General features: G+C 59.3%; 5 protein-coding genes across 8 annotated transcripts in view; 1 reads left to right on the top strand and 4 right to left on the bottom strand.

Annotated features, from left to right (window-relative positions):
- AGAP3 (ArfGAP with GTPase domain, ankyrin repeat and PH domain 3) overlaps nucleotides 1-11,420 on the top strand; it is a 55,793-nt gene extending 44,373 nt beyond the window's left edge. For both annotated transcript variants that reach the window (XM_039365735.1, XM_039365734.1), the window contains exons 12-18: nucleotides 869-1,048; nucleotides 3,610-3,771; nucleotides 7,018-7,172; nucleotides 7,416-7,506; nucleotides 7,809-8,031; nucleotides 9,987-10,242; nucleotides 10,619-11,420. In XM_039365735.1, the coding sequence (XP_039221669.1) occupies nucleotides 869-1,048; nucleotides 3,610-3,771; nucleotides 7,018-7,172; nucleotides 7,416-7,506; nucleotides 7,809-8,031; nucleotides 9,987-10,242; nucleotides 10,619-10,831 (1,280 nt within the window). In that variant the 3' untranslated portion in view covers nucleotides 10,832-11,420. The remainder of the gene's footprint in view (nucleotides 1-868; nucleotides 1,049-3,609; nucleotides 3,772-7,017; nucleotides 7,173-7,415; nucleotides 7,507-7,808; nucleotides 8,032-9,986; nucleotides 10,243-10,618) is intronic.
- A 1,502-nt stretch (nucleotides 11,421-12,922) lies between these two features.
- On the bottom strand, nucleotides 12,923-17,903 carry GBX1 (gastrulation brain homeobox 1). Its single transcript, XM_039365742.1, has 2 exons — nucleotides 17,421-17,903; nucleotides 12,923-13,539 (listed from the first exon to the last, which is right to left on the bottom strand). The coding sequence occupies exons 1-2, from the start codon at nucleotides 17,890-17,892 to the stop codon at nucleotides 12,923-12,925; spliced, it is 1,089 nt and encodes a 362-aa protein (XP_039221676.1). The 5' UTR covers nucleotides 17,893-17,903.
- On the bottom strand, nucleotides 13,345-28,189 carry ASB10 (ankyrin repeat and SOCS box containing 10). Of its 3 annotated transcripts, none has more exons than XM_039365737.1 (6): nucleotides 25,141-25,899; nucleotides 24,560-24,827; nucleotides 22,824-23,328; nucleotides 21,723-21,836; nucleotides 20,623-21,621; nucleotides 13,345-13,539 (listed from the first exon to the last, which is right to left on the bottom strand). In XM_039365737.1, exons 1-5 carry the CDS (start codon nucleotides 25,562-25,564, stop codon nucleotides 21,439-21,441), a joined length of 1,494 nt encoding a protein of 497 aa, XP_039221671.1. In that variant the 5' UTR covers nucleotides 25,565-25,899; the 3' UTR covers nucleotides 13,345-13,539; nucleotides 20,623-21,438. The 3 variants fall into 3 exon arrangements, with proteins under 3 accessions (XP_039221671.1, XP_039221670.1, XP_039221672.1); XM_039365736.1 differs by having other exon boundaries at nucleotides 13,356-13,539; nucleotides 20,623-21,624; nucleotides 25,141-25,898; XM_039365738.1 differs by lacking the exon at nucleotides 25,141-25,899 and adding an exon at nucleotides 27,866-28,189 and having other exon boundaries at nucleotides 13,362-13,539; nucleotides 20,623-21,624.
- Nucleotides 28,190-33,375: 5,186 nt separating this feature from the next.
- Nucleotides 33,376-52,778, bottom strand: IQCA1L (IQ motif containing with AAA domain 1 like). The gene is made up of 19 exons (XM_039365733.1): nucleotides 52,701-52,778; nucleotides 51,377-51,730; nucleotides 49,327-49,446; nucleotides 49,042-49,230; nucleotides 46,796-46,867; nucleotides 46,077-46,282; nucleotides 43,815-43,899; nucleotides 43,564-43,677; nucleotides 43,392-43,467; nucleotides 42,394-42,500; nucleotides 41,498-41,590; nucleotides 41,346-41,386; nucleotides 39,284-39,366; nucleotides 38,050-38,157; nucleotides 37,763-37,962; nucleotides 36,740-36,826; nucleotides 36,380-36,557; nucleotides 34,181-34,419; nucleotides 33,376-33,474 (listed from the first exon to the last, which is right to left on the bottom strand). The coding sequence occupies exons 1-19, from the start codon at nucleotides 52,776-52,778 to the stop codon at nucleotides 33,376-33,378; spliced, it is 2,529 nt and encodes an 842-aa protein (XP_039221667.1).
- A 5,910-nt stretch (nucleotides 52,779-58,688) lies between these two features.
- LOC120318315 (ATP-binding cassette sub-family F member 2) lies at nucleotides 58,689-66,523 on the bottom strand. Its single transcript, XM_039365752.1, has 13 exons — nucleotides 66,475-66,523; nucleotides 65,112-65,294; nucleotides 64,848-65,019; nucleotides 64,638-64,733; nucleotides 64,434-64,536; nucleotides 64,174-64,269; nucleotides 63,933-64,052; nucleotides 61,334-61,423; nucleotides 61,145-61,255; nucleotides 60,976-61,038; nucleotides 60,671-60,799; nucleotides 59,942-60,147; nucleotides 58,689-59,123 (listed from the first exon to the last, which is right to left on the bottom strand). Exons 2-13 carry the CDS (start codon nucleotides 65,284-65,286, stop codon nucleotides 58,988-58,990), a joined length of 1,497 nt encoding a protein of 498 aa, XP_039221686.1. The 5' UTR covers nucleotides 65,287-65,294; nucleotides 66,475-66,523; the 3' UTR covers nucleotides 58,689-58,987.
- Between the last annotated feature and the right edge of the window lie 6 nt (nucleotides 66,524-66,529).

The raw sequence follows: 66,529 nt of genomic DNA, 5'->3' as shown, positions 1-66,529 counted from the left end.
GCTTTTGAGGCGCTGAACCTGGACGGGGGGGGGGGGAGGAGATGCCTCAGCGGAGCACGTCTGTGCAGCCCTGGCAACCGGGCGAACTGAGAGTACGGCCGTGGCCGAGCGGGGGGCTGGCGTTTCCGCTACCCACCCCTCTCCCCCCTGCCTTGCTGGCAAGGCAGACCCGGTCCTGGTGGGTCTCTCTGGCAGGTCTGGGTAGGTGTGGCTGGGGGAGGCAGCCCCCTGCCCTCCCCGGAGCCCCGTGGGCCGACCCCGTGCCGAGAGAGAAGGCTGGGGTCCCAGGGCAGACCCCATCGGGAGGCCTTGCCCCAATAGGCAAGGATGGGGAGGGGGAGACAGTTGCAGTTCGGGGCCCTGTGTGGGTGGGAGGGAGCATACAAAGCAGGGCCCATGTGGGGCAGCCGTCTGCTGGCGCTTCAGGGCTTCGTTTGGGTGCCAAGAAACCAGGGGCTGCCACCCCAGGATGCCCGGATACTTTTTCTGTGGTGGCAACCTCTGTCTGTGTGGGGAACGCCTGTCGCTGATGCCCAGGCCTTCTGCACCCCCTCCAGCCCTTTCCAGTGTGAGCTCTTGGTTGGGGGGGCTCCTGGCACAGCTGCCCTGTGGCACCAGTTCGGCCCAAGTTCGTTCCTCTCACCCCGTGGCCTCCCTGGTCGGGCGGTGGATGTCCTGGCACAAGGCGGGAAGCACGGACGGGATAGCCCTGGTTGAACCCCCGCCTGGCCTGATCAGGACCCCAGTCTGGTGGGGTTTTTCGCCTCTTTCGAGGCCGCCCGCGGTCTCCCAGGGGCGGCTGCAAGGGTAGCAGCCCTGCCACTAGCCCATCTCTCTCTCTCTCTGTCTCTCAACTGCTTCCTCGCAGGTGCCCCCCACTCGGCCAGCAGTACCTCTCTGCACTCGGAGCGGTCGGGCAGCGGCACCAACCTAGGGGGGTTCAGCCTGAAGCCGGAAGGCAGCGGCATTCACCAGCGGTCCTACTCGGTCTCCAGCGCGGACCAGTGGAGCGAGGCGGTCGTCATGCCCAGCGGCGCCCCCAGCGCAGGTGAGTGGCGCACGCCGAGGCCTGGAGGGTGGACGTTGTTGCCCATCCTCGGCTAAAACCGTCGGGGAAAACCCTCAGCTTGGGGTGCCCCCCCTTTGTGCGGCTCTGGGCCCTCCAAGGTGGGAGGGGGGGCAAGGATGCCCCCCTGCTGGCTGTCACGGGTAGGAAGAAGGACCTGGCTGCCTGCTTCCCCTGGTGCTGCCCAGGCAGGGGTGGCTGCATGGCGCCTGCAAGGGGAGGATCTTCTCTACGTCCCTGGAGGGAGAAACCGGGCTGGCACTGGACCGCCAGGCAGCGGACCGGCTGTGTCCTCTCCCGACCCTAGGGCAGTGGGGCCAGCCTTTCCTCCGGTTGCATGGCACTGGGCCGGGCCTGGAGCCGGCTGAGCTGAGCAGGCAGAAGCCCCGACGCTGCCTCTCGCCTCGCCCGCCTCCCTTCCCGCCCGCCCTCCCTCCCCGCAGCCCGGGTGTTTCAGGACAGTTGAGTGAATTAAAATAATTCATACATTTCCCAACGTAGCCACTTTGCCGAATTGGAAAATAAATGCTTCTGTGCGGCATCCATCACTCGGTGCTTCCCGGCTCGGCCGCCGCAGTTAAAAAAGCCGTTAAACGCACATCAAGAGGGAGGCCGCCTCCGCGCGACGCCTGCTCGCCCCCCTTGTCGTTCTCATTAGCGCGGCAGCCGCCCCCCTCCTCCCCCCCCCCTCCCAGGGGCTTTCGCAGTTTAAAGAGAGCCTCTTTATGATCATTACCGGAGTCCGACTGCGCCGCCGCCATTTGGAGCTGGGGTGGCTCCTCATTTGTAACTGTGAAAAACTATCAATTTCAGCGCGCCTGGCACAGCGCCTCCATCATTGGCCCATCAGCTCCCTGCTGGAAGCGAATTAATCAGACTGTTACTGCTGATGGGGCAGAGCGAGCGGGCGAGGGAGCGGGCGGCGAGGGTAGTCGTGGCGGCGGCAGCCAGCCAGCCGGGGCAGAAGGCCCGGCCCGGCCGTGTGGGGAGGAGCCGGCCCTGCCCTGCAGCAGCCCAACCCTCGGTCCACGGACAGGTCCCGGGCCGCCTAAAAAACTGAAGCAGGCAGCACACGAAACCACGTCCCGTCTGGTCGTGGGAGAAGCGCTCTCCGCGGAACCGGTCATCCCCGGGGCCCCAAAAGGTTGGGGTCCTCTGGTCTAGGGTAGGGGTCCCCAACCCCTGGTCCGTGGACCGGTACCGATCCCGGCATGCCAGTAACCGGTCCGTGGACAACGAGCGAAGCCGCGTCCGTAGGGTGCAGGCACAACGTACCGTCCGATCTGTGGGAAAAGCCCTCTCCACGGAACCGGTCCCTGGTGCCCAAAAAGGTTGGGGGCCTCTGGTCTAGGGCAGGGGTCCCCAACTCCTGGTCCCTGGACCGGTACCAGTCCCGGCACGCCGGCAACTGGTCGGCAGAGACGAGCGAAGCCGTGTCCGTGGGGTGCCGGCAGCACACCGAACCACGTACCGTCCGGTCCGCAGGAAACACTCTGCACGGAACCGGTCACGGGCAGAGGGAGGGAGGGAGGGAGGGAGGGGCTGGGCAGTGGCCGGAGAGTGCTGCGGGCCCGTTGACAAGCAACCGTCGTCCAGCGAGGGCGGCCAGCCTGTCTGCCTGCCTTCGCTGGGGGGGCTGCTGAACTTGGGGCCTCCTTCCAAAGCAGAGACAGAGACCCCCACCCCTCTGCCCGGGGTCTCAATCTCCCCTTCAGGGGCCCGATCCACTTACCCCCAGCCCTGTCCTCCCAAAGAGTTGGTGGAGCATTTGGGGAGGGGGGGGCTGCTCTCCCTGTCACCCCCAATGGGAGGAGGGTGCTGGGTGCCCCGGGCCTGCCACGCCAGGGTTTACCTTGCCAGGTCTTTGGGGGCAGGGATTGGTCTCCCACGATGCTCTCCCTGGGCTCTGCACCCCTCCTCCTTGTGGGTACTTTGAGGGGGGGCTGTCTGAGGCCTCTGCGGGGGCTGACCCTCACCCAACATTGCCAAGGGGGAAGAGCTGACGCCCCCACCTTTCGGCATATGGACTTTGTCTGGGCAGAGGCAGCGCTGCTGGTGGAAGGACGGTGCTGCCCCCCCTCTCCCTCCTCGCCCCTTCAGCCCTGGGGGGGGGGTGGCAGAGGGACATGAGGGGGGGGCAGAGGCCCTGGCAGCATGGCTTCCGCCCGGCGCTTGATTGGAGCCACTTGGATCTCCGCACTTGGCAGCGAACGCCAGCCCTCGTGATTTTGTTGCTGGTCTCTAATGAAATTTGACATTTAATGGCGAGAGCCGTGAGCGGAGCGTGTGTGTGTGTGTGTGCGCGCACGCGGTGTGTGTGTGTGACCGAGCTTGATTAGTGCACTCTAATTGACAGTAATTAGCCATCTCCCTGATTGTTTCTAATTCTGCTATTAATTGTAAGGAACAGTATGATTGAGGATAAATTTGGCGCGCAGCAGCTCCGCGACGTGTCTCTCCCGCGCCCTGGCAGGGGTCTGCCTGGGAGAGGGGGGGTCCTGACTCTTTACCCCCCCCCTCTGCTTGTTCTCTCCCCCCCCCAGCCAATGGTGCCAGCGACTCGCTCAGCTCCAGCCCCAACGTCTCCAGCACGGCCAGCCCCAAGCTGGAGCCGCCCCCGTCCCCTCATGCCAACCGGAAGAAGCACCGTCGGAAAAAGAGCACGGGCACGGGACGGCCCGACGGGGCGGGCAGCGTGGCGGAAGGTGAGAGCTCGGGGGCTTCTTCTCTTGGTGGGGGAGGAGCCGGGCACGGGGCGGGGCCACCGAAGAGCTCCTGGGCCTTCCGAGTCTCCTGTGCTGGTGCAGAGAGCCAACACAAACGCCCTTCCCTTTCGGAAAGGGAGGCAGGGGCGCGTGGCAGGCGGGCTCTGCTCGGGGCTTTGGGGGCAGCTGGGGGGGGGTGTTCACACCGAGAGAACGTCTCTCCTGGCACCGCACCCACCGCTGTCCGGCTGTCGGGAAGGACCCAATTTGGCCAGACGGAGCGCATCGTTTTCCTGGGTTCCCACCGCTCGATCGGACGCCCGTTGACCCGGCGAGACACGTCCACGCCGCGGGCGTTGCAGGAAAGCTGGCCCAGCGGTGACGCCGCCTCCCTCTCCCCGCCCGAGGCTGTGCCATCTGGGGCCACGAGTCCCAGCACAGAAGACCCTCGTGCCGCTGCCTTAGCCTTGCCCGGGTCCTTGGCGCCGGCAGCGGGACGACGGTGGGAAAGGGTGGGTGCCCTGTTGCTGGCATGCCAGCCACAGGTTGGCACCCCGGGAGGAGGGCGGGCGAGGGGACGGGCTACCAATTTGCTTCCTTGGGCAGCTGTTCAGACAAGGAGGGGAAGCGCCAGGAGAGCCTTGGATGCTTTGAAGGGTCATAAATCACACACACACACAGGCTGCTGCTCTTTACACGCAGCTCGCAGCCCTGGCCCGCCTATGTGTGGACAGGGGCGCTGGCATCTCCCTCTGCCAGACCCTCGGAGAGTCTGAGAGAAGGGGAAGAGGGCAGAGAGCGTTGCCCCCCTGCCTGGGCCAGGACGACCGGCTGGCAGCCCTCGTCCACCCCGGGAGCACTGCTGCCCCACTCCGACCTCTGCCAGCCAGCCAGGACGGGTAGCCCCACTTGACACCCTCTCTTTCAGGGCTGGCCACTCACCGGGTGCCACCGTGAGCGCCCAGTCCTCCTTCCCCTCCGGAGCAGGGTGGGGGTTTCTTGCTGTTCTCCCCAGCCTCGCCCGCCCCTCCCCAGGCTGTTGTGTCTCTCCCCCCCCAGTGCTGCGCCTCGCCTGGTGGGGGAAAGGGAGGAGGGGAGGGGTCCCGCCGTACTAATACAGGTTGCGAATATTGGGTTTAATGAGCTGCAAAATGAGGCGGCAGCCGAGTGACATTTACGAATGGCCCCCCGCCACAGGCAGACCCCCCAGTACCCGTTGGCATGCAGAATGCCCCAGCAAGCCTTTGTGCAAGGCTGCAGGAGGGGGAGGACAGCCCTCCCACCCCCATCCCGTGGCTGCAGAAGCAGGACAGGCAGGGAAGGGGGGGGCACACGCACATCCCGCACCTGGGGTGGGCAGGCAACCCGGGGCTCCACGAGCCTCCGGAAAAGCATCCTGACCTGGGCAGCCTCGGGTGGCAGCAGCCGGTTGGCAGGTCTCTCGTGCCCCCACTAATTTCCCCCTCGTTTGGAGGGCTGCTTGCCGTGTCAGCTGCCAGAAGACGAGGTCTCGGGGGTTAAGAACCATTAACGGGCGGCCGGGCGTTCGCTCTCTCTGCCACTCCAGCATCTGTGAAGCACCATCCAAAAAGCCATCAGGCTGCGACAGTGGCTCGGCCCCAGCCCTCAGGCCCTCGCTCTTCCTGCTGCTGCTGCTGCCCACCACCGGGCTGCGCGAGGTGCCAAGTCCTCAGCCTCACAGCCCCCCCTCCCTCCCTCCCACCCTCCCCGGCTCCCATCCCATTACGCAAATGTTCCTCTAATTTCTCAGTTGGTCAGTCACTGAGCTAATGAGTTGCGGGGAGGGGCTCGCCCCAGGGCCCCCCCGAATGCAGCGGGAGGGGGAAGGGGAGGGCTGCGCAGGGAGGCTCCCGTCCCTCTTTCCACCCTCCCTCCCTCCAAACCGAGTCACAATGGGGCAGGGCAGGGGCCCGGACGAAGGCAGGCGGGGTGCTCCCCCCAGGAAGCAAGTGGGGCTGAACTGGGCAGAGGGTGGGAATGTCTTCCAGCCCGTTTTGCGCCAGGGAGGGGGGGGGAGGTGGCACAAGCAACAGAGGGGAAAAGGGGGGGCAACTCCAGCCCTCTGCGCCCCCCCCAGCCTGCCCAGTGGGGAGACACCAGTGCCCCTCCCGTTCTGCCCAACATGCCTGGCGGTGTCCCAGGGGGCTCTGGGAGAGTCGGTCCCCAGGGGCATCGCTTCATGAGAGGAAGGGGCAGCCGGCCTGCGGGAGGGGGGGCTTCTGGGGGGTCCCCCCCTTTATAGAAGAGCCGGCCCCTTCCTCAGCCTCCCCCGCCCAGGCAGGCCCGGCCAGAATCGCTGCCCGTCACAAGCAGCCCCTTGCTGGGCTAGGGTCTGGGGGCGGCCACAGTGGACCAAGAGGAGTGGGCTGCTGAGCTGCAAGCGGGAGGGAGAGGGTCCCTGTGCCCCCCCCCACTTTTCCACACAGCAGGGCTGAGGGGGTGGGCTCTGAGCCCAGCCGGGAGAGACCCCAGGGAGGGGGGGATCAGCATTGTCATCCCTGTTGTAGCCCCCTCGGACAGGAGGGGAGGGGGAGGGAGAAATCTGGGGAGGGGTCCAGCCCCTTGCCCCGAAAGGAGACCCTCTCCCAAATCCCCGGCTCTTTTCTGCCTGCCGAGCCCACCCGATGGCCCTCGGTCCATTGGCTGCCCCTCACCCCGGATAGGACAGCCCGGCCACCAGTCGGCTGGACTGCCGCAGTGGTCCCCGTTTGGGCCCTGCCCTTGCAGGCTGGCTCAGCGGCTGCTCTCTCTCGGGGGGGGGTCTCCGGGAGGATCCTGGGCCCGTCTGCGACCCGGCCTTCTCCGACGGGCCCCTTTCTGAAGGCCTAGTGCCCTCCTTGGCCCCTTCGGCTGGGCCTGATGGTCTCTGGTCCTCCTTTCCTTGCCGTTAGGAAATCCGGGTGTCTGGCCGACGTGGGAACCCAGGAAAAGATGGCGCCCGTTCTGAAAATGGCCGCCTTCGGCATGCGCTTGAGGGCGGGCCCTGGGCGATTCGGGCCCCTGGGTGTCCCCTCCTTTCCCGAGGAGCCATTTTGGGGGAGGGGCCTTTGCTGCCCCTCCCCCAAAGGACAGGTGGGGGCCACCGGAGGAGATGGACCGGGCTCCCCCTCCCCAATTCCTCTCTTGCCCTGGAGGCACCGGGGGGTGCGGGGAGGCAGAGCGGGGAGGGAGGGACGCTGTGTGGACACTGAGTCTCCCCTCCCTCCCTCAACCCCGGCCTTGCAGACCAAGAGGAGAGCTTTGAGTTCGTGGTGGTCTCCCTGACGGGCCAGTCGTGGCTCTTCGAGGCCTCCACGGCCGACGAGAGGGAGCTCTGGGTTCAGGCTATCGAGAGCCAGATCCTGGCCAGCCTGCAGGGCTGCGAGAGCAGCAAGCACAAGGTGAGTGAGGGGGAGGGGGCAAAGGGGGGGCTTTGGTCTTGAGGGGGGGCAGGCCGATGCGGCTCTGCTCCATTTGGGCTCGTCCACCGGGTCGAAAGCATCTCGGGAAAGGCAGAGACCCTGGGAAGCACACACACACACACACAGACATCGGCTGCCTCCTCCCCCCTCCCCCCCCGTCGGCAGCTGTGGGCTGCTCTCCGGCTGCCTGCCCCAGCGTGGCTGAAATCCGTCCTCTTCTAGTCGCGGCTGGGCAGCCAGAGTGACGCGGTCGCCCTCCAGTCCATCCGCACTGTCCGGGGCAACAGCTTCTGCGTGGACTGCGACGCAGCCAGTGAGTAGCTGGGCGGTGAGGGGGGGGCCTTTCCCGTGTCCTCTGGAGCCCCCAGGAGCCCCCCCAGACCTTCTCAGGGGGGTTCCCCTGGGTGGGGGGGTGGCCGTCTTTCCCGTGTCCTCTTGAGCCCCCAGGCCTTCCGGGACCAAGTGGATGGGGGGGGGGGCTAAGAGGCCGCTGCGCTCGGCCATGGAATGGTTGTCTGGGATGAGCCGACGGGGGGCTGGTGGGGGGAGAGACCTGATTTGGGGAGGGGGGAATTCAGCAGCCGGGCTGACCCCTTGCCTCCCTCCCGCCCCCAGACCCGGACTGGGCCAGCCTGAACCTGGGCGCCCTGATCTGCATCGAGTGCTCGGGCATCCACCGGCACCTGGGCACGCACCTCTCCCGCGTCCGCTCCCTGGACCTGGACGACTGGGCCCTGGAGCTGGTGATGGTGATGACGGCCATCGGGAACAGCCTGGCCAACTCCGTCTGGGAAGGCGCCCCCAAGAACTACCCCAAGCCGGGGCCGGAGAGCTGCAGGTAGGCCCGGACTCCGCCCCCTTCCCTGCCCCTCTCGGATGGGGGGGGTTTCTTCCCCAGCACACACACACACACATATGCCTGAGGGCCTGCCCTGCCCCACCCACCCAGACACGCTAGAGGCCTTGCGTGCCACAGGGAAGCCCGTACCACATACACACACACAAAACTGTTGCACTGAATAAGCCCCACATGGTAATAAGACCCCTGCAGAAAACGCGGTTAGTCCTGCAGTCCGGATCCTCAAAGCAGGCAGCACCCGGGCACGAGTTAACGCTGGGCCATCTGGGTAACCCAGACGTTCGTCCGAATGGGTCAGCTCCGTGGTGTTGTGTCGGGAGCCTGGCCCAAGGAAAGCAAGTCCTGTCTGCTCTCCCCTCCCCCCACCAGTGGCTTAGCGAAGGTGGCAAAAGTCTGGCGGGCATTCAGACCAAAGGAGGGGGCTGTCAGGACCGGGATGGGCAGCCCCAAAGCCTGAGAGGGATGCCCAGCTGGCCTCTGGAGGCCCCGGGCGAGGCAGAAGAAGAGCGGGCGGGTGGGCTGAGGGTTTCCGGGCGGGCTCCCTTTGGAAGGCCAGATTGAGGAGGGGTCAGGAAGCCCCTGGTGGACTTCAGGACCAGGCAGGCAGCCCCTCGGGAGGAGAGTCCCACTGGCTGAAATCCAGCCCGTCTCGTCTCGATTGTGGGATGTCTCTAATGCGGAAGAGCTCTGGCCACGGACGACGGTGATTTGCAAGGTGGTTTAATGTGGGGCGACTGCAGGAGAGTCAGGCGGGCGGGCCCACAGCTGGCTTTGTGTCTGTGTGTGTGTCTGTGTGTGTGTGTGTGCCCAGAATTTCTGTTAACTGAGGGAGAGCTTTCGTTAAGGAAGCTTTGCCCCGTCTTCTGGCTTCTCCCGCCACTCTCATTAAGCGAATCAGTTCTCAATTTAGGAACGGCCGGTTCATAAGTGAACCTACCTTCCCCCCCCCCCCTTTGACTCGGCTCGTGACAAGGTCGCACAAGCGGAGCCCCTGACCCAGGAGTCACTGCGACCGACCGTTGCAAATAGGAGTGTCTGAATTTTCTTACCCGCCTGCTGCCCGCCCTGGACTTGTGGAGGGGGGGGTCTTCTTCCAGGAGGGGGGGCAGGGGATTATTCTGAAGGTAGTTGGGGGGCTGTGCTGGGCCAGGAGGAGTCAGGCATGACTCCCCCACCCCCCGTTCTGCCCTCCATCCGTGTGTCCCCCTCGGACCCCTTTCAGCTGAGACCCCGGAGGAGGCTCCCAAAAAGAGGGGGAGGGGGCTGTCCTTGCCACCGCCTTTTGGAGTACACTCCTGGGCCCTCTCTGGTGAAACCTGCATGGCTCCCACCCACCCACCCCCTAGAAATGGGTTAGAAGGGGTCCCCGCCCAGCTTGTTCCCTTCTTGTATCCACCTATGGGGTGGAGGGGGCTAAATCTTCTCCCGACCACCGGTCCCTGGGAGGAACGGGGGGGGGACATTCCTTTGCTCCGAGTCCGTGCCCCCCCCAGCTCTGAGGAGGAGGAGGCAGCAGCTGGGGGCTGCCCGGGCTAGGGAAGAAAGGGTTAAGCTGCGCCCCCCAAGGGATGTCCCGCCGCCTTGTCTTTGCCGGGCCTGTCACTCACTCATCCGGACACCCAGACAAGAGCCCCATTCTGCCACGGCCGTATCAGCGGCGGTCTCGGGGTCAGGCAGCTGAGCATGCTCAGTCGGGACGCAGATGGATAGAATAGGAGGCTAGATAGCGGGTGCCGGCCGCATCCATTGCCCCCCCCCTTTTGTGTGTGTGCGGGAGATGGCAGCGGCGATAGCGCTGCGGTGGCCGTCTCCTCCAGCCCGGCCTTTCCAGCTGGGGAGTCCAGATAGCGGGGTGTCTCCGGGCGAGGGCGCCTCCCCAAGGCCCCCCCCGACAGCCCGTCCCTCCCTCCCGCCCTCTCTTTTTTCCTCCGCAGGCAGGAGAAGGAACGCTGGATCCGGGCCAAGTACGAGCAGAAGCTGTTCCTGGCCCCCCTGCCCCACTCCGACGTGCCCCTGGGCCAGCAGCTGCTGCGGGCGGTGGTGGAGGACGACCTGCGGACGGTGGTGCTGCTGCTGGCCCACGGCTCCAAGGAGGAGGTGAACGAGACCTACGGCGACGGGGACGGGCGGACGGCGCTGCACCTCTCCTGCGCCATGGCCAACGTGGTCTTCACCCAGCTGCTCATCTGGGTAAGCGGACACACACACACCCCCACACGCCGGGAGAGCCTCTCCCGCCTGCAAAAGTCTTCCCTCCCCACACACACACACACACACACAGGACCACCACCACCCCTGAGCTGTAAGCAGACACATCCACACACACACACACACACACACACACACGCCGGGCCCTCTCCCGCCTGCAAAAGTCTTCCCTACACACACACACACACACACACACACAGAGGACCACCACCACCCCTGAGCTGTAAGCAGACACACCCACACACACCCACACGCCCGGCCCTCTCCCGCCTGCAAAAGTCTTCCCTACACACACACACACACACACAGTACCACCACCATCCCCTGAGCTCGGTGTGTTCTCCTTCCCTCCCTGCAGTACGGCGTGGACGTGAAGAGCCGGGATGCTCGCGGCCTGACCCCCCTGGGCTACGCCCGCCGGGCTGGCAGCCAAGAGTGCGTGGAGATGCTGTTGCAGCACGGCTGCCCGGGCGACGCCCCGGCGGGCAGCCTCACCCCGAGCCTGCCGCGCCGGAACATCAACAACAACGCCTCCGGCACGCCGCTGTCCGAGCCGGGCTGCCCGGGCTAAGACGTCGGCGGCGTCCGTCCCTCCCGCTACCCACGGCAGAGCACGGCAGCGCCCTCCCGCATGCTCCTCGCCCGCCTTTGGAGGCCCAAAGAGACTAGACTTCTTAAGAGGGGGTGGGGTACCCTTCTGCGCCCGCCCCGCCCCCCGAAGAGAAAGGGCACGTGGACTCCGTTGGGGGTGCTGGGCAGGAGAGCCCCCTTGTTTCCTTCCTCCAGCCCGCCACCCGTTTCTCTCTCCCTCGCCGCCTTTTCTCCTTCTCCCAAGGCCTGCTGCAAATTCCTCAGCCCCTGGTGTGAGGACTCCGGGGAGGGGGGGGCAGAAACGGGGGGGGGAAGCGCGGTTTCGATGCTGCCTGAGACCTCCTGCCCCTCCCCCCACCCCACCCCGGTTTCAAGTCACTTGTGTATAAAGTGTACATTGGAAATATTTATATGACAGTTCTGTAAATATGGGTTTTTTTGTTTTGTTTTGCCCCGTTTGTTTGTGTCCCTCGGCAAGCGTGCAAGTGCGAGCGAATGTCGGGTTTTTTGTTTTTTTTTTTTTCCCCCACAGCAGAGAAGCTGCGAAATAAAGGAACTGCCCCCCCCCAGACCTCTGCAGTCGCTTTTGTGATGGGGGGCGCAAAGGGAGGGGCCCACAGCCAGGGACCCAAGAATCCAGGAGCCTTGTGGGGCTGGGGGACAGCTGCTTCTCCTCTCCCATCACGCCCTTCCTCTGAGACCTGAAGCGAGGGGGAGGGCCTCCGCAGACCCCCAGCTTAGGGCTGCTGAGCAAATCTGCCCTATCCAGAGGGTCTCACTTGGGCCTGAGGTGGGGGAACGAAGAAGGGGGCTAGGAGCTGCGGGAGCTTCGGAGAGAGAGTTGAAGAGATCCAGATGGGAGCCTCCTTGGGGGGGGGGGACAGGCACGCTTCCCGACTGGCCCTTTGGAAAAAAATCAGCGGGTGGGGAGAGTGGGGTGGCAGCCTTTTACCCCTGGCCAGTCAGAAAAAGCGGGTTGGCAGGCGCCAAAGATCCATGGGGCAGGGTGGCAGGTGCCCAAAATCCATGGGGAGGGGTGACAGGTGCCCATGATCTGTGGGGCGGGGTGGCAGGAACCAAGTTCCACAGGGCGGGGTGGCAGGCGCCCAAGATCCGTGGGGCAGCCCCTCACCCGGTGGGGTTGGCGGGAGACCCCCCCTCCGTGGGGCAGCCCCGGTCCGGGTGGACGTTCCCTCCCCGTCTCCCCCCTGCCCACTGGGGGGAGTCGACCACTAGGGGGAGTAGAGCCGGTCCATATAAAATAGATTTATTGGTCAACGCACTGGACGGAACAGATAACGGGGGGGCGCAGGGAGAGGGAGGGACATTGGGGGGGCTTATGTACAAAAGGGGAGGGAGGGACATTGGGGTTATGTACAAAAGGGAGGGGGAGGGAGGGACATTGGGGGGCTTATGTACAAAAGGGGAGGGACATTGGGGGGCTTATGTACAAAAGGGAGGGGGAGGGAGGGACATTGGGGGGGCTTATGTACAAAAGGGAGGGGGAGGGACATTGGGGGGCTTATGTACAAAAGGGAAGGGAGGGACATTGGGGTTATGTACAAAAGGGAGGGGGAGGGAGGGACATTGGGGGGCTTATGTACAAAAGGGGAGGGACATTGGGGGGCTTATGTACAAAAGGGAGGGGGAGGGAGGGACATTGGGGGGCTTATGTACAAAAGGGAGGGGGAGGGACATTGGGGTGGCTTATGTACAAAAGGGAGGGGGAAGGAGGGACATGGGGGGGCTTATGTACAAAAGGGAGGGGAAGGGACGGGAGGGGCTTATGTAGGGGGAGGGGGACATTGGGCGGTGTCATGTACAAAAGGGAGGGGGAGGGAGGGACATTGGGGGGGTCTTATGTACAAAAGGAAGGGGACGGTCGGTGGGGGGCTTATGTACAGAAGGGAGGGGAGGGGACATTGGGGGGGTCATCTGTACAAAAGGGAGGGACACGGGGGGCTTATGTACAGGAGGGGGGAGGGGGAGGGGGCGCCCCTTATGTACAGGCTTTACACGAATAAATAAGTGTAGGGGGGGGCTGTACAGCGGCGGGGGGGGGGCCTCCTCCTCAGGGCCGCTGGGCCTGCTCGAGCTGCTGGTGCTGGCTGCGGACGGCGAAGCGGTTGACGTGGACCGGGATGGGCACGACGATCTTGGGGTTCCGGACCGGCTCGCCGGAGCGGCCGCTGACGTTGCCGGCCTTGATGCGCTTCCACTTGGCCCGCCGGTTCTGGAACCAGATCTTGACCTGCACCTCGCTCAGCTTGAGGGCGTGCGCGATCTGCGAGCGCTCCGTCAGGCTCAGGTACTTCTTGCAGTGGAACTCCTTCTCCAGCTCCAGCAGCTGCTCGCTGGTGAAGGCCGTGCGCCGCCGCCGGCTCTTGCCCGGCCCGGACGACGACGAGGAGGAGGAAGAGGAGGAAGAGGAGGAGGAGGGGGCGGCCGGCCCGGCCCCGGGGGGAGGCATCGCCGCCGCCGCCTGCTGGCCCGCGCCCCGCTTGGCCTTGCCCGTGGCCCCCGTCCCCGCCGCGCCGCCGGGAGCCTCCGGGAAAGGCTCGTCGTCGCTGTCCGCCTCGGCCGAGCTCGCCTCCTCCCGCTCGCTGCCGCAGCCCGCCTCGCCCGGCCGCTCGTCCGCCGCCGCCGCCGCCGCCTCCTCGTCCGAGCTGTAAGCGCCCTTGCCGCCGCCTGGGGAGGGGGGGAGAGAAGGAGGGAGGAGAGAGGGAGAGGGAGAGAGGGAGGAATCAAGAAGAGAGAGAGAAAGGAAGGAAGAGGGGAGAGGGAGAGGAGGAGGGAGGGAGGCAGAAAGAGGGAGGGGAGAGAGGAGGAAGGAGGGAGACGGAGGGAGGGAGAGAAGGAAGAAGAGAGGGAGGGAGGGGAGAGGGAGGGAGTGAAGGAGGGAAAGAAAGAAGGGAGACAGGGAGGGAGAGGGAGGGAGAGGAGAGAAAGGAGACAGGGAAGAGATGGAGAGAGAGAAAGGGAAGGAGACAGGGGCAGAGGGAGAGAAGGAGGGAGGCAGGGAGAGAGAGAGGGAGGGAGGGAGAGAAGGAGGGAAGGAGACAGGGACAGGGAGAGAGGGAAGGATAGAGAGAAAAGGAAGCAGAGAGAGAGAGAGATGGAGAGAGAGAAGGAGGGAAGGAGACAGGGACAGGGAGAGAGGGAAGGAGAGAGAGAGAGAGAAAGGAGGCAGAGAGAGGGATGGAGAGAGAAGGAGGGAAGGAGATAGGGACAGGGAGAGAGGGATGGAGGGAGAGAGAGAGAGAAAAAGGAGGCAGAGAGAGAGGGATGGAGAGAGAAGGAGGGAAGGAGACAGGGACAGAGGGAGGGAGGGAGAGGGAGGGAGGGAGAGAAAGGAGGCAGAGAGAGAGAGGGATGGAGAGAGAGGAGGGAAGGAGACGGACAGGGAGAGAGGGAGGTAGAGAGAGGGAGAGAGAGAAAGGAGGCAGAGAGAGGGATGGAGAGAAGGAGGGAAGGAGACAGGGACAGGGAGAGAGGGATGGAGAGAGGGAGAGAGAAAGGAGGCAGAGAGGAGGAGGGAAGGAGAGGGAGAAAGGGAGGGACAGAGGGACGGAGAGAGAATGAGGGAGGCAGGGAGGGGGAGAGGGGGGAGGAAGAAAGGCATCAGACCTGGGTTACTCCTCCCGGGCCCACCGGCTGCCCCCCACCGGCCCGCCTGCTTTCCCCAACCGGCAGCAGCGGAAGCCACGGCCTACCCGCTCCCTCCCTCCCTCCCTCCATCTCTCTCTCCCTCCCTCCCTCCCTCTGGTGGGGGTTTTTGCTCAGGGTCCGGACGGGCTAGAGGCGGCCCAACACACACACACACACACACACACACACACACACACACACACACCCCGGAATCACACACACGCACACACGCACACACGCGCGCGCGCCTCGGGCGGGACCGCTTCTTGGCGCTCGGGCAGGGCAGACGCAGCGTCTCCGCGAGCCTTTGGCCCACCTGGTCTAGGCCGGGAAAGGGCAGCAGCTGCGGGCAGCCTCTTGCGCGGCGGGGCCGAAGCGCCCTGCGGAGGCGGAGGAAGAGGAAGAGGGCCGGACTTGGCGCCTTCGGCCGGCCCGAGAAGGGGTGTTCTTTCTTTCCGGCTGCCGTCCTGCTTCGGGGGCTGCCGTCCGCCGGGCTGAATTTCTTACCCGGACGAGGCGCCGCTCCTTCGGCCGTTTTCCGAGGCGGCGCTCGCTCCTTCTCCCCCCGCCCGCCGCGCTTTCTGAAGCCCTCCCGTCCTGTTGATGGACACCCCCTTCCCCCCCTAGTCTTGACAGGGCTTCGGGGGGGGGTGTCTTGGGGGGAGGCTCCCGAGAAAAGGCACCGAGGCGCGCTGCGCGGGGAGAGGGGGGGAGGCCTGGCCTCTGCCACCCTCCTTTGCAGCGCAGCCCTCCTGACCCCCGCGGCCGCTCCCGCGGAAAGGGCGAAGCAGCGAGGGCGGGCGTGAGCCGAGGCCCCAGGGCCTCTGGGCGTGTGCAGAGGGTCTTTCTGGCCGGCTCGAAGAAGCGCAGCCGACGCGAGGGGAAAGCGGGCGAGGTGGTCTGCCGCGTCGGCGAGGGGAGGACGCTTCCTCTACCTCAAGGGCTCCTGCCACCAGCCGCACGTAGCTTTGATTGCCTTTGATTGTCCTTAATTCCGTTTGATGGGATATCAGCTTCCCGTCTAGCCGGCGGTCATCGCCCACCGACGGGGCGCGGCGCTCGGAACCAGCCATCCAACCGGGCGCCGCCTCCGGGGCCTTGGCGGGCAAGCGCCCCGGGAAGGAGGAGGCAGCGCCGTCGCCAAACCCAGACGCGATCCACAGGCAGCAGGGGATCCCGCGCAGCGCCGGGCCAGCCGCCGCTTCTGCGGGCGGCGGGGCTGCCGGCGACGGAGATGGGCTGAGGCTGCCGGCGGGGCGGACAGTCAGCGCCCTTTCTTAGCAAGCCGAGCCGGATTAGGGACGGGGATGACGGAGGCTGTGGTCCCAAGCCTTCCGGGATGGGATTCCCTGGAGAAGCGCCAGTTTCCATCCTAGAAGCCTGCGTGGCAGCGCCCTCTGCCCCTCGCCCCGAAGGATCCCTGGACGCTCCCTTCTCCAATCGGATCCCGCGGTCCTCCCGGGGCTCTTGGGATCCCTCCACGGCGGAGGGGGGGCCGTCCGCTCACCGCAGGGCCCCCCCAAGAGCTGTGGGGGAGGGGCAGCCTTTAGAGTCGGGGCTGCTTCTCCCGGAGGTCTCCAGGCCATGCCAGGACTGGGACTTGGGGAGGGGGCTGCCTTGCAGGGCTGGCTGCTGAGGGGCAGGAAGCGGGGGCCCCCCAAGACCCCCCAAAGGGGGGGTGGGAATAGAAATTCCAAGATTGGGACGTTCTTCTTCTTCATCATCCTCCCTTGATTTAGTGATCGTTAAATGTCCATACACACACACACACACACACACACACACACACACTGCTCCGTGTTAGGCGTGCGGGGGGGGCAGCAAAGGGGTGGCATCCTTGCCCCCCCAAACCAGGCGGTCGGCCGCCACGGGGGTTGCCCCCCATTCCCTTCTTCGGCGTCAAAACCGACTCCGATCCGGAGTGTAACCCCACTCCCCCGGATGCCGTAACGGGAGTAACTCGGGAGTAAGTTTACCCCCCCCCCGCGCGCGCCGCGTGCGTTTCGGCCCCTGTTAGCTACAACCTCCCCCCTCCCCACGGACTTCGCAGACCCCCCTCCGGACCCTCCGCCACGGTGGAAAGAGGCTCCCGGCTGGGTCTGGGCCCCGGGCCGACCCGCCCGAGCCGTTCTTTCCGCGAGAACCGGACCCTCGGCCGCAGGCGTCCCGTCCCGCGGTCGGAACCCCCCCCCAACAGTCTCCGGGGCGCCCCCCCCTTTTTTTCCTGCCGAGGCCGGGACGGACCTGCTGGAATCCGAGCACCGGTACGCTTCCCCGGAGCGGGGAAGGTGGCGAGGCGGCTCCGGTTCCCACGGGTCGCGCGTGGGGAAGAGGCGGCTCCGCGGGACCAGGGACAGCTCCGTCCCCTCCTGCCCGGGGGGGGGCTTTCCGGACGCTGCAGCCCCCCCCCGACCCGCCGGCCCACCAGAGCGCGCCGTGTCCGGAGAAAGGTCCTTGCGCTCTCCGGACAAGCTGCAGCGGGGAGGCGCGGAGCCGGAAGAGACTCATCCAGACGACCGCGTGTCCTCCGAGAGGGAAGCGCCCTTTGCCCCGACAGCTGAGCCCGCCGGCGCGGGGGGCTGCGGGACTGGACCGATCCCCGTGGGGGCACCGGGCGCTCAGGAACGAGGCGCGGGAGGAGGGCGAGGTTTGGGGGTGCAGGGCGCCCGCTGGCCCGGGGGGGGGGGGAAGAGAGAAGGGACCGCGGCCACCGTGAGGGTCGCCGCTTGCTTCACCGCGCACCCCTTGGAGGCTGGTTCGGTTCCCACCGCCGCCTTGACCTCCCCCCAACGCTCCTTCTGGGTCAGCAAACTTTCCCACGGCGAGGAAAGTTCTCGCTCCTGTCAGCAGCCGGGGGGGGGTCCGTTCCCGACGCTTCCTCCCCACAGCCCACCCACCCACCGGTCGCGGGAGAGACCCACCTGCCAAGCCGGGAAAGTTCTCCGCGAAGTGCAGCGGTGGCTCCGGCGCTCCTTTGTCCCGAACCGGAGAGAGGTCGCCGCTCTCCAGCGCTTCGGCCCCGCCGCGACGGCGACCGGGGGGCTCGGCGCTGCTCCGCCCGGCCCCCGGCAGCTCCTGGGGCGGGTAGAAGCCGTCCGGCGCCTCTCCGAAGCTGGGCAAGGCGGTGGTCAGGGCCACCATGGACGGGACGGCTTGGCCCAGGCCGGCGCAGAAGGAGTTGCCGAGGCGGCCGGCGAAGGAAGCCAGCGGGGCCAGCGGGGGGAGCCCGCTGGCGGCTTGGAGCGGCCCGTGGGGCAGGACCAGCGGCCGGTAAGGCATGAACATGGGGTAGCCGGTGTAGAGCAGCGGGCCGGAGCGCGGGGCGGGCGGCGAGTGGCCGATCAGCGAGTCGATGGAGAAGGCGGCGCCCTGGCCGCTACTTGGCCTCTGCATGGCGGCGGCGGGGCCCGACCCCGCCGGCACTTACCGGCCCGGCTGGGGCCACCCCCCGCCCGCCCGCCCGCCCGCCAGAGTCCGTCGGAGCCCCCGCTCCGGCGGAAGCAGCGCGGCCCCCTTTCCAAAGCCTGGCCGGGGGTGGCGGTGGGGGGAAGATCTTCGACGGAGCTGCCTCGCCGACGCCTCGCCGTGGCGCTGGGCTGGCGCTGTCTGCCGAGAGAGGGCGGGCGGGCGAGGAGGGAGGGAGGGAGGGAGGAGCAGGAGGAGGAGGAGGAGGAGGAGGAGGAGGAGGAGAAGGCAATAGCAGGGGAGGGGGAAGGGGTGTCGCCCTGCCTCCGCCGCTCTCATCCATCTTCCTCAAATTCCGCTTGAGTTCCCCCCAGAAGCCTCCCCGCCCCGCGGCCAGGCAAGCAGGCAGCGGCGGGTTCCCACTGGAGCGGCCGGGCGCCCCCTCCCCCCTGGGAAGGGCCGCCCCCTCCCGCCTCATCAGCCATTATGACCGGTGATTGATGAGTGCCAATTACCGGCCGGGCGCGCACAAGGAGCGCCTTTTGTGCGGCTGGGGCGGGACCAGCTGCCCCCCCCCGCCCCCGTGCGGGGGTGGGTGGGTGGGGAGGCGGAGGAGTGGGGGGGGTCGCAGGGGAGTCTCCCACCCATGGACCCCGCCCCGCGCTCCCCGGGCTCGGCCCCAGCGACTCCCGGAGGAGGGGGGAACGGATCGGGTCCCCGCGCTTGCCGTCGCCTCGGGGGGTGCCAGGCTGCCCTTCTCTGCTCCCCTCGGCACTCCGGGGTGGCACGGTGGCTGCTTCGGGGGTGGCACGGCTTTCCCGTGCCAGGGCTGAGCTCTTCCCGGGAGAACCGGGAGGGGGAGGGCTGCTGGCCTGACACTCACACTCACACACGCAAACACACACAACAGACTTTTTTTTTGTTAAAATCCTTTTGGGGGGGTCCCTTCTTGCGCAGCCGGTGGGAGAAGGGGAGGGGGCCGCCTGGCGCCCCTCGTCTCAGGGTGGGAAGTGGGGGGTCACCTGCCCCCCCTGCCCCCCCTGGGGGCGGCCAGAGCCGTGAGGGGGCGAGCGAGAGGGAGGGAGGAAAGGGGGGGCGCAAACCGCTCGCCTGGCCGGCGACCTGTTGCGCGCAGTGCCTCTCCCGGGGACCCCCTCCCGGCGCTCCGGAGAGGGGTGGGCGGACTGCCTTTGCTCCGGGATGTGGACCGCAAGGGGGTTGGCACAGGCTGCGGGGGAGGGGGTGTGTGGAAGCGTAGGAGAGGGGAAGCCCCCCCCCTCGTGTGGTTTCCCACCCAGCCAGGGCATCCAATGGACTCTGCCAGGACTTTAGCCCTCCAAGGACAACCCCCCCTCAGCCCCCCCCCCAGGACCTGGGATTCCCTCAGGGATGCAGTTCCTCTCCACTTAAAGTTTCCCAAGCCGAGCAACAGGCCGCCCCCCCCCCATCACGCCACGACGACCCCCCCCCTCCCCTCGCCTCGCCAGTCCTTTGCTCCGGCGCTGCCCTTGGTCTGGGGCTCGAAGTGTCCGCCGCGCCGCCTGGCGGTAACCGGTGGGAGCGCCACACGGGGCCTTAGCTAGCTAGTCCGCTTCTGGCCATCTGCCCACTCATCGGGCACTGCCGGGCTCCTCTCCCTTGGGACTTAGAATTAAAGCTGGAAGGGACCTCGGAGGTCATCTAGTCCAGCCCCCTGCTCGAGCAGGAGACCCTAGACCAGAGGTAGGCAACCTTGGCTCTTTTATGACTCGTGGACTTCAACTCCCAGAATTCCTGAGCCAGCACAGCTGGCTCAGGAATTCTGGGAATTGAAGTCCACGAGTCATAAAAGAGCCAAGGTTGCCTACCCCTGCCCTAGACCATTTCAATCAATCAATCAATCAATCAATCAATCAATCAGAATAGAGCTGGAAGGGATCTCGGAGGTCATCTAGTCCAACCCCTTGCTGCTGGAGCAGGAGACCCTTACAGAATCGTAGAACAGCTGGAAGGGATCTCGGAGGTCATCTAATCCAGCCCACTGCTCGAGCAGGAGACCTAGACCATTTCAATCAATCAATCAATCAGAATAGAGCTGGAAGGGACCTCGGAGGTCATCTAGTCCAACCCCTTGCTGCTTGAGCAGGAGACCCTTACAGAATCGTAGAAGAAGAGTTGGAAGGGACCTCTGAGGTCATCTAGTCCAGCCCCCTGCTCGAGCAGGAGACCCTAGGCCATTTCAATCAATCAATCAATCAGAATAGAGCTGGAAGGGACCTCGGAGGTCATCTAGTCCAGCCCCCTGCTCGAGCAGGAGACCCTAGACCATTTCAATCAATCAATCAATCAGAATGGAGCTGGAAGGGGCCTGAGGTCATCTAGTCCAGCTCCCTGCTCAAGCCGGAGATCCTAGACCATTTCAATCAATCAATCAGAATGGAGGTGGAAGGGACCTTGGAGGTCATCTAGCCCAACCCCTTGCTGCTCAAGCAGCGGACCCTTACAGAATCATAGAAGAAGAGTTGGAAGTGACCTCGGAGGTCATCTAGTCCAGCCCCATGTTCAACCTAGACCATTTCAATCAATCAATCAGAATAGAGCTGGAAAGGACCTCGGAGGTCATCCAGTCCAACCCCTTGCTGCTCGAGCAGGAGACCCTTACAGAATCGTAGAAGAGCTGGAAGGGACCTCGGAGGTCATCCAGTCCAACCCCTTGCTGCTCGAGCAGGAGACCCTTACAGAATCGTAGAAGAAGAGCTGGAAGGCACCTCGGAGGTCATCCAGTCCAACCCCTGGCTCCAGCAGGGGAACCTCTCCCGTTTCAGGCAAGCTGACTCTTCCGGCGACGGTCCGTCCTCCGCTGCCTTTCCCAAGATCGCGGAGGAGGAGGAGAGGCCCCCCAGGCACAGCCACGCACAGCGGAGGAGCAGCAGCAGTAGCGTCTTTATTACGCACCCGGGCAATCTACAAAACAGCCCGGATCTCTTTCCGGGCGAGAGAAAGGCGACGGCGGGGGGGGGGAGTGTTGTTTCTCCGGGCCTGCGGGACGGAGTCTCTGCCCGTTTGCTTTCCACCTTTCCAGGGATTCCCACGTCGGTTTGGGGGCTCAGACGGGGAGGTGGGGAGGCTCAAGTCACTCTCGGGTCCAGTGCCCCCCCCCAAGTGCTCTCCAGCCAGGAATGCAGCCGGGGCGGGCCAGGGCGATAAGTTCGGGAGCCCCGGAGCCCTAAAGCCGCCGTGGGGGGGGGGGCTCCCCCAGTCTCTCCGCTCCCGGGAAGCGGGCGCAACCCCGGCCTTTTTTTTCCTCTGGCAGATCTCTGGATCTTTCTCCAGCCTCGCTCGCCTCCGGGAGCTTCCCGCCGGCAAGGGCGGGTCGGTTCCGATCCTCCCTCCCCGCGCTGTCCGGTGGGAGGGGGGTGGTCCGGCCGTCCCGGCGCTCCGAGCCAGTGCTGGAAGCGTCCTGGGCTCTCCCGCCGTCTCTGTCGGGCCCGGCTGAAGGGCGCTTCGCTCGGCTGGGATTCCAGATAGCCCCTGCCCCGGGGAGGCGGGGGGGGGCTAGTAAAGCAGGTCCTCGAAGCGAAGCAGCACGAACTGTTCCAAGGCGGGGGGCAGCCGGAGGTGGGGCAGGGCCTGGAGGAGGCGGCCTTCCAGGCAACTGCGGAGGGCGCAGCGGGCCAGGTGCTGCAAGCTGCGCGGGCCCTGGCCCAGGGCGAAGAGGGAGCGGAAGAAGCCGGGGTGCTGCTGCAGAGAAGGAAGAAGCGGAGGCGGTGAGAACGGGGGGGAGGAAGCAGCCCCCCTCCCCGGGGCCGCCCCGTGCCTCGGACTGTCCCCCGACTCACCCGCACCAGCTCTTCGGGGACCGCCTGCTGCCAGGCCTCCGTCACCGGCACACGCGCGTAGCAGTTGAGCAGGGTCTCGACCGTGCGGGGAGAAGCGCAGCAGTGGCGCAGCACCTGTGGAGGTCGGAGGTGGGGGGAGGGCAGGAAGAAAGTGGGTTGGGGGGAGGCTGTTACTGTTGAGCGCAGGCCCCGAATCCCCCCCCCCTTGGAAGGGTCCCGGCGTGAAGAGGGGGATGAGGTCGTGGGAAAGCGCGCAAGTGGCCCGTTTCAGGCCGAAGTGTCCCAGGCCACCGCCCGGCGCGGTGGTGTGAACCGCTTCGCTGTCCTGGGACATCCACCAGCCCCGCCTTTCACCACCACCCCGACCTGCCCTCGGGACGAGCGCCGCAGCTCGTATCCACTGCAATCAGGGCGCAGCGGAGGGCAGCGCAACGAGCCAGAATTAACTTCGACCTCCGGGTCTTTTTAAACGTCCCCGGGCTACCCACCTGCCCCCCCCGCCCCTTTGGAGCCCTGCCCTCTCCCACCCCGCCTCTCCCTTGAACACCAGGCCGAACAAACCCGGGGATCCGAGTCCGGTTAGGCCAGGGTGGGGTGCGCGTTGCGCGCAGCCCCGCGGCGCGCCCCCACCTTTCCTTCGGACTTAAACGGCGCGGCCACGGCTGCATATTCAGGCTATCCACAAAACCCCCCCCACCCACCCCCCCCAGAGGGGAGAGCGACCCAAATCCCAAAGTACTAGGATCCCGAAGGCCGGGAGGGTTTGGCGGTAGGCCCGCGGGCGCCTCTGGATTGCCCTGCGCCAATCCCGCTCGGCTTATCTGCCTCTGCGCCAAAACGAGGCGGGTTGCGCCGTTCAATGCAGCAGCCTCGTCATCACACACACACACACACACACACACACACACACACGAGGAAACCGGCGCTGCTTTTGGCGGGCGATCCACAGGCCCTCCCCTCCCCAGAGCACGTGCAGTCCGGTCGGCTCCAGCCACCTCCTTCCCCCCCCCCGCCCGCCTCGCGGCCTTAGGTGGGGCGAGGGGAGACCGCGCGCCCTTGGCCCCGGGACCCTTTGGATGGAGCCCAGCGCCCCCTCGGCACCTTGAGCAGAGCCCCGGGCCAGACGCGCACCGCGCCGTGGTTCAGCAAGTGGCGCACGGTCAGCTCGGGCTGGTGCTCCAGCCGGTAGGCCGCCACCTGGAGGGCGTTGTGGAGCGCCGTGTTGCCGCTGTAGCTCATGATGTTGACGTTGGCGCCGCGGGCCAGGAGTAGCGCCACGACGCGGGCGTTGGCGTTCTTGGAGGCCTGGTGCAGGGGCCGCTGCCGGTCGCGGTCGGCGGCGTTCACCCGGGCGCCGGCCTCCACCAGCTGCCGACACACGTCGAAGTGCGCCTCCGCGGCCCGGGCGGAGTGCGCCGGGCTGCAGGCGGCGATCAGCGGGGTCTCCCCCTCGCCGTTGGTGGCCTCCAGGTCGGCCCCGTGCTGCAGGAAGAGGCCCACCAGCTCCGGCAGGCCCAGCCGGGCCGCCACGTGCAGCGGGGTGTCCCCTTCCTCCTCCGACGCGCCGTTCACCGGAGCCCCGTGGCTGAGCAGGAGGCGAGCGCACCTGGGAACGGAGAGGAAAGCGGGGCTGAGGCCGCCGGGTCTGTCTTGTGCACCCCCCTAACCCCTAACCCTAACCCTTTCCTTTCCTGCTCTTCCAAAGGGGGCAGACGACACCGCCCTCCCCATTTTGCCCGCCCCCCCCCACAACCTCCTAGAGCCGTGGTGGTGAACCTATGGCGCTCAGAGGCGGCACTCCGTGGGAGCGGGCGCCATGCCCCGGAGATGCCAACTGTCCCTTCTTCAACCAGCCCCCCCCCCCGCTAACTGGTCGAGGTCCCGCGTGGCCGGGTGCTTCTCAGCACCCATGCGCCAGCCTCTGTGTGTGTGTGTGGGGGGGCGATGGTGTCAGCCAGCAGCCGCCCCGGCCCCTGCCTCGCCTCACCCCGCAGGACGAGCCCCTGCCCATCGTCCCACCCACCAGAGACCCCCCCCCGGATCTCCCCCAACCCTGCCCGGCCCCCACAGGCGTCCCTCCCCATGAGTAACATCCAGGTGATCAAGCCCACCCATCTGCCACGACCACCGTAGCCATAGCCAGCGGGCCACGGGGGGGGGGGTTTGGCCATACATAAGTGGGATTTGGGTTGCAGTTTGGGCACTCGGCCTCTAAAAGGTTCGCCACCACCGTCCTAGACGGCCTTTCTCTTCCCCCCCCCCCAGCTGAAAAGGCGGCCGTGCGCCCATTGGCCGGTTGCCAACGGCCTTTCCTGCAGCGGCCCCACCTCGTGTCCCCACCCCAATCCGCGCGCCCAAACCCTTCTTTTCCCATGAAACCGAGTCCCAGCTGGAATCGCGGCCTTAAGCGATTCTTGGGCTAAAACACGTCCAACCACCGCCCGCCTTTCCCTTTGGATGGGGTGGCGGGGGGAGTGGGGGGGGGTTGGTTGTTCCTACTCTCGGGAAAGGAAAACTAGGGGAGTCCCACCTGGAAGGGGTCAGGGCGGGCGAGGCTCAAGGCTGAGCGGGTGGAGGAGACGCCCCAGCCCGGGGTACAGAATTGGCGGGTTCCGACACCCCTTCGCAGTTGGCCGCCCATGCACCTGGAAGAAGCCCGGGATTGGGCGGGATCCAGTGGACCGGCCTCTGGCTTCCGCGGCCTCCCGACTGCCCCGTTATTGGGGGGGGGCTCCTCCCGTCTCCGTTTCCTGGCTCTTGGAAGTCAACCAGCCCAAAGGGGGGGGGGAGACCCACGCGGGGTGGAAAGACCCCAAACCTTCTCGGGAGCTACTCACTCGCTCGAGCCGGGGCTCCGGCAGAGGTGGAGCGGCTGGAAGCCGCCGTCCGAGACGGCCGCCGGGTCGGCGCCGAAGGAGAGCAGCAGGCGGACGCAGTCGGCGGCGCCGGCGGCGCAAGCCGCGTGCAGGGCCGTCTGTCCGCCGGGCGCCAGGTCCACCTCGGCCCCGCGCAGCAGCAGGTGGCGCAAGCAGTCCAGGTAGCCGCGGCTGGCCGTGATGTGGAGCGGCGTGGTCAGCTCCTGCTCGTAGGTCAGGGACCACAGCCCTGCGGGGAGACAACGGCGGGGGGGGGGGTGGATCAGCCGCCCCGGACGGGGAAAGCCGGGGGGTCGAGCCGGGGGTCCCCCTTCCCCTGCCCACGGAGAGGGAGAAGGGTCTTGGAGAGGTAGGCCGCCACCGCCGCCTCCACAGCCTCGCTCTGGATCCGCCTAGCGAGGGGTCCCCAACACCACCACCCCCCGGGACGCGGCCCATTACAGCTCCCTTCTCCCGTCCTAACGGTCCGCAGAAGGCGGACAGGTTGGGGACCGCTGGCCTGGCCGGCCCGCGCTCCGCTCTCTCTCGTCCCCCGGGCGCACTGAGCTGGCGGGCGTTGGAGCGGTACTGGCGCCACTCGTCCGAGTCGCTGATGTCGAAGACGGAGTTGGCCCCCAGGCCGCTCCCGGGCTCGGCCAGGCAGCCGAGGAGGGCGCAGCCGTCGCCCGTCACCAGCGCCTGCCAAAAAACGAGGGCCGCTCCCCGCGCTGTGCGCGCCGCGATGGGCTCCATGGGCGGAGGGAAGATCGTTCGTCTGTCTGTCTGTCTGTCTGTCTGTCTCTCTCTGTGTGTGTGTGTGTGTGTATGTCCGGCCACAGCCTCCCCCCCCCCCCGGATCCGCGCCCGGCCGGCCAGAGGCCTTAAGGCTGGCGCGTTCAGGGCTGCCCTATTTTTTTTTTCCTGGTTCAACCGAAGCGACGCCGGGAGCTGACGGGCCCGACAAAGCAGGTTTGAGAAAGGCAACATGGGCTTTCAGCCTCTCCTGGCGTCCTGAGTGCGTGTCCCCCACGGAAGGGCTCTTTGGAGAAGCCCAGAACCTCACCGGGGGGGGGGACAGAAGTGCCTGCTTGCTGGTCTGGTGGGGGGGGTGTCTTCAGGGGCTAAAGCTCTGGAGAGCTCGAATTCCGAGGGACTCAGGAGCTGAGGAACGGGGGAGGGTGGGTGGTCTTCATGGGGAGGTTTTGGAGCCTGCAGAACTTTGGAGTAGAGTGGAGTGGAGCAGAGCAGAGCAGAGCAGAGCAGAGCAGAGCATAGCATAGCATAGAATAGAATAGAAAATATGGAATACAATGGAATGGAATGGAATAGAATAGAACGGAACGGAACAGAACAGAACAGAAAATATGGAATGGAATAGAATGGAATGGAATAGAATAGAAAAAATGAACGGAATGGAACAGAACAGAACAACAGTAGAAAATATGGAATGGAATAGAATAGAATAGAAAAATGGAATGGAACGGAACAGAATAGAATAGAAAATATGGAATGGAATAGAATAGAATAGAAAAAAATGGAATGGAGCAGAACAGAACAGAAAATATGGAATGGAATGGAATAGAACGGAAAGGAACAGAACGGAACAGAACAATAGAAAATATGGAATAGAATAGGAAAGATGGAATGGAACAGAACAGAATAAAAAATATGGAATGGAATGGAATAGAATAGAAAAATGGAACGGAACAGAACAGAACAGAAAATATGGAATGGAATAAAATGGAATGGAATAGAATAGAAAAATGGAACAGAACACAACAGAACAGAATAGAAAATATGGAATGGAATGGAATAGAATAAGAATTAATGGAACAGAACAGAATAGAAGCTGGAAGGGACCTTGGAGGTCTTCTAGTCCAGCCCCCCCTGCTCAAGCAGGAGGACCTACACCAATTCAGACAGGTGAGTGTCCGCTGTCTTCTTCCTATGAGACATTTCCTCCAAGGAACCTTTTTGGTCCCCTTTCCACAGGACTCGGCTTCCTTTTGCCTAAGAAACTTTTATCTGAAATGGTATGTTGGTTTCCTGCCTGAGCAGGGGGCTGGATTAGATGACCTCCAAGGTCCCTTCCAACTTTATTATTATTGTTGTTATTCTTGTTGTTATGAAGAGACTGGACAGCCATTTGTCTGAAATGGTATATAGGGTTTCCTGCCTGAGCAGGGGGTTGGACTAGATGACCTCCCAGGTCCCTTCCAACTTTATTATTATTATTATTATTATTATTATTATTATTATTATTATTATGAAGAGACTGGACAGCCATTTGTCTGAAATGGTATATAGGGTTTCCTGCCTGAACAGGGGGTTGGACTAGATGACCTCCCAGGTCCCTTCCAACTTTATTATTATTATTATTATTATTATTATTATTAATATTAATATTAATATTACTTTATTATTATTACTATTATTATTACTATTACTATTATTACTTTATTATTAATATTACTATTAATAATAATATTACTATTGCTATTATTACTATTATTACTTTATTATTAATAATATTACTATTACTATATTATTATTATTATTATTATTATTATTATTATTATTAACCCAGAGGGATAACCATGGGGTGAGGCGTGTGGACAGTGTATAACCTTAGCAAGAGAAGATAGAGTGGGGGTGGGTGGGAGACCCCCAACTCCTCACTGGCAAGGGGGCACGGATTGCAGGAAGACCGATTCTGGGGGAACACTAGCCAAATTCCCTCGCAGTAGAAGCAGCTCTAGAGGGCAGAGGTCCCCACACTTGGCCACTTGAAGACTTGTGGACTTCAGCTGTGGGGGCTGAGGGGGACAGGAGCAGGTCCCTCCTCCCACCCGACCCCCCCATCCCCTCCCCTCCCCTTCCTGGAAGCAGCCAGTGGGACGACGACCCCTCCTCTCCCGTCGGGCCTAGGACAATCCACCGCAGCCCAAACCCACGGCCGGACGCTCACATCGCGGAAACGGGGGAACGGAACCTATGAAAGAAATGAAGGGTGGAGGGCCAACGCTGAAGTCATTTTTTAAAAAAAATTCGGTTTTAAATAATTCAATGGACCCGTGGAATGGCCGGCTCACCCTTCCTGCTTTGGCCAGGCCCTTCCCGGTCACCTAGTGGGCGGATCAGGGCTACCTGGACCCAGAGCACCTGTTGGCGCACATCCTGGGGGGGGGGAAGGAATTTCAGCCTGAGCATCCCGTTTGCCACCGGTGAGGGGTCCCGCGGCCCCAACCGCGCTGGGGAGACCCCTTTGACCTCTCCGCCTGTCCTTACCCCATTTCTGGCTGGTCCAGCGCAGGTCCTGGCTCTTGGCCTGGATGACCAGGTCCACCGCGGAGCGTCCGGAGAAATGCCGCTGCACCTGGGCCAGGTTGCCCGTGTAGAGGGCGTTCTGCAGCACGGGGTCCCGGCACTCCAGGGGACCCTCCCGGCCCCTCCTGCTCTGCAGGGCCCTGGCCATCCCGGGCCCCTCCCCTCCGCCGGGCCTCGGCTCCTCCCGCAGCTCCTGGAAGGGATTCCTGGTGGAGGGGGGGCCAGGGACACGGCCCTCCGTGGAGGAACAGGCTGCCTCCCGCCAGCCACGACGACGACCCCCAAGTGAAGGCTCTCCTCGCACCCGCTATAAATAGCTCTTCTTGGCCACCGCCGTGCAGTCATCTGCCGGTTGGTCACTGCTTCCCAAAATATATCCCGTTTTGGTTTGGGTGCCAAGGCAATCTGGGGTCCGTGCCAGGCCTTGCTCTCTTGAGCCCCGGGGAGCGAGAAGCTGACAGCCTGGGAATCTCCCCAGCGCTTCTGGGCACGGGCAGAGGGCCTTCCCATCAGCCCCGAAAACAAAACACCAGCCATCCACGAACGGTCGGTTATTGGGCCCTGGGAAGATTCTCACTCCGATCCCGAAGGGGTTTGTAAGCGCTTGGAAAGCGGAAGGCTGCCGAGGTGTCGTGGCAGAGGACAATTAACCAGCGGAACTCCTTGCCTCCAGAAGCGGTGAGTGCTCCAACACTGGGAGTTTTTAAGGAGAGACTGGACAGCCATTTGTTTGGAATGGAATAGGGTTTCCCGCCTGAGCAAGGGGGTTGGACTAGATGACCTCTAAGGTCCCTTCCAACTTTATTATTATTATTATTATTATTATTATTATTATTATTATTATTAGTGGACAGCCATTTGTCTGGAATGGAATAGAGTTTCCTGCCTGAGCAAGGGGGTTGGACTAGATGATCTCCAAGGTCCCTTCCAACTTTATTATTATTATTATTATTATTATTAGTGGACAGCCATTTTATTATTATTATTATATTATTATTATTACTGGACAGTCATTTGTCCGGAATGGAGTAGGTTTTCCTGCCTGAGCAAGGGGGTTGGACTAGATGACCTCCAAGGTCCCTTCTAACTTTATTATTATCATTATTTTATTTTTATTATTATTAGTGGACAGCTATTTGTCCGGAATGGAATAGGGTTTCCTGCCTGAGCAGGGGGTTGGACTAGATGACCTCCAAGGTCCCTTCCAACTTTATTATTATTATTATTATTGTTGTTGTTGTTGTTGTTATTTGGAAGGTCCAATAGCAATAGCAACAGCACTTTTATACCACTTTACAGTGCCTTCTCTGAGCGGTTTCCAATGTCAGCCCCTTCCCCCCCAGCCGTCCAAGTCCTCATTTTACCGACCTCGGAAGGATGGGAGGCTGAGTCAACTCTGAACCTATCGGGATCAAACTCCTGGCTGTGGGCAGAGTCAGACTGCATGCAGTCTAACCACTGGGCCACCACGCTGGCTGGCGTGTCCACTGCTCAGCACGAGGAGCTCAGCTAGAGCGCCAGCATCGGTCAAGGACACCTTTTCCTAGAGCATTCCCATTGGATCTTTTGCTCAAGCAACCTCTTTAATGGAGGACCCACCTGGAACTAAGGAGAAACTTCCTGACAGGGAGGACAAACAGCCAACGGAACTGCTGGCCACCAGAAATCATGGGCGCGCCGTCCCTGGAGGTTTTTAAGAAGAGGCTGGACCGTCCCTTGTCTGAGATGGCCTAGGTTCTCCCGCTTGAGCGGGGGGCTGGACTAGAAGACCTCCAAGGTCCCTTCCAGCTCCCATCTGGGCAGGAATCCGGCCTCTTTTCCCCAGAAGAAAAAGGGATCCGTTGCTCCACCAGGAATCTCTTTCCCTGGCGCCGGCTGAGAAAGGCCCAGGCCTTCCGCGGCCAGGAAGTCACGAAAGACAGTCCCAACTAGCCATTCCGTGTGGAGAGGATGGGCACCCCGGAAGGTGGCCGGCCCAGCAGCACCAGTGCCTTCTCCGAGCAGCTCCACCGGCTTTGGGGGGCGCCGAGGCATGTTTGCACATTGCCGTGGGGAAAGCGGGTGGGTCTCTTTGCCCTCCGAGGACCAGGCGCCCCACGTGGGGCAAAGCGGTCCAGATCTTCCATTGCCACTTCTGCTTCCTGTCGCTCCGCCTTCTAGGGATGCTGCCCCACAAATGGGCCTCGGACGAGAAACCCGGCACGGCCCGAGGCTTTGAGGGCCCCGGCTGTGCCCCCCACCACCCCCCGGGACTCGGAAGGCCTTCGGGCCCTGCTGACAACTGTCCGGCCTCTCTCGGCTGCGGCCTGCGTTTGTCGTCTTTTTAAATTTGCTTTGCGTCGTTTCGTGTCATTTTTGGGATGGCGAGGATTGCTGCACTGGCGGGATGCTGGATTCAGCGGCTGGAAGGGCAAAGGGCGCCGTGAGGGCCCGGAAGACACCAGAGCCGGGGTGGATGGGTTGGGGAGTGGGCCAGGCAGCCTGTGTCGGGATTGGCTGCTGTGGGTGTAAAGGGGGATTCTCCATTCTCTCTCCCGTCCCCCCATTCCTTTTTTGTCTCTTGTGTGTGTGTGTGTGTGCTGTCTGGGGTTCATTTCGCGATGCTCCCGGGTGCCTGATTATCGTGCCTGACGCAAACACACAAGAGGTCAAATGTATTTATTGATGTAAGCGACTACAAAGCTGACGTCGGCGTCTCCGGATTCTTTTTTGGGGAAAGGGGCGCAATTCCCACTGTCACGGGGGCTATGGAAACTGGAGAATGCCAACACGCACATCCACACAGCCCCGAAGTCTTAACGCGCAGCCTTTGCCCCCCACCCTTTTTTTTCCCTTCAAGGGCTCCAACAACAGTTCTGGGCGAGAGGCTGCTTTGGGGGGCTGGGGGGGGCTTATTCTTTTTCCTGGGGGCCCCGGGCTCTCCAAAAAAAGCTCCAGACAGGAATACCCCCACCAGGAAATGCGGCTGGCCGGGGGGGGGGGGGCTGAGATGCTGGCTGGCTGGTGTGGATTGAAAGCCCCCAGAAGGGTTGGTGCCACCCTCCAGACCAGCGGTTCTCCACCTGTGGGTCGGGACCCCATTTGGGGTCGAACGGCCATTTCACGGGGGTCGCCAAACGCAGTCCGCCATTTTTCCCCCCCTTTTCCTTAGCTGTGCTACTCCCTTTTATTCTGTTGGCTTTTGAAAGCCAATCGAAGAGACTCTCTTGAATAGAGTCTAATTCTGTTGGCTTTCCAAAGCCAATAGGAATTGTCCAGGCTGTCTCTGCCCTGCTGAGCCCACCAAAAGCCCCAGTCTGCAAACGGTGCTGCACCAGTCGAGTAGTCCTTGACTTACGACCGGTTGGGTAGTCCTCGCCTTACGACAGGTTGGGAGTCGCGGCATTAAAAAGGTTGAGAACCACTGCTCCAGACCCTTCCCCACAGGCTGCTTTTGCCCCCCCCCCCAGCTCCCTCTAAGAGTGACCCACAGATGCTGCCCCAGCCTCGTCTCCAAAGGGCAGGGTCTCCTGCAGCCACGGGACCTCCCACCTGAATGAGCCTTTACCAGAAGTTGCTCTGTGGGCTGCTAATAAAGCTTGTCTTCTTCCCTTTGGAAAAGAAAAGGATGATGGTTTACGGAGTGGAGCGACTGACTAGAGCCGGCCTGTGGGGGAAAGGGGGGGGGCCTAACCTCTCTCCCCCTCATCTGTTGTCCTTTGTGTTACGCCACTGAGGATCTGGCCGTCTCCAAATCCAATTCACTAAGTGAAATGAGACGGAGTCCCCGTCCCCAACGGAGACCAGTGGGGAATGGTCCCCCCCTCCCTCAAAACTTTATAAAGACACGGGAACACGCCAGGCCCACCGAAAGAGGGAGATGCTCACAAGGCACACGAGTCCAGTGCCCTTTGGGAGACTGGAAAGCCACTGGTCTGAAAGGGTTGCCTGCCTGAGCAGGGGGCTGGACTGGATGACCTCCAAGGTCCCTTCCAACTCTATTATTATTATTATTATTATTATTATTATTATTATTATTATTATTATTACCCTTTTTTCCCCCCTTGTTTGGAGAGAGGCAATATTTTCAGCAGAGAAATGTACTAGCCAGGCCGTCCAGCACTTCCGGGGTCTGCTCCAGGCCCAACGAGGCTCCCCAACAGCAGAAGGGCAGCAGACGGGAGGGGAGCAGAAGGGAGCAGCCGGCTGGGTGCTCTGCCCATGTGCTAGGGCAAAATCTGGGCAAGAAGGCTCCTTCCCGGGAGCAGGCACGGCCACCAGGAAGGTAGGACTCCGGGCCCCGAAGGTGGCATCTCGCCAGGGCACGGATTCTCGTTTCTGAGGAGGGGGAACGGGGCCCAGCGAGGAGGAGCCGGGCTAGCCGAGCCTCCCGCCTGGCGCAAGGGGCAGAATCCACAGCCTCGGGGCCAAGAGCGGGCGCTTCTTTTGGGAAGGCTGGGGCCCGCCGGCCTTCGGTCCTTCCGGGTGCCCGGTGGGGTTTTGTCCTAGGGGCAAACTGGCACGGTGCTGCACAACACCGCCTTCCCACAGCCGGGTGGCTGCGGAGGGCAACGCTTGGGTACGGGCTGGGCAGCTTTCCGAGGCCTTGGCCTCCACCCTCGGCGGGCCTGACGGGCAGGTGGGGAGAAAGGCTTCCGACACCCCCGATGGGGAGGGCTGCTTGGATTCGGGGCCGGCTCTGAGCTAGAAGGGGCTCCGGTGAAGGGTCCCCAGCCCCCCTCCCCAAGGGACAGGGATTGCTTGCGAGACCCACCAAGTCTCACAAGGAAGAGCCAGCTCAGGCCTTCCCTGGTCCTGCCCACCCGTAGCCTGGTAGGGGTTTAGTGGGTCCTGCGGCTTCCCCACCAGCCACACACAACCCCCCGTGGAGGGGGGGTCAGACTTCGCCCTGGCGGGAAGTGGGGAGGCTGGATTGAGTCTGTGGGCTCCCCGCAAGGGCTGCTCCCTCCCCGGTGCCCCCATCCCACCCAAACGCGCCCTCAGGATCTGCTCTGCCCCGCCTGCTCGGATCTGGGGAGGGAGGTGACCCCGATCGAGGGCTACCAGTGGAGCCAAAGACCCCGTGCTCTGCCTTGAGTTAGCAGACTGCCTCCCCCTCCCCATTTCCCAATGGACGACCCTCCCCCCCTTTCACCCAAATCCGGGCAGGGCCGGAGGGGGAACCCCAGGCCAGTGGGTGGGTGTCACCTGCGGAGAGGAATTCTTTTCTTCCCAGGACACCCCCCTGCCCCCCCTGGCTCGAGGAGACCCTGAGGCCGTAGAGTTTTTGGAACCCCCCCCAAAGAGCTACCCTCCCCCCCACACACAAAGCCACCGCAGCACCAGGGAGAAGGGCGGGGTTAGGGTTCCTTGTCCCAGGCACCAGGCCGGGGTCGTTCTTAGTGTTACACACAGGCGGACGCCCCTCCGCCCTTTGCAGCACTGGCCCCCCATGCCCCCTCCCCCATTGACAGCCCCCCCAAAAGGGGGCGTCACTTCTTCTGCTTCTTCTCCTTGGCCTCGGCCGCCATCTCCGCCTCCTCCTCCGCCTCCAGCTTCCTCCGGCCCAGCGGAGTTTTCTCGTACCAGTCCTGTTCAAAGACACCGGGGAGGGGGGGGACCTTCAGCCACGGGGAGGCTGGACGGGCCCCCTTGGCCTCTGCCCCCTGAGGGTGGGGGGGAGGCTTCGTTTAGGGACCGTTCAGAGCTACGACGGCACCGAAAATGCAGCTTGTGGCCCTCTTTCACCGTTACGACCGGGACGGGATCTCCCACGGTCGTGTGGTCAAAATTTGGACGCTCGACACGACCGTGTCCTGGGGGGGGGTGTCGCGCGGCTCCCCTTTCACGACCCCCTCCCCCTTCAATGGGGAAGCCAGCTTCACTTAGCCCCCGGGTTAATTGCTGCTCAACTGCCGGGATCCCCTGAGCGACGGGGGAAAGAAAGGTCGCAAAAGAGCCGTTCGCAAAATGCCTCGCTTAGCCACGGAAGGTGGAATCGCGGTCGTTAAGTTGAGGACCGCCCCTACGCCGCCCCGCAGGGCTTTTACAGCCCCCTCTAAGCGGGGCGCCGAGTCAGTGTTCTTCGCCCCCAAAACCAACAATCCGGGTCCTCGTTTTAGCGACTTCGGAGGGACGGTGGAAGGCAGAGCCGACCCGGTCAGGATCGAACTGTAGGCTGTGGAGGAAGGCAGAGTCGGCCTGCAGTGCTGCGCTCCAGCCACTGGGGGCTCCTGGCCAGGCAGAGAAGGGCGGCGCCCAACGGCCCCAGGGAGGCCGGGAGGGGAGGGGCCATACCTGCAGCATCTCCTGCTCCTCCGGGTAGACGGGGTCGGCCCTGGCCAGCATGTGCAGGAGCTCCACAGCGCACAGCGGCTTCTTGGGTAGCTGCAGCCTCCGCCTCTCGGTCAGCACCAGCTTCACCGCCTGCGCCAGGCTGCCCTGGCTGTAGCCATCCGACACCTTGGCCAGGGCGCTCAGGTCCAGGCTGCTGGTCACCACCCCGCCGTGCCTCTGGATCAGCCACTGCCACGTCACTGCGGGGGGAGGAGAGGGGGGGAAGGGTTAGACTAGGCCAGGTGCCCCCCCTCCCAAACAGCCTGGCCCCGGGGAGGGTTCTGGGAGAGGATGATGATGATGATGATGATGATGATGATGATGATAATAATAATAATAATAATAATAATAATAATAATAAAAAAGTCGGAAGGGACCTTGGAGGTCATCTAGTCCAACCCCCTGCTCAGGCAGGAAACCCTACACCATTTCGGACAAATGGCTGTCCAGTCTCTTCTTAAAAAACTTCCAGTGTTGGAGCATCCACCACTTCTGGAGGCAGGTAGTTCCACTGGCTAATTGTTCTAACTGTCAGGAAGTTTCTCCTTAGTTCTAGGTTGCTTCTCTCCTTGATCAGTTTCCATCCGTTGCTTCTTGTCCTGCCTTCAGGCGCTTTGGAGAATAGCTTAATTCCCTCTTCTTTATGGCAGCCCCTGAGATATTGGAACGCTGCTATCATGTCCCCCCTTGTCCTTCTCTTCGTTAAACTAGACATACCCAATTCTAGCAACCGTTCCTTATATGTTTTAGCCTCCAATCCCCTAATCCTCTTTGTTGCTCTTCTCTGTACTCTTTCTAGAGTCTCAGCATCTTTTTTACATCGTGGTGACCAAAACTGGATGCCGTATTCCAAGTGTGGCCTTACCAAGGCATTAAAGAGTGGTATTAATACTTCACGTGATCGTGATTCTATCCCTCTGTTAATGCAGCCTAGCACTGTGTTGGCCTTTTTGGCAGCTGCAGTACACGGCTGGCTCCTATTTAAGTGATTGTCTACTAGGACTCCGAGGTCCCTCTCACAGTTACTACTATTGAGCATGGTGCCACCTATGCTGTACTTATGCATTTGGTTTTTCTTGCCTAAATGTAGAACCTTGCTTTTTTCACCCTTGAATTTCATTTTGTTAGATAGAGCCCAGTGTTCAAGTCTGTCCAGATCAGTGGTTCTCAACCTTTTTAATGCCGCGACCCCCAACCGGTCGTAAGTCGAGGACTACTCAACCAGTCGTAAGTCGAGGACTACTCAACTGGTGCAGCACCGTTTGCAGAATGGGACTTTTGGCGGGCTCAGCAGCGCAGAGACAGCCTGGACAATTCCTACTGGCTTTTGAAAGCCAATAGAATGAGACTCTATTCAAGAGAGTTTATTCTATTGGCTTTCAAAAGCCAATAGAATAAAAGGGAGTAGCACAGCTAAGGAAAAGGGGGGGGGAAAATGGCGGACGGCGTTGTTTGGCGACCCCCATGAAATGGTCGTTTGACCCCAAATGGGGTCCCGACTCACAGGTTGAGAACCACTGATCTATATGGAGGGAAGTGTGTAGTGGGGTGCCCCAGGGCTCCGTTCTGGGCCCAGTGCTCTTCAACATCTTCATCAACGATTTGGATGAAGGGATAGATGGGGAACTCATCAAATTTGCAGATGACACCAAGCTGGCAGGAATAGCCAACACTCCAGAAGACAGGCTTAGGATACAGAAGGATCTGGACCAATGGTTCTCAACCTGTGGGTCGGGACCCCATTTGAAAGCCAATAGAAGAGACTCTCTTGAATAGAGTCTAATTCTATTGGCTTTCAAAAGCCAATAGGAATTGTCCAGGTTGTCTCTGCCCTGCTGAGCCCGCCAAAAGTCCCGTTCTGCAAACGGTGCTGCACCAGTTGAGTAGTCCTCGACTTACGACCGGTTGAGTAGTCCTCAACTTACGACCGGTTGGGGGTCGCGGCATTAAAAAGGTTGAGAACCACTGATATAGATATTGAGGACCACTCGCTGAGTACGGCCGGCCAGCCAGCTACGGATCCATCTGGTGGTGATTCTGTCTACCCCAAAGTCTTCTATCCAGCCACTGCACCCCCTCCCTCCCTCCGGCCTTTCCAGGAGGCCGTTCCCCCCCCCCCAGTGGAGGCTCCCCCAGTGCCCCCCCTCCTCCTCCTCTCACCGTAGCGGGCGGCGTAGTCGGGCTTGGGGAGAAGCAGGATCTTCTCGTAGGCCTTGCACAGGGCCTTCGTCTCGGCCAGGTAGGGCTGGGAGGAGGTGCCCATCAGCAGCACCCGGTCTTCGGCCTTCAGCAGCTTCAGGGCTCTGGGCAGGTCTCTCTTCAGCCGCTTGGGGTCCAGCTGCAGGGGGGGGAGACAGCCGTGCCCACCCCGCCCCCCCCCCCGGATCAGGGCAAGGCCAGGAGCTCCCGGGATTGGTCAGCCCCGGGGCCAGATTTGGCCAGGGGTGGGGTGGACCGGCCAGGGGCCTCTTGGGCGGCCAGGGGAAGGTGCCCCCCCTCCACCACCCGGGCCTGACTCACCTCCTTCTCCTCCTTGGGGACCTTTTTGTAGAACATCTTCTCCGCGCCCCCGACCCAGATGACGGACGGCTGCAGAAGGCGGGCCACCTGCACTTCCCGGGGGGTGGAGGGGTTGGGGGAGGCAGACAGAACGAGCAGGATGCTGTGGCTGACCCTGACAAGGATGGACTTGATCCAAAAGATACGCACATACACACACACACACGCACACAATCACAAGAGCCGCCCCCAAGTAAAGTCAACTTGGCACATAGCCTTCCTTTGGTTCTTCTAGACCGGTGCCTCGGGATCGGAATCGGAATCAGAATCGGAATCAATCCGAATCAGAATCAATCGGGATTGGAATCAGAATCAGAATCAGAATCAATTGGGATCGAAATCGGAATCCGAATCAATCCGGATCGGAATCAAAATCAATCCAAATCAGAATCCAAATCCGAATCAGAATCCGAATCAGAATCAATTGGGATCGGAATCAGAATCGGAATCGGACTCAGAATCAGAATCAATCGGGATCGGAATCAGAATCAATCCAAATCAGAATCAGAATCAATCGGGATCGGAATCGGAATCAATCCGAATCAGAATCAGAATCAATCGGGATTGGAATCGGTCTCAGAATCAATCCAAATCAGAATCAGAATCAATCGGGATTGGAATAGGATTCAGAATCAGAATCAATCAGGATTGGAATCGGAATCAGAATCAATCCAAATCAGAATCAGAATCAATCGGGATCGGAATCGGAATCGGAATCAATCCGAATCCGAATCCGAACCAGAACCAAGCTGCAAGGGATCTTGGGAGACGGGGAATGTGGAGGCTCTGGACAACCCCCCCCCCTCCCCCGCTGCTCTTTCCCAGCCAGCACCAGCCAGGAGGTGAAAGAGGGGAGCCCCGCCCCCTGGGCCAGGAGGGGGCCCCTCTCTGCCACTCACCAGCTGCTCCGGCTTCTCCCTGCAGGACCCCCGCTGTCCCCCCCATTGGGGAGGGGGGCCTCCGTCCGCCAAGGGGGCTCCGTACCTTGAAGACCAGGTGAAGCAGCATCTGCAGGCCGGCCTTGCCCGGATACTTGCCGGCCACGTTGTCCGGGGAAAGGTCGAAGAGGTTGGCCCCCGTCTCGGTGCAGACAGCGTGGACCAGCGTCCTCTTGCCCGTGCCCACCGGGCCGGCCAGGAGCAGCGACCTCACCTGGGGGGCCAATTCGTGCAGGGTCTGGGAACCTGGCGGGGGGCAGGAGGGAGACAGAGAGATGGGAAGGTTGGAGAAGGGCAGAGACCCCAAAGCCCAGACCGACCCCGCCGGCTCACCCAGAGGAAGGACCGCGTAGAGGGCGACGTTCTGCCGGACGTCCAGCATGGAGGGGACGGGCTCAATGTCCTTCTGGCGCAAGGCGGTGCCCAGGTAGCAGAAGTCCCCTGCGAGGGAAGCAGAGGCCCAGCTGGCACTGAAGGGCTCCACGGCGGGGGCACCCCAGGATGGCCAAGCTCCCCGTCTCCAGGACGGCGGGAGAGGAGCTGGGCAGCCCACAGGCTCCCCTCTGGCACCCAGGCTCCACGGCCGCCTTCGCGGGGGCAGCTAGATGGCCTTCAAATGGGGCCGGAGGGGCAATGGGGGGTGGGAATCTCACTACGGATCGGCACGACCGACTTCCTACTACGCCGCTGGATCCAGACTCGCGTGGGGCTTTACAGAGTAACCGGAGGGTCCACCGAGCGCATACGGAGAGGGAGCTTGAGCAAAGGGCTGCCCCCTGAACCCTAACCCCTAGCCCTGACTGCCCAGACCTCAGCCCTTCCCTTGCAGGGGCCCTCCAGGAAAAGGGAGAGGTGCCCGGGGAGAGGCCGTCCTTGCCCGTCCTGTCCTTGAAGCGCAAGAACGCCAGGGCGGGCCTGCTGGAGTCCCCCCCCTGCCCTGGGCTGCCCATGAGTCTCCGCCCTCTGCAGAGGAGCCCCCCCACCCCAGTTAGGGTACCTCCCCAGAGGGGCTAGGCCTGGCTTGGACAGCTGGCAGCCTTAACCGGGATTGTTCGGCGTAACGAGGTGATGGGTGAACCCAAGACGTCCAGAAAACTGGATAAAGACCCCCGTCTCTGCCTCCTGTCTGAGGGGATCCCGTAGCATTCTGTGAGGTGCGGGGGGAGTTTGGGACATCTGCAGTACACACCACCCTGGGAAGTGGGCTTGAGGGACACCGCCACCCCGAAATACCAGATCTGAGCCCTAACAAGCTGACATCCGGCAATGGAGGGCTCGGACAAGTGGCACAACGTCCAGCCAGGAGCCTCTCCGGTCCTTTTTTAGGGGGGGAGGTTCTACCGAGCAGGACCATCTGAGCAGCCCCCACGGACCCTCCCCCAGGACCCGGCTGGCAGCTGAGCCGGAGCCGAGGACGAGAACTGAGGGGGGAGGCGGCCAGCCGTGCCCACGTTCCACCGCCCCTGCTTTTGGTCAGAGCGAGGGCTGGGTGGGCTGCTTCCCGCCGAGGTTCCCAGCCACGGGACCGGAGGGGGCCTTCTGAGAGGGAGGGGGTACTGCCACTGACCTGAGTAGTCGGCCAGCTGCACCTTCGGGGGCTTCTTAATGATGCCCTGGAGGACCAGTTCCTCGTAGAGGGAGTCGATGGTCCTGGGGGAAAAGCGAGAGGGGGGCCTGGGTGCCGCGGCAGCCCCAGACAGCCCCCCCTTCCTCCCTCCGGCAGCTGAAAGAGGGGGGTGAAGGGGGGACTGAGCGAGGGGAGCTCCCCACTCAGCCCAGCAATGATGGGAAGGAAACCGGGATGGTGGTGGCGGTGGGGAATCAACCCTGGGTGAGCAGGAGCCTCGGAGGATCTCCGGGGGAGGCTGGGCTTCCCAGGGGGGGCAGGGGTTTCCTGAACCCTCTGCCCTGCCAGACTGTGGGAAAAGATGGGGAGAGGATAAGAAATGGCGGGTTGGAGAACTGGAGGGAAGGTCTGCATTTCAAACTGACAGGGAAGGTGATTTAGGGCCACTAATTGGAGGAGGGAATTGCCCTTTGAGACTAGGTGCTCCCCGTTTCTCCTTCCTTTCATTGGTGCCTATAGGTTCCCCCTCCCCCTGCACGCGCGCACACACACACACACACACACACACGTCCAGATCCAGATTGACAGGTGTCTCCCCATGCAGCCACAGGAGGAGGAAGACAAGGCACCTCAGAGGTTATGTCTAGTTTAATGAAGAGAAGGATGAGGGGGGACAGGATAGCAGTGTTCCAGTATCTCAGGGGCTGCCCCAAAGAAAAGGGAGTCAAGCTGTTCTCCAAAGCGCCTGAAGGCCGGACGAGAAGCAACAGATGGAAACTCAGCAAGGAGAGAAGCAACCTAGAACTAAGGAGAAATTTCCTGACAGTGAGAACACTTAACCAGTGGAACAACCTGCCTCCAGAAGCGGTGAATGCTCCAACACTGGAAGTTTTGAAGAGACTGGGCAGCCATTTGTCCAAAACGGTGTAGGGTTGCCTGCCTGAGTAGGGGGTTGGACTAGATGACCTCCCAGGTCCCTTTCAACTTTATTATTGTTGTTGTTGTTGTTGTTGCTGTTATTAAGAGACTGGACAACTGTTTGCCCAAAATGGTGTATTGTTTCCTGCCTGAGCAAGGGGTTGGACTAGATGACCTCCCAGGTCCCTTCCAACTTTATTATTGTTGTTGTTGTTGTTGTTGTTGTTATTATTATTATTATTATTATTATTATTATTATTATTATTATTATTATTATTATTATTATTATTATTATTATTAAGAGACTGGACAACTGATTGCCCAAAATGGTGTATTGTTTCCTGCCTGAGCAGGGGGTTGGACTAGATGACCTCCCAGGTCCCTTCCAACTTTATTATTATTGTTGTTGTTGTTGTTATTATTATTATTATTATTAAGAGACTGGACAACTGTTTGCATGAAATGGTGGTGTATTGTTTCCTGCCTGAGCAGGGGGTTGGACTAGATGACCTCCCAGGTCCCTTCCAACTTCTCCTTCTCCTTCTCATTATTATTATTATTATCATCATCATCATTCTCCCAGCGCTTGGCAAGGCCGCTATAGAAACGAACGGCGACCCCAAGGAGGCAAAGCAGGGCGAGGCCTGACCGCCACCCAGTCTGCGTCCGGCGCTTTATAAACCTTCTTCGTCAAAGACGGAACATTCAGACACGCTGCAGGATTCGGGGCGAAGCATGGGGGGGGATTTCCGGGGAGGGGGGGTGGGGGGCCCACCCTATTAGTTTTCCCAGGCGAAAGCATTAAAAAAGCCATTTCCCAAGAAAGACGGTTCTACGCCCCGGGGTTAGGCTGGGGAGATGATGTGGCCGCCGCTCCCGCCGGGGCGCAGAATATTATCTGGGGAGACGACAGCCGAATCGGTAACGCTCTTGGCGTGGGCGCCCCACCCCCACCCCCACCGTAGCCGGACCCCTGTTTGAGGGTCCGGGATCCCCTTCCTGCAAGGGTGGGGGAGGGAAGACAAGCTGCAGGTCGGCTGGCTTTAAAGACAGGCCAAGGGATGCAGGGTGGGGGGGAAACGTCCCCCCCCACAGTCCCAGCCCCCCCCCCCAGAAAGTTTGGGGGCAGGAGTGCGGGGAGTACCTGTCTGGGGTCAGGTCTTTTTCTTTCTTCCCTTTCTTGGCCTGCTTGGAGAAAGGGAACGTTTTCCATGGAGCCAAGGGGGGTATGTGTGTTTGTGGGGGGGGCAAGGGCTTTGATGTCCCCCCCCTCTCCCAGGCTCTCCCCCCCCCGACCTTGGCGCTCTTGGGGGGCTTCTGGGTCCTCATCTCCTCCTGGTCAACGGCCAGTCGCAGCTGCTCCAGCTCCTCGCGCATCAGATCATCCACCTGGGGGGGGGGGGGAAAGGCCAAGGGGGTGTCTCTCTCTCTCTCTCTCCTTTTTCTCTCCTCTGCCCTTTCTTTCTCTCCTTTTCTCTCCCTCCAGCCTCCTCCCTCTCCCCTTTTCTCAACCTCCCTCCCTCTCTCTCCTTTTTCTCTCTCCTCTCTCCTTTCTCTCTCTCTCCTTTCTCTCTCCTCTCCCTTTACTCTCCTCTCTCTCTCCCTCCAGCCACCTCCCTCTCCTTTTCTCTCCCTCCCTCTCTCCTTTTTCTCTCCTCTGCCCTTTTCTCCCTCTCCTCTCCTTTCTATCTCCCTCTCTTTCTCCTCTTTTTCTGTCTCCTCTCCCCTTTCTCCCTCCCTCCCTCCATCTCTCTTTCTCCCTCCCTCCCTCCCTCCATTTTTCTCCCTCCTCTCCCTTCTCTCTCCTCTCCCTCTCTCCTTTCTCTCTCCTCTCCCTTCTTTCTCTCCCTGCCTCCCCCTCCATCTGCCCCTTTCCCTCCTTCCCTCCATCTCTCCCTCCCTTTCCCTCCCTCTTTCTCTCCCCTCCCCTTTCTCTCTCCCCTCCCCTTTCTCTCTCTCCTCCTGCCTCCCCCTCCATCTGCCCCCTCTCTCTCCCCTCCATCTCTCTCTCCCTCTATTTTCCTCCCACTTTCTCTCCCCCTTTCTCTCTCCCTCTTTCTCTCTCCCTCTCACCCTACCTCCATCTTTCTCCCTCACTCTCCCTCCATCGCATTCTCTCTCTCTCTCCCTCCCTCCCTCTCCCTCCCCCCCTCTCCTCTTCTGCCCAAGTGTCCAGCCTGGCCTCCGCCCACCTGCAGCCGGATCTCCGTCTCCACCTCTCTCCTCTTCTCCACCTTGATCAGAGCCGACTGGTAGCGCTGCTCAAAGTTGGCGGCCTCGTCGTCTTCGCCCCAGCAGCCTAAGGAAGCGGGCGAGGCCCGGTGGCAAGCCTGCAGCCCCCTCAGCCCCCCCCCCACAAACCGGGGGGGGGGAGCCCGAGCAAGAAAGAGAGCGAGGGCCCCAGCCCCCCAAGAGCGAAGGAAGGTCTAGCCCCTCTCTCCCCCCTCTCGCTCCCTCCTTCCATTTTTCTCTCTCCTCTCCCCTTTCTCTCTCCCTCTCTCCTTTCTCTCTCCTCTCCCCTTTCTCTCTCTCCCCCTGCCTCCTCTCCATCTGCCCCCTCTCTCTCCATCCTTCCCTCCATCTCTCTCCTTCCTTTTCCCTCCCTCTCTCTCCCCTCCCCTTTCTTTCTCCCTTTCTTTCTCTCCCCTCCCCTTTCTCTCTCCCTTTCTCCTTTCTCTCCTCTCCCTCTCTCCTTTCTCTCTCCCCTCCCCTTTCTCTCTCTCCCCCTGCCTCCCCTCCATCTGCCCCCTCTCTCCGTCCTTCCCTCCATCTCTCTCCTTCCTTTTCCCTCCCTCTCTCTCCCCTCCCCTTTCTTTCTCCCTCTTTCTTTCTCTCCCCTCCTTTCTCTCTCCCTTTCTCCTTTCTCTCCTCTCCCTCTCCTTTCTCTCTCCCCCTGCCTCCCCCTCCATCTGCCCCCTCTCTCTCCCCCCGTCCTTCCCTCCATCTCTCTCCCTCCCTTTCCCTCACTCTCTCTCCCCTCCCCTTTCTCTCTCTTTCTTTCTCCTCTCCCCTTTCTCTCCCCGTCTCTCCCTCCACCTGCCCCCTCTCTCTCCCTCCTTCCCTCCATCTCTCTCTCCCTCTTTTTCCCTCCCTCTCTCCCCTCCCCTTTCTCTCCCCCTGCCCCTCCTGCCCCGCCTTTCCTGGCGGAAGGCCACCTGGGGGGGGGGCCCTGTGGCCGCTGCCCGCTCACCCGTGTAGCACAGGAATCCCTGGTGGATGGAGGCCAGGAACTTGGAGGGAGCCAGCTTCAGCCCTTCCTCTTCCTCCTGGAGGGAGAACGGACGGGCCCCTCAATCCCGTTTCCCCCCCCCAAAGACCACCCCACGGGGCAGAAGTCAGTCTGGCCAGCCCCCTCCCCTCACCGATCTCTTCTCCTCCTCCTTCTTGTCCTTCGGCTCCTTCTCCGCCGTTGGTTCTTTCGCCTTCTCCTTCTTTGAGTCAGTCTTGATCTCCGCCAGGTCCAGCTCGGCCCTCACCTGGAGACGGGTGGGGGGGGCGAACGAGGGAGGGAGGCTCTCAGCCGGGCACGGAGGAGCAGCCGTGGCACTGCGGGGGAGGTGTCCCCAGCGCCCCCCCCGCCTCCCTCTCCCCACCCCTTATGGCCCACCCCTACCTCTTCCGGGGTCTTCTGGGCGAAAAGGACCAGGCAGCCCCCAATTTCCTCCTCTGGGTAGTCCGGGAAGCGGCCAGTCAGGTCCCTGCGGGAGGCAGGACAGGGGCCGAAGCTTCTGGCATCAGCTGGCAGGGCAGGGCAGGGCAGGGATGGGATGGGATGGGATGGGATGGGATGGGATGGGATGGGATAGAATAGAATAAGAATAAGAATAAGAATAGAACAGAATATAGAATAGAATAGAATAAGAATAGAATAGAATAGAATAAGAATAGAATAGAATAATAATAAAATAGAATAGAATAGAATAATAATAGAATAGAATAGAATAATAATAGAATAGAATAGAATAGAATAGAATAGAATAATAATAAAATAGAATAGAATAGAATAATAATAGAATAGAATAGAATAGAATAATAATAGAATAGAATAGAATAGAATAATAATAGAATAGAATAGAATAAGAATAGAATAGAATAGAATAAGAATAGAATAGAATAATAATAAAATAGAATAGAATAGAATAATAATAGAATAGAATAGAATAATAATAGAATAGAATAGAATAGAATAGAATAGAATAATAATAAAATAGAATAGAATAGAATAATAATAGAATAGAATAGAATAGAATAATAATAGAATAGAATAGAATAATAATAAAATAGAATAGAATAGAATAGAATAGAATAGAATAGAATAGAATAGAATAGAGCAGTGGTTCTCAACCTTTCTAATGCCGCGACCCCATAATACAGTTCCCCATGTTGTGGTGACCCCCAACCACTTATACATCACCGGGTCCCAGGGGCGTGGCCAAAGAAAAGGGGGAAAAAATGGCAGACAGCCTTGTTTGGCGACCCCCGTGAAATGGTCGTTCGACCCCAAATGGGGTCCCGACCCACAGGTTGAGAACCACTGGAATAGAGGAATGAAGAATAGGATAGGATAGGATAGGATAGGATAGAATATAGAAAAATAATGGAATGGAATAAAAAATAACAGATAATGGAATGGGATGGAATGGAATGGGATGAGATGGGATGGGATGGGATAGAAAATAACAGATAATGGAATGGGATGGAATGGGATGGGATGGAATAGGATGGAATGGAAAGAAAGAAAATAACAGATAATGGGATGACATGAGATGGGATGGGGTGGGATAGGATGGGAGGGAATGGAATGGAATAGAAAATAACAGATAATGGGATGGAGTGGGATGGGGGATGGGATGGGATGGGATGGGATGGAATAGAAAATAACAGATAATGGAATGGGATGGGATGTGATGGGATGGAATAGGATGGAATGGAAAGAAAGAAAATAACAGATAATGGGATGAGATGAGATGGGGTGGGATAGGATGGGATGGAATGGAATGGAATAGAAAATAACAGATAATGGGATGGGATGAGATGAGATGGGGTGGGATAGGATGGGATGGAATGGAATGGAATAGAAAATAACAGATAATGGGATGGAGTGGGATTGGGGACGGGATGGGATGGAATGGAATGGGATGGAATAGAATAGAAAATAACAGATAATGGGATGGGATGGGGTGGGATAGGATGGGATGGATTGGAATGGCATAGAAAATAACAGATAATGGAATGGGATGGGATGGAATGGGATGGGATGAGATGGGATGGGGTGGGATAGGATGGGATGGAATAGAAAATAACAGATAATGGAATGGGATGGGATGCGATGGAATGGGTAGGGATGGGATGGAATGTAATGGGATGAGATGGGATGGGATGGAATAGAAAATAACAGATAATGGAATGGAATGGGATGGGATGGAATGGGATGGGATGGGATGGGATGGGATGGAATAGGATGGAATGGAAAGAAAGAAAATAACATAATGGGATGGGATGGAATAGGATGGAATAGAAAATAACAAATAATGGAATGGGATGAGATGAGATGGGATGGGATGAGATGGGATGGGGTGGGATAGGATAGGATAGGATAGGATGGGATGGATTGGAATGGAATGGAATAGAAAATAACAGATAATAGGATGGGATGGAATGGAATAGAAAATAATAGATGATGGGATGGAATAGGATGAGATGGAATGGAATGGAATAGAAAATAACAGATAATAGGATGGGATGGGATGGGCAGGGCACCTTCCCGGCCGCCGCCCCGCCTCTGTCCCTGGACGGAGAGCCCCCGACCAGCCGGAAAGACCCCCTCTCACGCTGCCCACACCACGCAGCCCCCTCCCGCCCCCCCCCCGCTCACCGGCACTCGATGAACCACTGGCGGAGCTGTTCGCGCAGCTGCTCGCGGAGGTGGGGCCCCTCCACGTCGAGCAGGGCCTCGCGGATGCGCTCCTGCGCCTCCCGGTACTCGGCCTCGTAGTCCGCCTGGCGCATCCGCCGCAGCTCTTCCCCCAGCTGGGCGCGGATCGTGGCCGGCGAGGGGCCCTCCAGATGCGGCTCCAGCTCCTGCGGGCGGGCCGGAGCCCCGGTCAGCCTCTCCCCCCCCCCGCTCGGGACGGGCCAGAGACGCGGGGAGGGGGGGAGCTCGCGGGGGGGGGCGCCCCGGAGAGGCCATTAGTAGGAACGGAGCCGGGCGCGCGGCGTAAATTACTCCGTGATGAGTTTCTAATATGCCCGCCCGGCGCTTCCCTGCCCGGCAGCGGCGCGCAGGCACTTTCCCGCCTCATTGCGCCCCAAATGGATTTTAAATATCATTCCGAGGACACAATTATGGAAAACGCTGAACTAAACACTCGCTAATGGCAGCGGGGGGGGGGGCGAGCGGGGGCCGCTCCGGCAGCCAGAGGAGCAGCGCGCGGCGGGGCTGCCGTCCGCCGCCTCGGGGCTGCCGTCCGCTGACAGCGCGCCCCGAGGACTCCGGCGGGGAGCCGGACGGTCCGTCTTGCGCGCCTCGTCCTGAGCTCTCGCCCACGGCCCGGCCCGGCCCGTCCCCCCCGTCCCGGGGGGGGGAGCGCTCACCATGCCGATGAACGCCATCTCGGCCCGGCGCGCCATCCTGGTCAGCCGTCGCTGCGCGTGGCCTTTCCACACCTGCGCGGGGGAGACGAGGGTCGTTTGGGGGCGCCTCTGGGGAACCCCCCCGTCCCCCGAAGCCTTCGACGATTTCCCCAGAGCAGGCCGGGTGCTCCGTCCTCTGGGGCCCCGGGAGAGCCCCCCCCCCGAAGCTCAAGTGCTCACCGATGCAAGGCGCTAGTCCCCAGGAAGGTGGTTGGGAAGTGCCAGGAAGGGCGCCCTGGCCCACCCGATCGGGGGAGTCCAAGGGGCAGCTCTTTTCACGCCACAGGGCCTGGTGTGCCTTTCTCTGCCTGAGAACTCGGCTAAAACAGCTGGACCTCCCCCCTCCTTCACTCCTGGAGGGGCCCGCGGTGGTAGCCCCAGCCCGGTGCCCATCAGACCCGCCCCGTCAAGCCAGTCAGACTGCCCCCCCCCCCGGGCTGCTGGGCCAGTGGGAAGCTGGGAAACGTCAACTGTGTGCCATCCTTGCAGGATTGATTGATCGATGGGTGGATCTGATCCCATAGAACCGACCATCTCCGACGGGGGGGGGGGGGGAGCGACTCTGGGCAACCCCATGAAAACAATGAATATCCCAAATTGTCCAAACGCCAGCAGGAATAACGGGGTGGAGGGAGGTTAAGGGATCCCTATTTTTTTTTAAAAAAATTTTTTTTATTGATTTTGTGATTTTACATTTAAATGTTTGACAAGCAACGTGGCGGCTGAGTTGGCCAGTCATTCCCTAACGCACAATTATCTTTAGTCCAAATCTCAAACTATCACATTCAATGTTTGCTCTCTTTTCACCCTTAGTATGTCCTGTCTCTTGTCTTTTAAATGAATACAATTCTTATTGGATCGATTAAATGCAAAATCACTTTCTGACCTTTATCAGTAGTTTTTGGTCGATATATATCTCCGTTATTTTAACATTCAATCTTTTTAGACAATCAGTGACCTAGTGCGTTTTTCCCGCTTTTAATTTTCCATTCATATTTAAATTTAACATTTAACAGTCCTCATTTCCAAATGTTAAATGACCCCCATTCTAAGGGACCCCTTCCTGCTTCCAGCGTCTATTCTGTTCTGTTCTCTTCTCTTCTTATTCTATTATTCATTCCTCTATTCTATTCTATTCTATTCTATTTCATATTTTCTATTGTATTCCATTTCATATTTTCTATTCTATTCTTTTCTATTCTATTCTATTTCATTTTCTATTCTATTCTATATTTTCTATTCTATTCTATTTCATCTTCTATTCTATTCCATATTTTCTATTCTATTCTATTTCATATTTTCTATTGTATTCCATTTCATATTTTCTATTCTTTTCTTTCATTTTCTATTCTATTCTATATTTTCTATTCTATTCTATATTTTTTATTCTATTCTATTTCATATTTTCTATTCTATTCTATTCTGTTCTGTATTTCTATTCTGTATTTCTATTCTGTTCTATTCTATTCATTTTGTTCTATTCTATTCTAGTCTAGTCTATGTTCTATTCTATTCTATTTCATATTTTCTATTCTATTCTATTCGGTATGTCTATTCTGTATTTCTATTCTGTTCTGTTCTATTCTATTCATTTTATGTTCTATTCTAGTCTAATCTAGTCTAGTCTATGTTCTATTCTATTCTATTCTATTTCATATTTTCTATTCTATTTCATATCTTCTATTGTATTCCATTTCATATTTTCTGTTCTATTCTATTCTATTCTATTCTATTCTATTCTATTCTATTCTATTCTATTCTGTATTTCTCTTCTCTTCTGTTCTGTTCTATTCATTTTATATTCTATTCCATTCCATTCCATATTTTCTATTCTATTCTATTCTATTCTATTCTATTCTATTCTATTCTATTCTATTCTATTCTATTCTATTCTGTATTTCTCTTCTCTTCTGTTCTGTTCTATTCATTTTATATTCTATTCCATTCCATTCCATATTTTCTATTCTATTCTATTCTATTCTATTCTATTCTATTCTATTCTATTCTATTCTATTCCATTCCATATTTTCTATTCTATTCTATTCTATTCTATTCTATTCTATTCTATTCTATTCTTCCGTGCTTTGAGGGCCCTTCGGAAGCATTGAAGTGATGGGGCGATGGGGGGGGGGGTGGAGAGGCAATGCCATACGGGATGGGGGAGTTGGGGGGGGGCACAGCAGAAAAGGCCCCGAACGGCCCCTTACCTTCTGGATGCAGATGGCAGCCAGGTCCCTGTTGGGCTCGGCCTCGCCCTCCCTCACCCTCCTCCGCTCGCGCTCCTCGTCCCGCCGGATCTCGGCCATGAAGTGGGCCCGGAGGCGGCCCTGGCGCATCCGCTCCGCCATCTGGATCAGGCGCACCGCCTCGTCCCGCAGGGTCAGCGAGTGGGGGGTCTGGGGGGGGAAGGGAGAGGGGCTGTTCAGCCGAGGGGGGGCGAGGATGGCCGCGGTGCCAAGCCGGGAGGGGGGGGCAGCAGCCTGGGCACTCACAGAGATGGCCTTGGTGGGCACCATGCGGGCCAGGAGTCCCGCCAGCACCTCCTGACGTTCTTGGAGCACCTTGGCCCGCTCCTTCACGAAGTACCTGGGGATCGGCACCTCCATCTCGGCCTGGGGGGGGGGAAGAGAGGAAGAAGCCAGTTGGGGGGGGGGGCGGCTGGCTGGAGATCCAGGCCAGGACGACCCCGCCAAAAGGGAGAGCGTGTGCGTGTGCGTGTGTACAGGCAACCAAGGTATGGAGGCCTGGGTCCTTTGGGGGAGGGGGGGGACAGCCCATCACTGCCCCCCACTGCCCTCCGGCTGAAAATCAGGCTGGCATCGTAAACATGTTTTTGTGTGTGTGTGTGTGTGCGCGCGCGCGCGCGTGTGTACAGGCACGCGTGTCTCTGTGTGGGGGGGGCCTCTGGCCTCGTGGGTGGAGATCCAGGACGGCCCCGCCAAAAGGGAGTGTGTGTGTGTGTGTGTGTGTGTGAGAGAGAGAGAGAACAGGCAACCAAGGTATGGAGGCCTGGGTCCTTTGGGGGAGGGGGGACAGCCCGTCACTGCCCCCCATTGCCCTCCAGCTGAAAATCAGGGTGGCACCATAAACGTCTTTGTGTGTGTGTGTTTATGTGTACAGGCACGCGTGTCTGTGTGGGTGGGGGGGTCTCTGGCCTCGTGGGTGGAGATCCAGGGTGGAGATCCAGGACCCCGCCAAAAGGGAGTGTGTGTGTGTGTGTGTATGTGTGTGTATGTGTGTGTGAGAACAGGCAACCAAGGTATGGAGGCCTGGGTCCTTTGGGGGAGGGGGGGACAGCCCGTCACTGCCCCCCACTGCCCCCCACTGCCCTCAGGGTGGCACCATAAACGTCTTTGTGTGTGTGTTTGTTTGTGTGTACAGGCACGCGTGTCTGTGTGGGTGGGGGGGTCTCTGGCCTCGTGGGTGGAGATCCAGGACGACCCCACCAAAAGGGAGTGTGTGTGTGTGTGTGTGTGTACAGGCGCGCATGTCTGTGGGGGGGGGGGCCTCTGGCCTCGTGGCTGGAGATCCAGGACAATCCCGCCAAAAGAGAGAGCCTGTGTGTGTGTGTGTGTGTGTGTGTGTGTGTGTGTGTGTGTGTGTGTGTGAGAACAGGCAACCAAGGTATGGAGGCCTGGATCCTTTGGGGGAGGGGGGGACAGCCTGTCACTGCTCTCTCTCTCTCTCTCTCTGTGTGTGTCCCGGCCGGAGTTGTTCCTTCTCCCCCCCCCCCCTGCCTTGCCTGAAGGAGGGACTCTGGGCATTCAAAGCCCCCTTTCTCACAGGATTTTGGGACTTCCCTCCCTGGGGCAGAGGGGATGCCCTGATATCTCCCCCCCCCCCGTCTGTCAGCTGAATTCCGACTTTCTCTCCAGCTCTGCCTCCCCTTCCGCATCCATGTTCAGGCAGTGGGTGATTGATGGACAGCTTCCTTCTGGCGGGGGGGGGGGGGGGAGAACAAACGTGAAGGGCGTGGGGGGGGAAAGATATCCCCTTCCTTCCATAGAGCCCCCTCACTGAGATTGAACCTCAGCGAGCATCCTGTACGGCGGCTCACCCCAAGCTTTCCGGCTTGGGAAGGGACCTCGGAGGTCATCTAGCCCAACCCCCTGCCTCAGGCGGGAAACCCCCAGAGGAGGGGAGAGGCAACCCTGGCTCTGGTTTGGGGCCGGCTCCAGGACAGCTCTAGGGAGGCCGTCGGTCATCCAGACGGTCCCGCTTGACCCGAAGGCGCCTTTCCCACGGAGCCCCTGGAGTTTTTTTTTATTCTTTCGTTTTTTCCACCCAGGTGGCCTCCAGGACTGGCTCAAACGACCAAGAGTCTCTAAAGCCTTCCGTTTCCCCGCCATCCAGTCAGAAGCGAAGAAGCTCCCGGGATGGGGAGCGAAACGTCTTCAAAGGGGGAAAAAAGGACGGTCCAGCTGGCTGGTGTGAAAAAGCCCCTGGGGGGGGGGGTAGGCCGGTGTGTGTGTGTGTGTGTGTGTGTGTGTGTGTGTGTGTGTGTGTGTGTGTGTGTCCGCCCCCCCCCAGCCCTGGACTGACCGGCGTCAGCTTCAGCTCCTCCAGCACGTGGTCCATGTAGTGGTACTCGGAGCGGTCCAGCTGCACCAGCTCCTGCTTCAGCTCCAGGAGGCGGCCCAGCACGCTCTCCAGCAGCGGGCGGAGCACCAGGCGCTTCTGCGGGTGCACCACCTGGTCGTAGCAGGCCTCCAGGCGCCGGGCCACCTGCACGTAGCGCAGGAAGAGGTTGGCCAGCCGGTGCCAGAAGACGGCGCGGCTCTTCTCGGCCTTCCTCGGCTCGGCCGACAGCTCCTGCTCCAGGAGCTCCTGCAGGATCCGGCGCGACTCCAGCCACAGCTTCCCGTAGGTGCTGCAGAGGGGGAAGACGACGCGCGCCTGGGCGGTGGGAAGACGGCGCGGGAGGGGGGGGAAAGAGGCCCTCCAGTCGCTTGCCCGGAGCGCCGAGCGCCCCGCTCCCCTCCCCCAGCGCAGGAGTCCTCCCCCACCCCCTCCCCTAGCGCGGGAGTCCTCCCCCCTCTCCCCCAGCGCAGGAATCCTCCCCTCCACCCCTCTCCCCCAGTGCAGTCGTCCTCCCCCACTCCTAGCGCAGGAATCCTCCCCCACCCCTCTCCTACAGCGCAGGAATCCTTCCCCATTCCCTCCCCTAGCGCAGGAGTCCTCCCCCACCCCCTCCCCTAGCGCAGGAGTCCTCCCCCCTCTCCCCCAGCGCAGGAATCCTCCCCCCTCCCCTCTCCCCCAGCGCAGGAGTCCTCCCCTCCTCCCTCCCCCAGCGCAGTCCTCCCCACGTCCCCTAGCAAAGGAGTCCTTCCCCCACCCCTCTCCCCTAGCGCAGGAGTCCTCCCCCACTACTCTCCCCCAGCGCAGACGTCCTCCCCCTCCCCTAGCGCAGGAGCCCTCCCCTCCCCCCTCCCCTAGCGCAGGAGCCCTCCCCCTCCCCCCTCCCCCAGCGTAGGAGTCCTCCCCTCCCCCCTCCCCCAGCGCAGTCCTCCCCCCGTCCCCTAGCAAAGGAGTCCTTCCCCCAGCCCTCTCCCCTAGCGCAGGAGTACTCCCCCACCCCCTCCCCTAGCAAAGGAGTCCTCCTCCACCCCCTCCCCTAGCAAAGGAGTCCTCCCCCTCCCCCTTCCCCTATCGCAGGAGTCCTCCCCCACCCCCTCCCCTACCGCAGGAGTCCTCCCCCACCCCTCTCCTAGCAAAGGAGTCCTCCCCCTCCCCCTTCCCCAGCGCAGGAGTCCTCCCCCATCCCTAGGGCAGGAGTCCTCCCCCACCCCCTCCCCTAGAAAAGGAGTCCTCCCCCATCCCTAGGGCAGGAGTCCTCCCCCCTCCCCCAGCGCAGGATCCTCCCCACCTGCTGGCCATGATCCTCCCTTGATCCGCGCCCGGGGCCCGGCGCTTGGGAGGTGGGCGTCGAAGCCTCGCCCACCATCATTGTCCCCCGTTCCCATAGAGACGGGCGAACCCGGAGGGGCGACAGGCCACCCCCCCTCTTGCGGGGCAGCGAGTCCACACGCGCTTTCCCTGGGCGCGGCTGCCGGGGGGGGGGGGTCCCCGCCACTCCAGACCTCCCCACTCCCCCCCCCCACCCGCCGGCTGCACCGGCCTCTCGCCTCTGGCCCGGCCCGGGGTCGCCCGGGCGAGGAGGGGGCTGCAGACCCAGCAAGAGACGGGCTTCGTGCACCGGGATGGCCCGGCTTGGCCGGGGAAGAGACGTCTCCGCAGCGTCCCTCTTTCGTCGGCTGCTTGGGGGGGGGGGAGAGGAAGAGGGTGGAGGGGTTCCAGGACGGAGGGAGGGGTGGGCGAGCTGGGGGGGGGGCGAGGGAAGGACGCCCCAGATGCCAGCGCAGTTTGCGCGCGTCCCGGTTGCTCCGGTAGTTCTGGACTGTGAACTTTTCACTCGGGAGGGCTGGGCAATACTGAGAATAGAATAGAATAGAATAGAGAAAGGAATAGAATAAGCAATGGAATAAGGATAGGATAGGATAGGATAGGATAGGATAGATGGAAGGGACCTCAGAGGTCATCTAGTCCAACCCCCTGCTCAAGGAGATTCTTACAGAACAGAGTTTAGAATAGATAGAATAGAATAGAATATAGAATAGAATATAGAATAATATAGAATATAGAATAGAATAGTTGGAAGGGACCTCAGAGGTCATCTAGTTCAACCCCATGTGCAAGCAGGAGCCTCTGACAGAACAGAGTGAATAGAATAGAATAGAATAGAATAGTTGGAAGGGACCTCAGAGGTCATCTAGTCCAACCCCCTGCTCAAGGAGATCCTTACAGAACAGAGTTTAGAATAGAATAGAATAAAGAATAGAATAGAATATAGAATAATCTAGAATATAGAATAGAATAGAATAGTTGGAAGGAACCTCAGAGGTCATCTAGTTCAACCCCATGTGCAAGCAGGAGACCCTGACAGAACAGAGTGAATAGAATAGAATAGAATAGTTGGAAGGAACCTCAGAGGTCATCTAGTCCAACCCCCTGCTCAAGGAGACCCTTACAGAACAACAGAGTTAAGAATAGAATAGAATAGAATAGAATAGAATAGAATAGAATAGAATAGAATAGAATAGAATAGAATCACAGAGTTGGAAGGGACCTTATGGCTCATCTAGTCCAACCCCCTTCCGAAGCAGGGGTCCCTACACCTTTCCCAAGAGATGGCAGTCCAGTCTCTTCACCAAAGCCTCCAGTGATGACGCAGGGTCCGCGCCGCCGTGCCGTGCGGAGGTGCCCTGCGTTCAGGCTGCAGAGGAGGGGGGAGGTGAGGAGGCAGTGGACGCTGGCCGGACGAGGGTAAGAGGTCTTGTAAAAGTGCCACTCTGCTAGGTGTCCGGACTGAAGGAGGAGCTGGGATCAAGTGAGGACAAAGCCAAGTTGGGGTGGGGGTGGGGAGGCAAGAAGAGGGGGGATGGGCTAGAATCAAGATCAGGTGAAGCCTTACTACCACTTTACAAGGCCTTGGTAAAGCCACCCTTGGAATCCGGCATCCAGTTTTGGTCCCCATGATGTAAAAAAGATGCCGAGACTCTAGAAAGAGTGGAGAGAAGAGCAACAAAGAGGACTAGGGGACTGGAGGCTAAAACATACGAAGAACGGTTGCTGGAATTGGGTCTGTCTAGTTTAAGGAAGAGAAGGACGAGGGGGGACAGGATAGCAGCGTTCTAGTATCTGAGGGGCTGCCCCAAATAAGAGGGAGTCAAGCTATTCTCAAAAGCCCCTGAAGGCAGGACAAGAAGCAACGGGTGGAAACTAATCAAGGAGAGAAGCAACCTGGAACTAAGGAGAAACTTCCTGACAGAACAATTAACCAATGGAACCACCTGCCTCCAGAAGCGGTGAATGCTCCAACCCTGGAAGTTTTTTAAGAAGAGACTAGACAGCCATTTGTCTGAAATGGTCTAGGCTTTCCTGCCTGAGCAGGGGGTTGGACTAGATGACCTCCAAGCTCCCTTCCAGCTTTATTATTATTATTATCGATCATCGCACAGTCAGCCAAATGTTCAGACTGGATTTGGCATTTTGTCTACCTATCGAGTCCTTACCCAGGACCTGGGATAGGCAGATGTGGATGTTTGATGGTATTACAGGTATCGTCACAGTATGGAAGCAGTTCCTAGTAAGGCCGCCTTTTGCAATTGACTAATAGCGAATCTGTCAATGCCGATGATGGTGTTCAAGTGGTGCTCCAGTTGTTTTGGGATTGCACCCAAGGAGTCTATTACTATTGGTCCTACCCTTGCTTGCTTGCATCATACTTTTACCTAAAGAGATGGTCTAAAGAAATGGACAAAAGATGTATTTTCCAGGAGTATCAACCCACAGCGTGAATGCAAGTAATCTTTCTCATTAAAATATATTTTTGTTTATTATAAGATCATTTCTTTTGAGTTGTCTATCTGAGTTGATAAGCGTTTTATATCAGAGTCATATTATTATTATTATTATTATTAGAATAAGACAGCCAACCAATGAAGTTGTGAATGCTCCCACACTGGAAGTTTTGAAGAAGAGACTGGACAGCCATTTGTCCAAAATGGTATATAGGATTTCCTGCCCGAGCAGGGGGTTGGACTAGATGACCTCCAAGGTCGCTCCCAACTCTTGTTGCTCTGTCAACATGAAAAAATACCTCAGGAAATATGTGCTATTTATAAGAGCCTCCGGTGGGAGAAGAGGCCGTTAGATTGGCAGCCAATCCCCAGTGGGAGAAGCTTCGTCTTTCAGGAATTGCCGTCTTTCAGGAATTGCCGGGACGCCTCCAGAAATAAATCAGTAAAACAGGGAAGGCCACGGAAGAGCTTGGGAGCCACCCTGAGCCGGGGCAAGATTGGGGGAGAGCAGAGGGCGAGCAGGTGGGGAGGTCAGCCTGTATAGGGAGGCACAGCCCAAACGATCATATTGAATCAGATGAGAGCGTGTGTGTGTGCGTGTGTGTGTGTGTGTGTGTGTGTGTGTGTGTGAGAGAGAGAGAGAGAGAGAGAGAGAGAGAGAGAGAGAGAGAGAAGGGAGGGGGAGAGGGAGAGGAGAGGGAGAAGGGAGGGGAAGAGAAGGGAGGGAGGAGAGCAAAGAGCGAGAAAGAGAAGAGGGAGAGGTGAGAGGAAAGAGAAGGGAGAGAGTGAAGAGCGAGAAAGAGAAGAGAGGGAGAGGGGAAAGAAAGGGGGAGGGGGAGAGTGAAGAGTAAGAAAGAAAACGGAGAGGGGAGAGGAAAGAGAAAGGAGACGAGGGAGAAGAGCAAAGAGTGAGAAAGAAGAGGGAAAGGTGAGAGGAAAGAGGCAGAGAAGGGAGAGAGTGAAGAGCGAGAAAGAGAAGAGAGGGAGGGGGAAAGAGGGAGAGAAGGGAGGGGGAGGGAGGGGGAGAAGGGAGAGAAAGAAGAGGAAAGAGAAAGAAGGGAGGGAGAGGGAAAGCGAGAAAGAGGGAGAAAAGGGAGGGGGAGAGTGAGAAAGAAGGGAGGAAGAGAGAAAAAAGGGGAAAGGAAAGAAAGGGAGAGAAGGGAGGGAAGGAGGAGAGAAGAGCGAGGAAGAGGGAGAGGGGAGAGAAAAGAGAAGGGAGGGGAGAGTGAGAAAGAAGAGAGGAAGAGAGAAAAAAGAATAAGGGGAAAGGAAAGAAAGGGAGAGAAGGGGGGAGAGGAGAAGGGAGAGAGAAGAGCGAGGGAGAGGGGAGAGGAAAGAGAGGGAGAGAAGGAAGGGGGAGAGTGAGAAAGAAGAGAGGAAGAGAGAAAAAAGAATAAGGGGAAAGGAAAGAAAGGGAGAGAGAAAAGGAAGGGAGAGAGAAGAGCGAGGGAGAGGGGAGAGGAAAGAGAGGGAGAGAAGGAAGGGGGAGAGTGAGAAAGAAGAGAGGAAGAGAGAGAAAGAGAAGGAGAAGGAGAGAGGGAGAGGATCTCCAGAGGGAGGAGCAGCAGCTTCCCCTCCCCCTTCCAGGGAGGCCTTACAGCTGCCTTAGCAGAGCCCTAATAGGGAAAGCAGAAATAAAGGCTGAGTCACTGTCATCGTCATCGGGTGACGCCTTGCCCAGCCCCCCCCCCCCGCCAGGAGGGGAAGTGAGGTCACCCACCCAGAGTGGTGACCGTCTGCGGAGAGGCCCTGGCACGGAGCGGCTGAGTTGCCCAATCCCGGCTCCGCTGAGAACCACCCGCAGGGCGGACAGAAATTGAGGGAGGGTCTGCAGGCTGGCTGGCAAAAGGCAGAGGGGAGGCTGGGTGGTCTCCGCTTCTGGATTCTGGATTCGGCTCCTGCACGGAGACAGAGCGGAGGGAGGGAGGAGGGCCGCCTGGTCCCTAGGAGGGACAGCCAACAAATCAGAGGGAGCGGGAGGGAGAGAATTGGATGACAGACATATATCTAAACATTGCTCCTAGAAGCACGAAGCTGAAAACACCAGCCTGAAGATGACGAACGGGACTTCGTGGAAACGTCGCCAAGACACTTCCAATTTGACGGGGGAGAAAACCCAAATAACCAAAGACCTACATACAAACACCCGCGAAAACCTCAGAAAACAAATATCTAAATATATCTATATATAATGAGAAGGAAGGACTCACTGGAGAAGGGCCTGATGCTGGGAAAGATGGAGGGCAAGAGGAGAAGGGGACGACAGAGAAGGAGGTGGCTGGATGGAGTCACTGAAGCAGGAGGCATGAACTTAAATGGACTCCAGAAGATGGTAGAGGACAGGAAGGCCTGGAGGAACGTTGTCCATGGGGTCGCGATGGGTCGGACACGACTTCGCAATTAACAACAACAATATATCGATGGATAGATTTATAGATAGGTATGTAGAGATGATTGATAGAGACAGATATTGATAGAGATAGGTAGATGATATGAACAGAAGACAGATAATGAGAGACCAGATACATCAGTGGTTCTCCACCTGTGGGTCGGGACCCCATTTGGGGTTGAACGACCATTTCACAGGGGTCACCAAACAAGGCTGTCCGCCATTTTATTCCTCTTTTCTTTGGCCCCGCCCCTGGCACCTGGTGATGTATAAGTGATTGGGGGTCACCACAACATGGGGAACTGTATTATGGGGTCGCGGCATTAGAAAGGTTGAGAACCACTGAGATAGATAGATAGATAGACAGACAGATAAAGACAGATCGTTATCACCTGAGCAGAACCAGGGCCCAGAGGATTAAAGGCTGTTTTTGCCAGACTCTCTCAAAACCAGAAGCTGCCTCAACCGTCGGACCAGCTCAGGGGCTGTTGTGTGGCTCCCTTGCTACTGTGGGCTGCACAGCACTGATTTAACTGGGTTGACCTTGCAGGTCCATGACTGCAGGACGCACACACACTGAGCCCTCCACCCCCCTAGGCCCAAACGCGAGAGAGGGGGAGCCCCCCCAGATCCAAACGGTGGGGAGAAGACCCAAGCGTCCCTCGTCCACATGGACGCCACAAGGGGAGGCAGAAAGAGCCGTTTTTATGTCAGGAGTAGGCCACGACAATCACACCGGGAGACATCGCAGCCGAGAGGAAACTGGTCCCCTCCCCACTGAACGGGTGGCGCAGACTGGAGGGGATCTTGCCTCCAACGCTGCTGGACTGCGGAGGCGATCCCGAGGAAGGCGAAAGGGCCGCAGGCAATGGACCCAGCCTTGTCCCTTGTGTGACTGGGGGGGGCCCTTCGGCTCCCCTGGGGCAGCCCGTTTCCCCCCTCCCGGCAGCCCGTCCGCACCCACGTCCCTCCCCTGGAGGAGAAGGGGAACAATGTGCCACAGCCGGGGAGGTCCCTGATCCCGGTGCCGAGGAAACGGACCCCCCCCCCCCGTGGGCCGCCAAAGCCCCACACGGCCCCTTCCCCAAAGAAGCAGGCGGAAGCGTGAAGCTCCTCTCTCTTTATTGACCGATCCTTCTCAGGCAGGAATGCAATTACACTAATAAATAATTATTAAAAAGAAATCGAAGTTTGGAGTGGTGGATCTGAAGCAGGGAGCCAGGCCGACTCTCGCTGCCCTGCTGGGGCTGGGCGGATGCAGGGCTTTGGGGCGGCAGAGGCGGGGAGAAGCCGAGGGGAGGCCGGGCGCAGCCAGGGGGACCCTGCCCGTCTCTTCCCTCGGGGAGGCCGGCACCCGTGTCGGAGGGGGGAGGAGCAGGGCTGGGACTTTGCTGCCACGGCGGCTCAAACGTTGTGCATCCTCTTGGTGAGCTGATGCTCTTCGTCCACCACCTTGGACTTCAGGTGCTCCTTGTAGGAAAGGATGTCGCCAGGCCACTTGCTGATCGTCCTCTTCTCACAGACCCAGATCTCCTGGGCCACCGGGGGGGAGAGAAGGGGGAGGGCCTACGTGAGGGAGAGGGGGAGGAGGAGGAACCCGCAGGCTGGGTTTGTACAGCTCGCTGAATCGTGGTTTGCCAATTTCGTTGCGTGAATCGTACAGCGGCACGTTTTATGTCTAAACTGCACTACACCCCCCCTCCCCTCTCCGGCCCCACAGACCTTGGGTTTCTTCCTACATTCTGAAATTCGACTTTGGCGGGAAGCTGGAGCACTGGGGCCTTGCGAGGAGCTCCCCAAGTTTTCATTTTATGCAATTCCCTGAAACCATTTATTGGCGGTCCTCGTTTTGGCGACCGCAAAGGGACCACGGCCGTTCGGTTGTTAAGCGAAGGGCTCGCTAAACACGGTCAAGAGTTTATGATCTCCCTTCAGCTTTATAGATCCTAAATGCAAGAGATGGCTGCGGAGTTACTTTTTCAGGACTGTCACAACTCAGTGATTGCTCACTGAAGTAGCCACTAAACGAGGACTGCCTGTATTCCAAGCGTTCACACAGCATACGGTCTTTGTGCTTTTACCGAACCATCCACAATCACACCGAGACATTTTCCGGGAACTTGGTGCACGGCTTGCTGGCCGCTTTGCTTGGATCGGTTTCCAAGATAATCTGAGGAGGCCCCCAACCGCCCCCCCGGGAGCGTCTGTTTTGCGTGGGATGCCGGGAACCGGCTCTGCCGATTACGGTGTGTGGGGAGGCCTCAGGAGCTCCGCAGGGGGAGGGGCATCAGAGGTCAAGCAGAAACCCTCCCCCCCCAGCCCAGGTAGGCCACCATAGCAGCCGCCCCCGTCAGACGGACCTGCTGGATGAGGCGGAAGTCGTGGCTGACCAGCATCATGCCGCCTTCGAAGTCGTTGATGGCGTCGGCCAGGGCGTCGATGGTCTCAATGTCCAGGTGGTTGGTGGGCTCGTCCAGGAAGAGCATGTGGGGGTTCTGCCATGCCAGCCACGCAAAGCACACGCGGCACTTCTGCCCGTCCGAGAGGTTCCGGATGGGGCTGACCTGCCGAGCACAGCACAGCCCGTCTGACCCACGCCTGGCCTTCCCAGCTGGCCCCCCGGGGGGGGGCAAAGGCCACCAAACGGGCCCGAGTACAGCACCGTCGTCCCCAGTTGGGGAGAAAGAGAGAGACCGGCCACTGCTGCCCGTTGGGAGACAGCCGGAACCGGCCTGGAGAACTGCCAGGGGGGATCGAGCGGTCCCCTCCCTCTCCCGCTGAGCTCCCTCTGCGAGAACGGTTACCCCAAGAGCCCCTGCCCCGGGATCCAAGCTGCAGGTGAAATGGGTGGCAATCCACAGGAGCCAGCTGCTTCCGGCCCCAGATCCTCCCCCCCCCCCCCGAGAGGGAAGGGAACCGGCCAGCCGCTCACGGAGCCCGGCCAGCAACCGCGTGGAGGTCCCAGGCTGCTCGGCACCTCCGGCCAGAGCAAGCAAAGCGCAGCAGGAGAGGCCTCGGCAGGAGCCCCCCCAATCCATCCCTAGGTGTCCCTTCCAGCTCTATTCCGCTCGAGAGCCGAGCCCCCACCTGCTGCTTCCCGGTGAGCCCGTAGCGGCCGATGATCTTCCGCATCTCCTCCTTCTCCTTGATCTCCGGGTAGCACTTCAGCATGTACTCCAGCGGGGAGAGGTCCAAGTCCAGCTGGTCTTGCAGATGCTGCGGGGGGGGGGGGAGAGGGGAAGGCCCGTTAAGAGGAGGCTTCTCCCCCTCCCCTTCTGAAAAGGTCTTTGCGTGGGGGGGAGGAGGGAGGGGAGGGGGCAGGACAAGGAAGAGGGTCCCTCCTTCCCTGCCACCCATCATAGTCCAGGAACGCCTCCCTCTCCAAACTCCACCTGGTGGTAGCGGCCAATCTTGACGTGGGAATGCTTCCGGATCATCCCGTCGGTGGGGAGCAGCTGAAAAGGAAGCGGCCGGTGAGACAGCTGCAGAAAGGAAGGCCCCCCCCCCCTCCAGGGAGCTCGGCCCTTTCCATCACCGCAGGGGTGGCTGGGGTGGGCTTACCTCTCCGGTCAGGAGTTTGAGCAGCGTCGATTTCCCCGCTCCGTTGGGCCCCACGAGCGCCACCCGCGTGTCCAGGTCGATGCCGAACTCCAGGTTATTGTAGATCCAGTGCTGGAGGGAAGCACAGCGGAGGCTCGCCATCCCGTCCTCCCCTCCCTCCCCCCTCCCTCTCCCCCTCCCTCCACTCACCCCGTCTTTGCTGTAGCGGAAGCTCACGTTCTGCACCATGATGACCGGGGGTGGGATCTTTCCACACGAGGGGAAGTAGAAGGAGAGCGTCTGGGCGGAAAGACATTTTTTGGTTATAAAAAGGGCAAAACGATAAAGGGAGAATGTCAATCTCCTATCGAGAAAACTGATACGAAATAATTTTTTTTTATTACAAAGTTTTATAAAAATGACAATATAACCCACCCCAAACCCCCTCCCCTTCTCCCTCCCCAACTTCCCAGAGCTGAGTACAGGGTTACAAATATAATAATCATAATCTAACTAACATTAACCAACTACATAAATAACCACGTCCATACTACACTTTAACTCCCCTTTAGCATAAATATAAACAAATTAAAAAGAAACATAATAATGAAAACATAAACAAATTAATATCCTAATTATGAAACAATGCAATCTCAAAATTGTTAAACAACTCTAATACTAAAAATAATAATATCATAATAATACTCTAAAATTCACTCGTAGGCTAAATGAAACTTTTTAGTCCCATATTTATTCTGAATATAATTTATCCATCTTCTTCTAACCCAGAGGTTTTCAACCTGTGGGTCGGGACCCCATTTGGGGTCGAAGGACCATTTCACGGGGGTCGCCAAACAACGCAGTCCGCCATTTCCCCCCCCCCTTTTCCTTAGCTGGGCTACTCCCTTTTATTCTATTGGCTTTTGAAAGCCAATAGAATAGACTCTCTTGAATAGAGTCTAATTCTATTGGCTTTCAAAACCATGGAATTGTCCAGGCTGTTCTCCTGCCCTCTGAGCCTGCCAAAAGTCCCTTCTGCAAAACGGTGCTGACAACCAGTTGAGTAGTCCTCGACTTACGACCAGTTGAGTAGTCCTCGACGTACGACCGGTTGGGGGTCGCGGCATTAAAAAGGTTGAGAACCACTGTCCTAACCAAAACTGATACGAAAGGTTTTCTCGATGGCCCTGGCCACCAGCCAGATTAGCGAAGATGTTTAAAAACATGTCAAGATAGATGTTGGAAATGCAAACATAAGCCGGGCACGTATTATCGTGTTTGGTGGACGCGCGACAAAGCAAAGAATTATTGGGAAAAGATACATCTTGGCTAGAACAGAAGTTAGGAGAACAAAGTTGATTTGAAATCTGAACTTTTTTTTTGTTGGGTATAATGCCAGAAAAGACTAACAAAGCAAAGCTTATATTTGATCTTGCGCGTCACGACAGCGGCAAGAATTATATTGGTGCAACACTGGAGCAACGAAGGACTGCCGTCGGATGGGGAAATAGTTAAAAAAAATACTAGAATGTGCAGAGATGGACAGATTGACTCTGAGACTGAAAGAAAAAGAAGAAACGGACTATTATCACATTTGGGACTGATTTTATCGATGGCTGGAAGAAAGAAGGATTAGTCCGAAATGGTCTAGGGTTTCCTGCCTGAGCAGGAGGTTGGACTAGATACCTCCAAGGTCCCTTCCATCTTTTATTTTATTATTGTTGTTGTTATTATGAAGAGACTGGACAGCCATTTGTCTGAAATGGCATATAGGGTTTCCTGCCTGAGCAGGGGGTTGGACTAGATGACCTCCAAGGTCCCTTCCATTATTATTATTATTATTATTATTATTATTATTATTACTACTACTATTATTATTATTAAGAGACTGGACAGCCATTTGTCTGAAATGGCATATAGGATTTCCTGCCTGAGCAGGGGGTTGGACTAGATGACCTCCAAGGTCCCTTCCAACATTATTATTATTATTATTATTATTATTATTATTATTATTATTATTACTACTACTACTACTATTATTAAGAGACTGGACAGCCATTTGTCTGAAATGGCATATAGGATTTCCTGCCTGAGCAGGGAGTTGGACTAGATGACCTCCAAGGTCCCTTCCAACATTATTATTATTATTATTATTATATTATTATTACTACTACTATTATTAAGAGACTGGACAGCCATTTGTCTGAAATGGCATATAGAATTTCCTGCCTGAGCAGGGGGTTGGACTAGATGACCTCCAAGGTGCCTTCCAACTTTATTACAATTATTATTATTATATTATTATTATTATGAAGAGACTGGACAGCCATTTATCTGAAATGGCATATAGGATTTCCTGCCTGAGCAGGGGGTTGGACTAGATGACCTCCAAGGTGCCTTCCAACTTTATTACAATTATTATTACTTTATTATTATTATTACTTTAATAATAATCATAATAATCATAATAATATGTATTAGCATGTAAACTCAGCACGTTGGTTGAAATATTATTATAGCATGTATAGAAAAATGAATTAAAAAAACCTTATAAAAAATAAGGAGAGCAGCGTCTAGGGCAGGGGTGTCCAACTGCTGGCCCACGGGCCAGTTTCACCATACTGGAGCCGCGCCCACCCCATTGCCGGCAATGGCGAAAAAGCTCCGATACGTTGCGCGACATCAGATGACGTCGCGAGTTTTGACACGTCTGGTCTAGGGACACACACGGGAGGAGCACAACTCACAACTCTGTCCGAGGTGCACCGGGGGGCGGATGAGAGGCGGGGCAATCCCGCTCGCCACCCACCTTATCGTTGATGACTCGTTCGGTCAGCCCCGAGGCCATCATTTTCTGGAGGGTCTTCTCTTTGCTTTGGGCCTGGCGGGCCAGCTTGGCGCTCCCGTGACCGAAGCGGGCGATGTAGTTCTGCAACGGCGCAAGAGTTTCCTTCGGGGGGCGGAAAGAACCCACCGGGGGGGGGGACACCCGGCCGGAGCTTAGCCCGACTCAAAGGGCCGCGAGTTCGGGAGAGGCCGACCGGTCGTACCTTCATGTGGGCGATCTGGTCCTGCTCCCAGTGGAAGCGCTTCATCTGGTTCTCCTCCAGCTCCACGCGGGTCTTCACGTATTGGTCGTAGTTGCCCTGCGGGGAGAGAGAGGCGTTTGCAGATTCCCCCATCACCCCGCAACCAATGGGTTCTGCGAGCGCCGAAAACAGAAACACCCCCCCCCCCGGACCTTTGGGAAGAGCTCTGCTCGTCCAGAACCGGGAGCCGCCGACTGGGCCGAGTCCGGCCTCCGACTTACCGTGTAGTACTTGAGTTTGCGGTTGTGCAGGTGGATGATGTTGGTGCAGACGCCGTTCAGGAAGTCCTGGGAATGCGAGATCAACACAAGGATGCGCTTGAACCTGAAAGAGGAAGCCCAGAGGTTACCCCCCCCCAGGCGGAAGAACATCCCCGCCCCCGGGAAGGCAGCCCCCCGCCCCAAGCGCCGGGATGCCCGTCTCACGTTTTCAGCTCCTCCTCCAGCCACACGCAGGCGTCCAGGTCGAGGTGGTTGGTGGGCTCGTCCAGGAGCAGCATGAAGGGCCGGATGAAGAGCGCCCTGCGGAGAGAGGAAACCCTCAGGAAAATGGCCTCCGCTCCGCCAGGGGGACCCCCAAAGGTCGGTCCAGATTGGGGGGGGGTCCCAGAAGGGCCAGGCTGGCAGCACACCCACCTGGCGAGCGCCACCCGCATCCGCCAGCCGCCGCTGAAGTCCTTCAAGCTCTTCCTCTGCATGAGGGGCGTGAAGCCCAGGCCGTGGAGGATCCGGGAGGCGCGCGCCTCCGCCTTGTCCGCGTCCAACTCCTCCAGCCGCTCGTACAGCTCCAGCAGCTTCTCGCATTCGGCTGCAGGGAGAGGGAGAGGAGCCAGATTGAGCCCGAGAGGCCCGGGAGGGCCCCCCGCCCCCCGCCACAGAGGCCGTCCCCGCAGGCCTCACCGTCCTCGTGGGCCAGGCGCTCAGCCTCCCGCTCCAGCATGGCCCGCTCCGTGTCCACCTCCATCACGCACTGCAGCGGCGTCTTCTCGCTGGGCGACATCTCCCGGGTCAGGTGGTGGATGTCAATGTGCTCCGGGATGGGCACCTCCCGCTTCCCGATGGCTGACAGCAGCATGGACTTCCCTGTGAGGGAGATGGATGGGCACGGGGGGGGGAGAGGGAAGGGGGGAAGAGTGTGAGGGAGGGAGGGGGAGTGAGAGAGAAAGAAGGGAGAGAGGGAGGACGAGGAAGGTCAAGAGAGACAGAGGGAGGGAGAGAGAGGGGAAGAGGGGGAGGGAGGGAGAGGAAGCGGGAGTGTGAGAGGGAGGGATGGGGAGGGAGAGAAAGAGAAGGGAGAGGGGAGGAGAAAGGGGGAAGGAGGGAGAGAGAAAGAGGGAGGGAAAGAAGGGAGGGAGAAAGAGGGAGGGAGGGGGGAAAAGAGGGAGGGAGGGAGAGAGGAGAGAAGGGAGAGAGGCAGGGGGAGGGAGAAAGAGATAAAAGAGGGAGAGAAGGGAGAGAGAGAAAGAGTGGGAGGGAGGGAGACAGAAAGGGAGGGAAGGAGGGAGAAAGAGGCAGAGAGGGATGGAGAGAGGAAGAGAGGGAGGGTGAGAGAGGGCGATGGGAGGAGAGGGAAAGAGGGGAGGGAGAAAGGGAGAAAGGGAGGGAGAAAAAGGGAGAGAGGGAGGGCGAGAGAGGGGAGGGAGATATAGAGAGGGAGAAAAAGGGAGGAAGAGAGTGAGAAGGAGAAACAGGGTGATAAAGAGAGGGAGGGAGAGACGGAGACAGAGAGAAGGGGGAGAGAGAAAGAGGGAGGGAGGGAGAGACAGGAAGAGGGAAGGAGGGAGAAAGAGAAAAGGGAGAGAGGGAGGGAGGAGACAAAGGGAAGGGAGAGAGAGAGGGAGAAGGAGACAGAGAGAAGGGAGAGAGAGAAAGGGAGGGAGAGATGGGAAGAGGGAGGGAGAAGAGAAGGGAGAGAAAGAGAGAGGCAGAAAGAGGAGAGAGAGAGAAGGGAGAGGGAGGAGACAGAGAGAAGGGAGAGAGAAAGGGAGGGAGAAGAAGACAGAGAGAGAAGGGAGAGAAAGAGAGAGGAAGAAAGAGAAGGGAGAAAGAGAGAGGAGGAAGGAGACAGAAGGGGAGAGAGAGAGAATGAGGGAGGGAGAAGACAGAGAAAGAGAGAGGGAGAGAGAAGGGATAGATAGAGGGAGCGAGAGAGAGATGGGAAGACGGAGGGAGAGGGAGAGAGTGAGAAGGGAGGGAAGTGCCACCCGATGATGCAACAGCAGCAGCAGACCGCCCCCTCCCTCCCTCCCTCCTCCTGGCCTACCGGTGCCGTTGAGGCCGATGAGGCCGTAGCGGCGTCCAGAGTTGAGCTCCAGCCG

The sequence above is a fragment of the Crotalus tigris genome, unplaced genomic scaffold, assembly GCF_016545835.1.
Source record: "Crotalus tigris isolate CLP2741 ecotype Arizona unplaced genomic scaffold, ASM1654583v1 scf7180000020177.261782, whole genome shotgun sequence".
NCBI lineage: Eukaryota > Metazoa > Chordata > Lepidosauria > Squamata > Viperidae > Crotalus > Crotalus tigris.
This window is presented reverse-complemented; position numbering and strand designations above follow the sequence as displayed.

Coding starts and splice junctions, on each gene's coding strand:
- GBX1 (XM_039365742.1), bottom strand. CDS start 17,892: ATGCAGAGGCCAAGTAGCGGCCAGGGCGCCGCCTTCTCCATCGACTCG. Junction 13,540..17,420: donor GAACTTTCCCGGCTTGGCAG/GTGGGTCTCTCC, acceptor CCCCCTCCCCAG/GCGGCGGCAAGGGCGCTTAC.
- ASB10 (XM_039365736.1), bottom strand. CDS start 25,564: ATGTTGCCTTTCTCAAACCTGCTTTGTCGGGCCCGTCAGCTCCCGGCG. Junction 24,828..25,140: donor CTCCAACGCCCGCCAGCTCA/GTGCGCCCGGGG, acceptor GTCTCCCCGCAG/GGCTGTGGTCCCTGACCTAC. Junction 21,837..22,823: donor GGCCCGGGGCTCTGCTCAAG/GTGCCGAGGGGG, acceptor CGACCTCCACAG/GTGCTGCGCCACTGCTGCGC.
- IQCA1L (XM_039365733.1), bottom strand. CDS start 52,778: ATGGTGGGCGAGGCTTCGACGCCCACCTCCCAAGCGCCGGGCCCCGGG. Junction 43,468..43,563: donor AGGAGGAGGAGAAGAGATCG/GTGAGGGGAGGG, acceptor TTCTCCCTCCAG/GAGGAAGAGGAAGGGCTGAA. Junction 39,367..41,345: donor AAAGACCTGACCCCAGACAG/GTACTCCCCGCA, acceptor CTTTTCCCCCAG/GACCATCGACTCCCTCTACG.
- LOC120318315 (XM_039365752.1), bottom strand. CDS start 65,286: ATGCTGCTGTCAGCCATCGGGAAGCGGGAGGTGCCCATCCCGGAGCAC. Junction 60,148..60,670: donor GGCTCACCGGGAAGCAGCAG/GTGGGGGCTCGG, acceptor TGTGCTCGGCAG/GTCAGCCCCATCCGGAACCT. Junction 59,124..59,941: donor TTCCGCCTCATCCAGCAGGT/CCGTCTGACGGG, acceptor CTCCCCCCCGGT/GGCCCAGGAGATCTGGGTCT.